Consider the following 72089-nt stretch of genomic DNA (forward strand, 5'->3'; position numbering starts at 1 on the left):
ATAATAAAGCATTTACTTTAAAGAACATTAAATTCAAAGAGGAATATCAACAACAATCTAAGAATGGCAAAGTCTTGAGGTGTGAAAGCATTGTTGTCTTCCCCAAGCAGTTGGTTGGTGATTTTACCTCCTCAGTAGTTCAACATTCATCCCCAGGATGGTTGATGGGTTGCTCCCTAAGAAATTTATCATTCCCAGTAGAGCTGATATGTTATTCTCCTTGCAATTCATCATTTATCCCTAGTTGAGGCTTTATGGTTTTCACTCTGAGTTTGCATATATGTTTGTGAATGAACCCTGGATCTTTGTGAAATGTTTCTGTGGTTTTCAAATCCCTAGCACCATTATTTGGTTGCTGCATAGCCGTGGCAGCTTCTCCTCTCCTAGAGTCTGTAGATCCAGTTGATATATTTTAGGCCTTGGATTTGGTTTATTTTGCAATCTCCAAGAAGAGTCTGATGACCGTAACATTCCTTTTGAGCAATTTGTTGCTGATGTGTATACTAGTGTGGCTTTTTGATTTGTTCGGGCAAATTGTTTATCCCTAGTAACGTCCTGCAAAGTCTATTTTTTTATGGAATCCCCAGCAGTTTGCCTGATTCCCCACTTGGAGTTTTGCCTCTTATTGTGACTTGGATCCCTGGTAGAGTTCCATCTTCTAATAGAAGTTCTCTTCATTCATACAGTATTTTGATTCTGAGCAGTATTGCAGTTGTCCCCTACAGGGTTGTCTCCCATTTGACATGGTGTTGACCCAAAATTCCCGACAGTGTTGACTTGTTACTGTGAAAGTATATATATATATATATATATATATATATATATATATATATATATATATATATATATATATATATATATATATATATTTCCCCAAGTAAATATGGTGTGTCTGTCCTCCTTCAATTGTAGAGCATCAACCCCTAAAGCAGAAAGAGTTCATCCCTTTTTCTTCCCCACTGAGTTATTTCCTTGTGGATGATTATTATTTTGTTTCCTCCCTAGTTCACTATCTGGATGAAACCACTCCTCTTGAGTTACGTCCCAAGAGTTTATTACCCAGTAACTGGTAATATCCTTCTCGATGGTTGAGTACTTTACCTATGATTTACCCAGTAACCTGTAAAAGGTAATTTACTTCTCTGATTTTCTCCAACGGATTCGTCTTTTCGTTTCCCCAACAAGTTTATCCTTGATATGTTCATCTTAACCAGTGACAAATATTCTTCCCGTTTGATTTTCTACTAAGTAAAAAAGTAGCTATAATTCCTTTTTTTCCGAGACAGTCTATCCTTGATATGTTCGCTTTAATCGGTGACGAATTTTCTCTTTTTTGCGGTATTCTTCCCGGTAAATGGTAGATGTAAATCCTATTCTTCCTTTGAGTTTATCCTTGATATGTTCACTTTAATCGGTGACGGATTTTCTCTTTTTTGTGGTATTCTTCCCAGTAAATGGTAGATATAAATCTTATTCTTTCTTTGAGTTTATCCTTGATATGTTCACTTTAACTAGTGACGAATACTCTCTCTTCGGTCTTCTACCCAGTAACTAGTACTTGTAATTCCTATTTTTCTCGGTAGTTTATCCTTGATATGTTTACCTTAACCGGTAACGGATCCTCTATCTTTGGTCTTCTTCCCAGTAAAAAGGTAGTTGTAATTCCTATTTGATTCCCTTCTCCTAGCAGATTATTCTTACCTAGTATCCGATAATGAATATTCCTCGTTTTCCTCAACGAGTCATCCTTGATATGTTTAGCTTAACCGGTAACAGAAGTCCATCTGTCCGAGTATATTATCTTCCTACCCAGTAACCGGCGGAAGATAATATATCTCTTTTACTCCTGTGTTGAAGTTTTTCTTCCCTAGTTGAGTTTGGATTCATATTTCTTTGTGAAACCGAATTTCCCTTTTGACTTGAGTATTTCAATTTCGTTCTGATATACTCTCGTCCCCTATAGATTCTTTTCCCAAGTTAGAGTCTTTCCATTGATTTATTTTCATGGAAATCTCCTCGTGTCTCTAGTAGTTTTAATTCGTAGCCTGGCCTACGCATAACTTTTTATTCCCAGAGTCTTTGTCCCCTCAGTGAGTTTTCCTTATAAAATGAATTATGCTCCTGTGGATTTTCAGTCTCTCCGGATTCTTTTCCGTTATGGCAATATATTCCCCTACAAAGATTATTTTTGCATTCATATCATATGCATCGTGAAGTCTCTTAGGGACCAAAATTTGCTTCTTGATGTTGTTATTTAAGTCCATTCTTACGAGTTGATACAAATATTTTAACCTTCACATCCTCGGATAGAATTTCCTTAAATAGGGGCAGCTATAAGACCCCAAATTTGACCCTAAGATCCCTCATAATATCTCATCATTTGCATTGGCTTTGGGATCACACCTTGGTATTCTCCTTACCCCCTCATTCATTGGGTTTGCATTGGGAGAGATCACCAAGCACATTTGATTGTATCATACTTTATTTTCCTTTGTTTACTAACCAAAATACCAAAAATATGTCTATGTGTAGCTTCATTTCTTTTGTAGGTGGTGTGTGAGTTCACTTGTGCCTCATCAAGATCACATCTAGGGTTTGAGACCCTCAATGCAAGAGGTAAATCAAGTAAAGGTTCATCATGGTTATAAGTATCATATATGGATCCCCATGTTCTTCATTTGTTATTTTGATCATGAATTCCTCAAGAGTTTGAAGCTTGTTTGTCAAGGAAGCCTTAATTCATTTGGGTATCTTGTGTGCCTTCTATAGCGGTGTATTCGTTACCATTCGAAATATTAACTAAATCCAAGGTAAATCATACAAAGTCGAGTCGCCACCGCACTTCTATTTATCCAAAGGAATGGTTAGAAAGCGAACAAAAACCTATAAAGTTTTACAAACAAAACTAGTAAAAGAAGGTCAGAGATCTGGGTAAGGGGGTTGGTTATGCAAAGGGAAGGTGTTAGGCACCCGATGCATCCTAGGTACTCCTAGGGAGCCCTTTTCACGCTTGTTGCAAAAGGTTATTGTTTATGAAATTGTTTTGTGCAAACATGATTGAAGGGATGAGAAAAGAATATACAAGTTTATTTACATTTTTGTGTTTGGATGGATAAACCCATTGCCTACGTACCTTCTCATGAAAGATAAGGATCAAAACCCCGTAGTTCGGGTAAAAAATTTCAAAACAGTGAGTGGATTGATTGGTCCAAAAGCCTTAAGGTCTTTTGTTATCCAAGGGAGAAAACTCGACCTGAAAAACCACAAGTCCACCATGTGAGGATAGCTTCGACATGCTAGTGAGGGATTATGCCCTATAATAAGCATGGAAGACTTATTGTCCAACCACTAAGGACATAGGTGAGTATTATATCTACCACAAAGATAACTCAAACCTAATAGCTAAAGGTTATGAAAAGTTTGATTAAGAAGTGGACATTTGAACCACAAAAGCAATTGGAAGTGAGTTGAATTTACCAATTAGAAGTATGTACAAAGATGGTCAAAGTTGACTTAAAGGTTCAATTCAAAATGAGTATTATGAAAAGAAAGTTTGAAAATCAGAGGCATAAGGCCTAGGTTTCTAATGTTGAAAACAAGTCAAATGTTTGCACAAAAGTTTTCGGTTTGGGTTAAGGATGAAAAAGGATCAAGGTTAAGCATGCAAGAGGTGGGGGATAAAGGAATGCAATCACAAGTAGGGTTGCTCTCTTGAGATCATATGGATGATCCAAGTAAGTCCCATCCTTTGGAATAAGGCAACACAAGGTATAAACAATAAGCAAGTCTCATAAGAGAACCACAGAAAGAGGAAACAGAATGCCAATCAATGGACTTACATCCAACTCCTAACAACAAAACTGGAAACAGAATGCCAATAGATGGACTTATATCTAGCTCCTAAAAAAAACAGGAAACAGAATGCCAATAGATGGACTTATATCTAACTCCTCAAAACAAATAGGAAACAGAATGCCAATAGATGGGCTTATATCTAACTCCTCAAAACAAACAAATGAGCAAAAGCAAACACATGCAAAGTAGTCAAGCAAACAATGCATCACACATTATATACAAACAAGAGGCTCAATCAAATAGGTGGGCTTTAGTCAAGAGGGGTCATATCAACCTCGACAAACAAGCCAAACTGTATCAGGTAATCTGTGAGCTCTTAACCACTAACATTGAGAGTTAGGGTGAAGCTGATCAAATGGAGAAATGAGGATGAGACCTCATGCTCTTAACCCTGGCCTGGGTGAGCTTATGTCAAAGAAAGTGTGGGGATCCAAAATGTGGGATCCTATTCCACTTGACAGACGCTATACAAAGATCTTGGGTGTTTGTTCAAGAGCATCAGCACGTAGCGCGAGCATGATGAAAGACTCACTGAATAACAGGGGATTGATTGCTAATCCCTTCTATCTGTCAATTGCCTTTTCACTTAGGAGGACTTATCAAGTAACATGCCTCATTTAGAGGTCTTTGGCACAAATGTAAACAATCACAAACGAAGCCTCATAAGGAGGACTTCAGCCAAAATGCCTGCCAAAAGGTGACAGGACTTCCAGACTACATGGAGTAGGAGAGTAGCTACCCAAGTGGTGTATCAACCACAATCCAAAGCTCAAGCAAGAGCTAAAAGAAAGCAACTAATGTACCTCTACAAAAGCTAAACAGTTAATATCTCAATTAGAAAACAAACAGACAAACAGTCCAACTGTTACACAATTCAATGAGCAATGGTCAAGCAATCAAATGAAGCAATGAGCTCAAGCCTATCACTTAGAATCCTACAAAACATCAATGTATTAGAATTCAAATCATTTGTATCTCACAAAGTGAGACCAAACCAATCATCAATGCTAAATGTCCAAACCTGAAACACAAAGCACAATTAGTTTATGTACAAAACACTAGTACAAAGACTAGGTTCAAAACCAAATAAAATGGTGAAAACAGAACTCAATCTTTTGCATAAAGCAAGTTCAAACATGTTATAAGATGTCCTTAAAAGGACCAGCATCAATTCACATGGCAAAGGCATCAAATGATCAATGTAAAGCAAAGGCAAGCAAATGTGCATAATATGGACATCCAAGTTAGAAAATCCAAATCAAAACAGAAAAGCAAGCAATGGCCTTGAGATTTTTTATGTGAACTCATCATGTTATGAATAAACAATATGCAAAAAATCAGATCCAGAAGAGTTCAAATGATAGGTAAACAAAAATGCACAAATTGAATACCAAAAATGTGACACAAATTGTCACAACATATCTTCATGTGTCCAAAACAGTGATAGCATATGATAAAAATACCAAACCAAAACTCAAAAATCATATCACATGTGAAGATCAAGCACACCAAATTTCAGATCAATTGAATTAAAGATGAGCATTTCATAAAGCAATGAATGTAACATATCAATTTGGCATATGGTTCAATCAAAAATCACACATTAATAAACCAACAACAAACAAATCATGAAATAAATGCTATAAAAAACTAGTGGTCAAAAGAAGAATGTGAAAAAAATTAGGATCAATTTGGATTATTCTACTATTTTTAATGATTTTTGAAAGATGAACAAAATAATGTGAAATAATATGAAAATAATGGAGGGAAAAATGAGAATTCAAAAAAACTCAGCCATATGCACCAGCAGGGATCGAACACACGCAAGGACAGGAGAAATCAAATGAAATTCAAAAATAACACAAGCCAGGAATCGAACACGCGCAAGCAAGGTTTAGAAGCAACATGAAACGCTGTGTCTCATTTATGGCGTGGCAATACACATCAGCATTCAAACAAAAATGTGGCACAGTCAAAGCAATATTTGCCAACGGTTCGGACACGCAGGAGCCACGTGAGCATACACGAGGCATAAACCCTAAGAAACGAACCAGACGCCGGAACAGTAGTTCCGGTCGTCTTCTCCTGCCGTCTCCGGCGGAGATTCAACAACAATTTTCAGAATTTCATGAAATTGGTACCGTTCGAAAGATCTTTCAACAAGGATCATGAATATCACCTTAAAACAACCTAAAACCTCATGGATTCTACGGATCGAGCAAAAACATGTTTGCAATCAAAACTTTAATTCAACATAGCATGTTCATATCTTATCCAAATTCGAATATAATCATATCAGCATGCTCAGGGGAACTAGATCTACACAATCATGGCAAGCAATTGGCAAAAGGAGATGGTCGAATTTTCACCTACTTGAGATGTCAGTGGATGAAATCGTGTGTTTAAGCCTCCAAACTCTCTAGATCTTCTCCTCTATACTTGTTTTGAAGCTTTGAACGAGAATCAACAATGGAAACAGCTTGAATCTAGCTCAAATTCAGAAATCCATAGCCATGAGTTTGCACTTGAACTACACGAATCTGGACTGAATTGATCAAAATAATGGTTGAGTCTTGATCAATGAAAGATGATGATCAAGATTATGCACTAAAATCTGGTGTTTGTATGAAGAATAGAAAGATTTGAAGAGAGAGAATTTTTGGAGGGAATGTGAATTTTCAGATCTCAAAATGCTTCTCCTTGAAAAACAGTTATGATTTAGTTTATATACCACCTGTTAATGACTTTGCTAATCACCATTTGTCTTGGCTAAACATGATTAAGGAGATGTGAGGTGTTTTGCAAAATTGCAAGTGTGAGGTAGCATGGCCATGTAGCACGTGAGCAGTACCATGCAAGCTGGAATTTCACTTAAAAACATCCAATAATCATCATGGAATTGGTATTTTGATTGTATGATCATCCAAATTTGAATTATCAATTTTCCCTCCAAAATGCACATGTGTGACCAAATGATCATGTGATCTTCTTTCATGCAAGGCAATGGTTGATTTGGAATCTCTTGGTCACAAGGAGAATTTTGCAAAAAGAGTAGACCAATTTGGAGTTTTGAATCAAAAGTTATGCCATGTTGAACTTCCATGCATACTTTGTGTTCATTTGGCCATAACTTCTCAACCATTTATCAGATGGATATGATATAGGACTTTTTGAAAAGAGGAGAGAAAGATCTTCAACTTTCATGTTCACCAAAAATCCATTTGAAGCTTATTTGATGTTGAAACGTTAAGTTGAATGTGGACCAAAAACTTGCCATTTTTGGAAATTTGAAATTACATGTCACTTTCCATTTTTGGAAACTCTTGCCATGACTTCAAGATCTTCAAGATAAGATGTTTGACATGATGAATAGGCCTTGTTTGAACATGATTGGGATGTCTCAAATCATTTCCCCCACCTCAAAGCCCTCAGTTGGCTGCATATTTGATCATTTGGTCCTCAGATGACCTTGACATGCTTGAATGAACTTGAGCCTTTACCACTTGGGGAATTTGCTTCAAAATGAAATCCTAGCTCATATAAGCTCCATAGAATAATCATGTCGTCCTCATCTCAAGAAAATACCATCATCTCTTGCCCAAATGAATTCCTTGAACACCTTGACCTGATGATTGCTTCAACTACAAAACAAATGTTAGTGACATATTTTTGTGCTTTTGGTTAGTGATTAAAACAAGAAAAGCAATGATATACAATGCAAACATGCTTGGCGATCTCAACCACTCACAAGAGATCCCAACCCAAAGGGAAAGGAGGCCAAGATGCTCAAAGATCCTTGAGGCTATGTAATGCAATGCTTATGATGCCATGAGGGATCTTAGGGACAAAATTGGGGTCTTACACCTTCCTCAACAACTTTATTCAAAAAATGGTCAAATATCTCTAGGCATACTTCATTATACATCAACTCCAGCATATATGATCCTCCATGAGCCACAAAGAGCAAGAGAACTTCAAGTTTGCAATTTGGTTCAAAGAGGTTGACCAGAGAAAATCAACTTGTCAAATCTAGGGTACCCTAGACCCTACAACCTAAACTTTTTGTCTTATGAAAATTATTTCAAGAAAAAAGTTACTCTTTATGACATTACAGACAACTTTCGTGTTGGCATAAAAATCTAGTTTTTCTTGAAAATTCATTTTTTATGGTAAAAGATTATGGGTCATTTTGATTGTGCCCTAGTTAGGAGATCAACTTCCAAGGACAATAACTTACTAATTTTTTGTGATATGAAGGCCATCCATGTTTAACGATCAAATCTAAGATGTCTTCTCCAACTTTTCTTCTTTGAGAAAAGTCAAATTCAACTTGCAAGGGCATGTACTAAGAGGGAACATTATAGGTCATTACCATTGAACAAGCAATTTTCCTTAACTTCTAAAATCCATAACTCCCTCATGAAAGATTCAAATGCGTAAAATTTATGAACAAATTGAAGAGGATTGAAAGAGATACAACTTTGATGAAGGAAAAATTTTCATTTGAAGCTCATAGCAAAAGTTATTCAAGGTGGAAAAAATGGTCATTTGACTTTTAACTTAGAAAATTTTCAACTATGTTTGATTTCTCTAACTTCCACCTCAAAATTCATCATTATCCAAGCTCCAAATGAAAACTTTTTCATTAACAAAGTTGTTCCCCTTCATGTTATCTTTCCAAAGAGTCCAAGATCGTGACATTTGTAGCATTTTTGAAGGACTTGTACATGGGTGTAATGCATGGCTCCATTTGGTAAGTTCCATGGTCAATTTCCATTTCACTAATGCATGACCTCATGCTATTGTTTCAGGTTGGTTTGCACATAAGTTTGGATCTTTTGGCGTCATTTGACGGGCCTATCACATGCCCATTCAAGCATGCACATTATGTTGCTATTTTTGAAATTTTATGGAAAGGTGTGGAAAGAAACTTGCAATGCTATAAATACATGTCGCTTGAGCTCATAAATGGACCATTCTTGCCCAAGCTTCGACCTACTTCTCCGCTAACCTCCATTAAAGGATAATCTTGAGGATTTATTCTTGAAATCGAGTTTCAATTCTCATTCTATTTTGGAATTGAAACTCCAAGAGTTTGAGCCTTTTAATCATCAATATCACTTCATACAAGTTGTTAGGAGCAAGCCCAAGCAAATTGAGATCAAGATCAAGCTCCCTCACTGCAAACAGAAGGTGAATTTTTTGGAACTTTTCTTCTTTGATTCTCCCTCAGTTCTTCATCATTTCATTTGATTTTTGGTTAGCTGAAGTCCTACCAGTGTAGGCAACAAGATTGAGTTGCTTTGAGGTCAAATTGAAGAAACTCAGTTCATAATCCTCAATTTTCAATTCCATATATCTTTCAATATACTTGGAATTGGAGAATTTTGAGGTCAGATTCAAATTCCTAGCAATTTTCCCTTCAAAATAGGGTACTCACTTTTCATTTTTATAGAAGTTGATGGTGGACCAGTCAGGTGAGGTCCACCAGAGAATACGTCCGGAACCCTAGTTCCGAGGGTGTGGTGGCAAGTGTAAGTTTAAGGAGTGCCTTAGAGGGGGGTGAATGAGGCACTTAGAGTATTTTTCCGGATTTTTGACGGTTTATGACTTTTACTTTCTGAAATGCTTAAGTGATGAAAAGCGGTAAAGTGCGGAAGGTAAAGGACACAGCGATGTATAGTGGTTCCCCTCACAGATCGAGAGTACTCCACTCCCCTTTCAACACGAAAGAGAATTTACTATCTGTTATGACTTGTACACAACAGACACAATCACCAAGAATAACCTCTTGTGATTCACCAAGTTGATATGAGAACAATCCTCTCAAACTCAACTCTCTTGCTTCCAACAATCCTGGACAGCAAGGTGTTTACAAAACACTCAATCTTATTTTTCAATAATTATAAAAATAAGATATGGATTACAACAATGGATTGAATGTAAAGTTTGTAGTAAAATGATCACACAAAGTGATATATCAATTTGCTTGATCTTCTCTTCCAATGAAAATAATTCACCACACAAAAATATTAGATTGCTCAAGAATTTTCTGTTTTGAATGATATGAAAATATGCAGAAAATATCTTGAATGAAGGTTTATAACAATAAGTGTGAATTCTGAAAATTAAAGAGATTGATTGGAAGAGGTGAAATTTAAATTTGAAAGATCATGTATTTATATGCACATAACACCTCAAATGAAACATGGTAATGTTCTGAAAGAATCATGAACAATTGTCAAAGATGAAATGAAAAGATTCCATGAAGTGGTGCATGAAGAGGTGTATGAACAGCCAGTGATTTTTTAGAAACGCACAGTGGTAAATCGATTTACATAATGGGTAAATCGATTACCCTGTTACAACGTTTAAATTTTTTCAAAAACTTTCTGTGGTAAATCGATTTCCCTAAGTGGTAAATCGATTTACCTAATTAAAAAACTTAAAATTTCGGTTCTGGAAAAGTAATGCTCCAGTGGTAAATCGATTTCCCTAAGTGGTAAATCGATTTACCTAAGTGAAAAATTTAATTTTTGCTTTTAAAAAAAATGTAAGCTTCAGTGGTAAATCGATTTCCCTTATAGGTAAATCGATTTACCCAGTTTGAAAATGAAAAAGATGATTCTAAGATATTTTCCATGCACTATGAAAAGTTATGCAATAGCCATATGAATACTTGAGCATCTAAGACTTTAGTGAAGGTAAATATTCTCATTATACCTTCTTGAAGTGAAAAGCTTAACTTCTTGAATCAAGATGCTTTATCAGAGAATAACATCTTTGCCTTCTTGTTGCTTGGAGTTTTGTCTTCATAAAAAACATTCATCATAGAGAAGCTTGACTTCACATTCTCCCCCTTTTTGATGATGACAAATAATCCTCTTTGATGCGTGCAATTTCCGAAAACAAAACTTTCTCCCCCTGAGATGTATAACTCCCCCTAAATTTGAGAAGCTTATGATCATGTTGACTTGAGCATCTTGAAGAAGATTTGTATCAATTGTACCTTAGGAAATTCACAAGCATACACGCATATACACCTTTCTCCCCCTTTGAAATTATCAAAAAGAAGGGAAATATGGGTGAAAGATAACCACATGACAAATATAAAATATTATATACAACATAACTAGTAAAAGAAAAACAACCTTATGCATTCCAAAAATTGAAATTATAAACAATGCAAACAAACAAAGTTGTGGAACCAAGTACCTTACACCAAAATAATTCAAACATTAGACATAATTAAAACATAATGAAACCAAATATCCAATTAGCAACCTATAACAAGAATAGTACAAATAAACAGAAAAAGACTAAGGTTGGTTCATGTTATTGTTGGTGTTGTTGTAGTTGTTCTCTTGGTAAGGAAATTGTTGTTGAATGGGCGTAAATATAGGAGCGGGAGCAGCCGGGTTATTTGGATCATATGGAGGGATATTGAGATGCGAGTAGAGATAAGAGAAATGTTGATTCATGTCGGTTTGAAGAAGGTTTATGCGGTTGGTGGTGGCTTCATGATTTAGCGCAATTTGATTATTTGCCGAATTCCATTGGTCATTGATGGAAGTGTTAAGGTTGGAAAATTGAGATGTCATGAAGTTAAAGAGGTCTTGGTTACTTAAACCACTTGGAGGAGGAACATTTGGAGGAGGTACATCTTCACCACCATTTCCTTCTTGAGGTATCACTTAAGTTTCTTCATTATTCCCACCAATAAACATAACCGACTTAGTTTCCGGATTATACCGATAGCCCATCCGCTTGTCCACATTCTTGATAGAGATTTTGTGACTTCTTGTATAAATAAGACAAAACTCAACATCACTAAAGTCAACATTAAAAAATTCCATAATACGAGTGATGAACCAAGCATAAGGAAGAGACTTAAACTTGTTGTTGTGAGTCATCAAATGGTGAAGAATGAGACGTGACCAATTAAGCGAAATGTCATTCTTAATGGCATACAATGCTTGCATCTCCATATCGGTAACAATACAATGATTTGAATTTCTAGGAAATATAACATAAGCCAAGAAATAATGAAGCAACCTATCATTGATGAAAAAATTTCCAGCACTCCAAAAATCTTTTGGTGGTTCTTCCCCACCATGAGATTCAACCCTTTTAACATGATATTCACCTTCCGATATCCTACTTGAGCCAAAATAAAATTCTCTTTTATTATAATCATTCCATACTTCATCCTCCGGATCATATAACATGTGACCACCCGAGGGGATGTCCAAAATTTGACCAAGTCTCTTAGGGGTCAAGGTAATCTTTTTCCCTCTAACATGTGAAACAAATTTCCCATTCTCAATGCACATGTTACAATAAAAAATTCTCACTAAATCTGGATAATAGGGTCTAGAAGAAGTTATGAGAGCCCCTAAACCTCTAGAGATTAATTTATCTTGAAAATTAAAGCATTCTATAGGAAAGGAAGAGAGATCACCGAATTTTGGAGTTTTAACAATCTTCTTTTGATAAAACTTTTGATACCTCTCCAATTCTTCCAGGGTGTGGTCTTTGAAGAAATTTTGAACATCCATGGATGATGACGAAGCCTTTTCTTTCCCTTTCCCAGCAGTTCCAGCTTTTCTCTTAAGTTTTGATGCCATGAGTAAAGGTTAGGAGATGATGGAGATAAGCTTTAATGAAGGTTTTGGGTGATTTGGAGAAGATGAATTTTTTAAGGTGAGAGCACCAAGAGGGTAGATTCTGGCTTCTAGGTTAAAGTGAGGTTTTGAGAGAAAGTTTTCTTTTTAAATGAAAGAGAGAAGGGATGTGATTGGACCAACCAAAGTAGATGAAAACACAAAAAAAAATCTGAACACGCAGGGGTAAATCGATTTACCCCATAGGTAAATCGATTACCATATGGCCAGAAAGCACAAAAAATGAAAGGTTTCAGGGGTAAATCGATTTACATCATGGGTAAATCGATTTACTCAGTGCCAAATATGCTAAATACAAAAACCAGTGCTACTATTTTATGTGTAAATCGATTTGTATAATGAGTAAATCGATTTACTCAGTGAAAAAGCTAAAAAAACACATATTTTTCACAAAGATTTATGCAAGAGACACCCAATAAATAATGTAAAAGAGAGCCATGGAATAATTTTCACAAGTAAATAGATAAGTTGGAAATGTATGTGCACCTTTGATGAATTATATGTCACACTCATCTAGAATCCCAAGTTCCCTTCGAATTTTGTAAAAAGGTTCTCGTGCCAAAGGTTTTGTGAAAATGTCGGCTAGTTGATTATGAGTATCCACAAATGTGACTTCGACATCTCCTTGAAGCACGTGGTCACGAAGAAAGTGATGTCGAATGTCAATATGTTTGGTTCTTGAGTGCATGACCGGATTCTTTGTAATGTTAATTTCACTTGTGTTGTCACAACGAAGAGGAATGCATCCAAGATCGAGTCCGTAGTCACGAAGTTGTTGCTTAAGCCAAAGTATTTGAGCGCAACAGCTACCTGCGGCTATGTATTATGCCTCGGCAGTGCTTAGAGCAACACATGCTTGTTTCTTGCAAGCCCACGAAACTAATGCATTTCCAAGGATGTGACATGTACCACTAGTACTTTTTCTATCTGTTTTACAACCTGCATAATCCACGTCAGAATAACCAATTAACTTACAAATGCTACATCTAGGATACCATAAGCCAACATTGGTTGTTCCTTTGAGATACTTCATGATTCTTTTGACCGCCGTGAGATGTGACTCCTTTGGATTTGCTTGGAAGCGAGCACATAAACACACGTTAAACATTATGTCAGGACGACTTGCCGTCAAATATAATAAAGAACCAATCATACCTCGGTACTTCCTGATATCAATTGACACACATGATTCGTCTTGATCAACATAAGTTCTAGAGCCCATTGGTGTTGACATTGCTTTACAACCATCCATTTCAAATCTCCTTAACATCTCTTTGCAATACTTTGATTGGTTGTAAAAAATTCTGTCTTTTAGTTGCTTGATTTGCAATCCAAGGAAGTAGTTCATCTTTCCCATCATAGACATTTCAAATTCATCTTGCATTATCAACGCAAATTCTTCACATAGTTCTTTGTTGGATGAACCGAAGATTATGTCGTCTACGTAGACTTGAACAAGTAAGGTATTCCCTTTTATCTTCTTGATAAATAAGGTCTTGTCTACTTTGCCTTTTTTAAAACCATTTTCACATAGAAAATTACTTAGACGATCATATCACGCCCTTGGTGCTTGTTTTAATCCATAGAGCGCTTTTTCTTCAATTTGTATACATGTGAAGGATGCTTGAAGTCTTCAAAGCTCGGGGGTTATTTGACATAGACTTCTTCGTTGATGTAGCCGTTTAAGAAGGTGCTTTTGACGTCCATTTGAAAAAGCTGAAAATTCATTGAACATGCGTAAGCAAGTAATAAATGAATAGCTTCTAACCTTGCAACTGGAGCGAAAGTTTCCTCAAAGTTGATTCCTTCTTCTTGATTGTACCCTTGAGCAACCAATCTTGCTTTGTTTCGAACAATTATCCCATTCTCATCAAGCTTGTTCTTAAACACCCGTCTCGTTCCAATGATGTGCTTACCACTTGGTCTAGGAACAACTTCCCAAACTTGATTTCTCTCTAATTGGTTTAATTCTTCTTGCATAACAACAATCCATTGATCATCTTCTAGAGCTTCATCAATTTTAGAAGGTTCTATTTGCGAAACGAACACCATGTTTAAGCATGCATCCTTGAGATTCAATCTTGTAGCAACACCTTGACTAATGTCACCAATTACTTTGTCAATGGGATGATCTCTATGAGTTCTCCATTCCTTAGGTAGATCATTTTCATTTGACTCTTGTTGAATCGGTGCTTCTTGATCCTTGTTTGAAGTATCTTCTTTAGGAATTTCTACAAAATCATCATCATCATCATCACAAACAACAATTTCCTCTTTCGAGGGGTTAGCTTCGTCAAACTTAACATGCATGGATTCTTCTATATTTAAAATTCTTTTATTATAAATTTTGTATGCCTTACTTGTAAGAGAATAACCAAGAAAATACCTTCATCCGATTTTTCGTCGAACTTACCAAGGTTGTCTTTGTCATTGTTTAGGACAAAGCACTTGCATCCAAAGATGTGAAAGAAAGAGATGTTGGGTTTCCTTCCTTTGAAGAGTTCATATGGAGTCTTCTTTAGGATAGGTCTTATGTTAACCCTATTGCTTACAAAACACGCCGTGCTAACCGCATCTGCCCAAAAATACTTAGGAAGATTTGAGTCGCAAAGCATAGTTCTTGCAAGTTCCACCAACGACCTATTCTTTCTTTCAACTACTCCATTTTGTTGTGGAGTCCTTGGAGCCGAGAAGTTGTGAAATATTCCTTGATCTTCGCAAAAATCTTCAAAGGAGGTATTCTGGAATTCTCCACCATGATCGCTTCTTATGGAGGCAATTGTTAATGATTTCTCATTTTGAATCTATTTTGCATACTTCTTGAATGCTTTGAATGCATCACTTTTCTGCACTAAAAAGAAAGTCCAAGTATATCTAGAATAATCATCAACAATAACTAAAGCATATAAGTTACCTCGAAGCTTCTTGTTCTTGATGGACCAAATAAGTCCATGTGTAACAGTTGTAGTGGCCTAGAAGTGGACACCACATTTTTGGATGTGAAGGATGACTTGGTTTGCTTCCCCTTTTGACATGCATCGCAAATCCTATCTTTGATGAACTTTATCTTTGGCAAACCAATGACAAGGTCATGTTTTACTAACTTATTCAAGTGCTCCATGTGAATATGAGCAAATCTCTTATGCCATAACCATGAGTCGTTGTTATTGTAGGAGAATTGCCATCCAAGACGCAGCGGAATTTAAAAATTTCTCCATTTAGTGATCCTTACGAATGGGCATGATCAGTGATAGAATCGTTACCTCTTGTGGCGATTCAAACCTTTGGTGCAGATCTCTGATAATGATCAAAACCTTTGATACAGATCCACGGGGCGATCACGAACGTTGAACGATGACAACGTCTCTACTCAGTCCACACGAACGGATTCCTTCAATCGCAGTGCTAGCTGTTATGAATGAAGGCTTTGAGTGAGAGAAAGAGGGAAACAAAATTCCAAGTCTCTACTTGAATTTCAGTCTGAGTGGAGTGGAGTGACAATGCTTCTACCCAAGGGGTTCTATTTATAGAACCACTTGTGTGGACTTCAAGATAAAAAGCCCACTTAAGTGTATTTTGGCCCATATCTTATAATATGCCCAAAATCACTTAAGTATTTGGTATCTTACCATATTTCGTCTCCCACTTAAGTGCACCATACCTTACGGTGTTCCTTAGTTACTCTATCTCTCATCAATCCGTCCTTTGTGTGTGACCCTATAGGTTTTCGCGGCGTTGACAATTATATTAAATCACGCATTTAACATAATAAACAGTGAGTGGTATCTAGCAACACATCACTGCTATCCAAGTCACGAAAATGTCATGTGATCTAACAAAACCTCCTGTGATAATAATTATGTGTATAATTACCCCTTTTCCCTTATGTCTATATTGAACACAAGGTATAGACCGTGTCACCCTTGTCCAGTTCAATATTGGGCTCATAGACATTTACCCTGTTACGTAGGATTGGCAAATTCCATCTAGGACACTCATGTCCCTCAGCATGCTTCGTGGAGTACCCATCAACTGTCTTTATGGTTATCCAATTACGGACAATGTTAGATGAGTAACAAAGCACTCGACTCTACATCTAGGATCCATAGTGGTTTCAGGTCGAAGAGTGGTATACACTATTATCACCATGAGAATAACTTATGACACTTTGCATAACTTTCTATATAGTATTCTCATAGCGGGTCAATCCGGTATAAATATTACTCCTAATATTCATACATATGTTTAAGACTTGATAACTCTTTATCCATGATCCATGAGATGTGATCATCAGTCTACAAACATAATAGTCTTAATGCTTTAATGTTATCCCACTTCACATTAAAGCTCGACTACGGATACTTTAAGAATAGTGTCCTTATGTTTAATGTGTTCTCATGATTAAGTCACACTTAATACATTAAACGGACTATCTATTCCAGGGATTTTATTAATCAACCATAATAAAGAAAATGCCTTTTATTATTAATAAATAATTCGATACAAGTACCAAAAGTATTGGCCTCTAGGGCTTACACCAACAGTTATTTGCCACAAGACACTTAACCTTCAAAGAAACATCGTCAAGAGAAATCATGAAAATATTATTAATTCGCTTACCCATAAGCGTTACCTCTTGTGTGATTTTATATTCAATTAAGCATTCATCTTTTGTGAACCTTATTTCGAATCCTTTGTCACAAAGTTGGCTTATGCTTAAGAGATTGTGCCTTAGTCCTTCGACATATAGCACATCTTCGATGGATATGAAATTTGGTGCACCTACTTTGCCTATGCCAAGAATTCTTCCTTTGTTGCTATCTCCATAAGTAACATAACCCTTGGCCTTAAGCTTTAGATCTGAAAATTTGTGCACATCACCGGTCATATGCTTGGAGCACCCACTATCCAAATACCAAAGATTTGTTGTGGCCTTCAAGCATACCTACAAAACAAAGTTAAGTTTTGTTAGGTACCCAAATTGCTTTGGGTTCTTTATAATTAGTACCTTTCTCAACCCAAACATAATGCCCTTTTGCTACACTAAAATTTCTAATGTAGCAAGCATTAGGTGTATGGCCAATAATACCACAATAAAAACAGGTTGGTTCAAACTTGCTTTTATATCTAGGAACGAAAGGCTTTTTCTTGATAAACTTTTTCTTTTTAGGATGTTGATGCACAACTTTTGGTGTGTTGACTCTTTCTTTTGGAGGTTGATCCTTAGGCCTTACAAAGATAGTTTTACTTGTACTTGGTTTAGAAAATTTGGAGTAACCAAGTCCACTTTTGTCATTTGAGTACCTTTGTTCGCTAAGAACCCCTTCCAAACCAATTTGTCCTTTTTCATATCTTTCAAGGACTCTTTTAAGTTGGACAATTTGGAACGAGAGAGACTCACACTCTAGACATACAAAATTCTTCTTTTCACTAATCATCTCTTGTTCCTTATTTTCAAAAACTTCAATCTTTTCTTCCAAGGAAGAAATTTGTTTCTTTTGAGATGATATAGTTTTATAAAGAATTTTGCACTCATTTAATAATTCATTAATTGTATCTTGTGCATCATCATCAAAAATAGAAAAATTATTACTAACCTCTTCTTCATCATCGAAATGATGCGAAGCCATTAGCGCCAAGTTTGCACATTCCTTGCTATCCGATCCGGATAAAGAACTAATTTCATTGTCCTCCCATGCAAGATATTCCTTTTTATTCTTGAAATCCTTCTTGCTCTTGAATCCTCCTTTCTTTGAAAGTTTAGGACATTCCGGCTTTGTGTGGCCTTGCTTTCCACATTCGTAGCATGTTACATCTTGCGTAGATGTGGTGGCCTCCTTTTTCATGAAATGTCTATTCTTTTTAGCGTTAAAGGATTTATCATTTTTGTTAAATAAATTACCGAGCCTTTTAACAAGGAGCATGAAATTCTCATCTTCTTCCAATGCGTCATCATCTTTATGTTCTTTTGAGTCTACCTTCAAGGCAATCCCTTTAGATTTCTTTTCTTGGCTTTCATGTTTCTCAAGCCTACCAAGTTCTAACTCATGTTCTTGAAGTTTGCTAAAGAGTGATGCAGACGTCATTGTTGAAAGACTTTTCTTTTTGGAGATAGCCGTCACCTTCGGTTGCCATTCTCGAGTCAATGATCTTAGTACTTTAAGATTGAGATTGTCATTTGTAAATGTTTTTCTGAGAGCAATCAAGTGGTTTGCCAAGTGAACAAATCTCTTTTGTAGCGCCACGATGGATTCTCCGGGCATCATTCTAAACATCTCATATTCTTGACTTAATGTATTCAACCTTGACCTCTTTACTTCGGCGGTGCCTTCATGTGTCTCCACTAAGGTGTCCCATATTTCTTTTGCCTACTTGCATTGAGATATGCGGAAAAACTCATCCATGCTTAAAGCACTTTGAAGAATGTTTATTGCTTTCTTTTCATTTAAGATTTTTTTCTTATCATCTTCATCGTATGAACTCTTTATCTTTGGAGTACCAACGCCATTGACCACACTCGTAGGATTATGTGGACCATTTTCAACGGCTTCCCATATGCCTTCTCCTTGGGCTTCTAGATGTGCCTTCATACGGATCTTCCAAAAATCAAAATATTCTCTAGAGAAAAGTGGGGGTTTATTACTATTTCCACCGTCTTTGAAAACCGGATTCGTGCTTGCCGAAGCCATGCGGATCTTTTAGGAATAGGTTACCTATAACCTGCTCTGATGTCAATTGTAAGTTTAAGGAGTGCCTTAGAGGGGGGTGAATGAGGCACTTAGAGTATTTTTCCGGATTTTTTACGGTTTATGACTTTTACTTTCTGAAATGCTTAAGTGATGAAAAGCGGTAAAGTGTGGAAGGTAAAGGACACAGCGATGTATAGTGGTTCCCCTCACAGATCGAGAGTGCTCCACTCTCCTTTCAACACGAAAGAGAATTTACTATCTGTTATGACTTGTACACGAAAGACACAATCACCAAGAACAACCTCTTGTGATTCACCAATTTGATATGAGAACAATCCTCTCAAACTCAACTCTCTTGCTTCCAACAATCCTGGACAGCAAGGTGTTTACAAAACACTCAACCTTATTTTTCAACAATTCTAAAAATAAGATATGGATTACAACAATGGATTGAATGTAAAGTTTGTAGTAAAATGATCACAAAAAGTGATATATCAATTTGCTTGATCTTCTCTTCCAATGAAAATAATTCACCACACAAAAATTTTACATTGCTCAAGAATTTTCTATTTTGAATGATATGAAAATATGCAGAAAATATCTTGAATGAAGGTTTATAACAATAAGTGTGAATTCTGAAAATTAAAGAGATTGATTGGAAGAGGTGAAATTTGAATTTGAAAGATCATGTATTTATATGCACATAACACCTCAAATGAAACATGGTAATGTTCTGAAAGAATCATGAACAATTGTCAAAGATGAAATGAAAAGATTCTATGAAGTGGTGCATGAAGAGGTGTATGAACAACCACTGATTTTTCAGAAACGCACAGTGGTAAATCGATTGACATAATGGGTAAATCGATTACCCTGTTGCAACGTTTAAAATTATTCAAAAACTTTCAGTGGTAAATCGATTTCCCTAAGAGGTAAATCGATTTACCTAGTTAAAAAACTTAAAATTTCGGTTCTGGAAAAGTAATGCTCCAGTGGTAAATCGATTTCCCTAAGTGGTAAATCGATTTCCCTAAGTGAAAATTTTAATTTTTGCTTTTAAAAAAAATGTAAGCTTCAGTGGTAAATCGATTTCCCTTATAGGTAAATCGATTTACCCAGTTTGAAAGTGAAAAAGATGATTCTAAGATATTTTCCATGCACTATGAAAAGTTATGCAATAGCCATATGAATACTTGAGCATCTAAGATTTTAGTGAAGGTAAATATTCTCATTATACCTTCTTGAAGTGAAAAGCTTAACTTCTTGAATCAAGATGCTTTATCAGAGAATAACATCTTTGCCTTCTTGTTGCTTGGAGTTTTGTCTTCATCAAAAACATTCATCATAGAGAAGCTTGACTTCACAGCAAGGTCTTATCCATCAGATCATCTCTCCACTTTTTAATCTCATATGTTGCTTCTGATTACCATCCCTACGTGTGCTTTAATTGAGGCGTTTGGTGGATAATGCATGTTGGCCATCAGTTTTGCCACCTAAATTAATGAGGGAGATCTAATGGGCCTTGTTTTTTCTTATTTTTATTTTTTTTATTTTATGATTTTATGTTTAATCCATTTATTTTGATTAATTTATATTAAATTCATTTTTAATCCAAAAAAATGGGACTTTCACAAAAAAATATTTAAATAATTTTCTATTCCATATTTTGAATTAAAATCATTTTTTGGATTAATTTTGATATTTTTGTGAATTATTTGATTTTGGACTTGTTTTTAAATATTTTAAAATACTTCTGACTTTCAGAAAATTTTAACTTCTTTTGTCTAAGGTCCTTTGACCTTGTTTGACCTAGGATAAATCCCTTCGCAATTTATTTGGTGATTTGAAGGGATTTGAGGTTTTGTCCATTTAAAAATACATTTTTATTCATTTTAAAATTGATTTTTATTTGTTTAATTGATTAAAAATATTGTTGAGCCATTTTATTGACTTTGTGATGTTTGACATTCTGTTTGGCCTTGGTCATGGTTGATTTGAACTTTTATTTGACCAATACTATTGGACTTCGGGGGTTGATGAAATTTATATTTCATCCCTCAAGATGAATGGATAGTATTGATCAGATGAATTTCCTCGTATGATCAATTTGGGTTTCTATTTCCCCTCCTCTCTTCATCTTCATCCTTACTCTTCCCCAATCCATCATTGACCAATGAATTATCTTCAAGTCAAATGCTAGTTGGTTCATCAATGACCTTGTGTCAGATGAATCAACATGAGGCTGACTGAGATAGGTCCTTCCCACTTTATATTTTGTGTGTGGTATGTTTTAGGAGCTTTGTTCTTTGTACCATGTCTCTAACATGCATTAACACCAATATATGTATTGCATGGCCTCAGATAGTTGTGACTTCTACTTAAGTCCAATTATGATTGCTTAACATAGAGCTAAATTTATTCCGCAAGGCATATCATTCTAGTAAGTGAGATTGTAAATCTCCCAATCTTCATGGTAGTGTGTGAAGACTTGACCTTTTTTCCATTCATGAGAGCTAGTGGCATACTTCTTGATTTATCCAATTTGGAGCCCTTCTCATGGATGATGTCTTGGTTCATTTCTTCATACTTGTAAATGGATGGTTGAATGTTCTCCAAAGAATGACTTAAACAAATGGAACTCTTCACTAAAATTTGACGAACATTTTATTAACATTTATATACTTTCAAGTCATTTACTTAATGCAATTTAAATTTAAGTACCTTTATCATTCATTGCCATTTACATTTCATGCAATATGTTTATGTTTTAATCATTTTCACTTTGCTCACTTGAGCCATACTTTGTGACTGAATATATTGTTTGCTTATGATTTTTGTTCTGTTTGGGGTCTGTTGGACTTGATCTGAACTCTTGGACTTAGAATTAGGCAACATTCCCTGTGCTTTAAGGACTTGGCCAATGCCACTATTTGAGACTGAGATATCCTTGACTATGCCTTTCATATGATGCAAACATTGAGGGCTCTTGGTTCATCTGTTACTTTGTCTCTGTGCTTGATTATTATACTGGTTATTATTATTTATGTATGATGATTGTGTCTGAGAGTTTGCCAAAGAATATTTCATCTGATACACTTCGGAGACACTAAAGAATGCTCTCTTTTGGAGTGCTTAATAGGATGATGACCATCTTTATTTGATGCCTCTAATATTCATATTGATTGCTTGGATAATGCTTATACTTATCGTCTGCTCAAAAGTCCAAAGGAAATGGGTTTCTATATGACATTCTTATCTTGTGGATTGCTTCCCATTGGTCAGATCTTTTTAACTCTTAACTTTTAATTTTTTGTATAGGACAGTCTCTTAATCTCCTCTCACTTCTTTAATTTTAAATATTTCCCTCTTTTCAAAACCTTCTTTGCTTGTGTTTTAAACTTAGACATGTTTTAATGATTTGAAACTTTGGCCTTATGCCAATGAATTTTCAAAGATTTTCTTAATCAAATACGTGAATGAACTTAACCATATTGACTTTAATTTCAAAAGACACAAAGAACTAACCACCTCATTGAAGTCTTTGGCCTTTTTGTGCGATTTTCTTTTAAACATTTTGTTTAAACCAATTTACCAACTTCTTTGAAATTTTTACCACGAACTAATGGGTTTTTATCCCTCATTTTTTGTTGGTACGTAGGCATAAGACCGAAGGTCTTGCCAAACACAAAAAAAAAATTAATGAATTCTTTTCTCACCACCTCATTCTATATTTTTTATCAAACATCGTTTTGACCAAAAGCACTTTCACACAAAAAAAGGCTCCCTAGAAGTACCTAGGACACTTTGGGTGCTAATACCTTCCCTTTGTGTAACCAACCCCCTTACTTGTAATCTCTAGAATTTTATTAGTTTTGATTTGATACATTGAGATTGCTTGCTGGGATACTATGGATATCTTTATTTGATGTGTTGGCCTTCATGATTAATTGCTTAGATATTGCTTATGCTTATTGTCTGCTCAAAAGTCCAAAGGAAATGTGTTGGTTCTAAGTGTTGGCAGCAATTTTGGGTAAAACAAGGAGTGTTCACAAGATGTTATGTCTGATGCCTTAACATAAGATATCTTGTGTACCTGCAGGAGTTCAAGAACATGATCATGCAGGATTGTTTCAGAATGTCATAATGACATGGCATCTGATGATGTGTACCTGCTGGAGCTTAAATGGAAAACATGATCATGCAGGATTGTTTCAGGATGTCATACACGATGTCATGATATCTGATGTTTTCTACCTGCTATAAATTATAAAAGGAATTATGGAATTATGCAGGATTGTTCCAGGATGTCAGACCTGATGTCACGACATCCTGTACATATAACATTCAGTGTGAATGTCTGGTGGTTTGTGATTGTGCAATTAATGGCAATCTTTGTATGATTGAAGATCTGATTTGCAGGCGCATTTAATCATTGATTACAACCTGATTTGCTTATTTTCCAAAGAGATCTAACCAGCTGTTATGAAAAGATTTAATTGGAAAATAGTTTTAGGGTTTTCAAGATGTCCAAGCCCAGTTGAAAGCTTCTATAAAAAGGGACTTGGAAAACACAACCAATACTGAGCGAAATATAGAGAGAGATATAGGGTTTGTGTCTTATTTAGTCGTGAGACTTGTAATCCATTCAAGTCATCTTTAGATGATTGAATTGGTCTGATTTGTGGTTGTAATTTGTCACTCTAAAGCTATTAAGCAAGAGTGTGTGTCTACTTGATCAAAGTTGTGAAGTAAGATCAAGTGTGTGTCTACTTGATCAAAGCTGTTAAGCAAGATCAAGTGTGTGTCTTCTTGATTGAAACTGTTAAGTAAAATCAAGAGTGTGTTATTGAAAAGTGTTTTCTTTTCTCAAGGGATTGTTGTTTAAAATCACTGGTGTGATTGTAAGGAAGTGAGTGGGTTCTCATATCTAAGAGTGCTTAGGTAGAAATTGCACGGGTAGAGATTAGGTGAGAAAGAATATAACTTGTTGAAGTGTACGGAGAGTCTTTGAACTGATTCTATTTAGTGAATTTCCTTCCTGGCTTGGTAGCCCCCAGACGCATGTGAGTTGCACCGAACTGGGTTGACAATTACTTGTGTCTTTTGCTTTACCATTCTATATCTTTATCCTGTTTGTGTTACTCAGATATTAGTGTCATGACATTACCTTCGACATCTTATATCTGATACCAGAATTTCGATTGGTATCAGAGCAGGCATCCTTCTCTGGTTCTGGGTGAGATCTAGGGACAATACTTTCTGGTACAATGGAGAGAGATAGAGGATCTGTTCACAGGCCACCAATTTTGGATGGTTCTAACTATGACTATTGGAAACCTCGAATGGTAGCCTTTCTAAAATCTCTTGATAACAAGGCTTGGAAGGTTGTGTTAACAAGCTGGGTACATCCTGTAATTACTAAAAAAGGAGAAGCCATAACTAATAAGAAACCTGAATAACAATGGTCTAAGGAGGAGGGTGATCTAGCCCTTGGAAATTCTAAAGCATTGAATGCAATATTCAATGGAGTAGACAAGAATATTTTCAGGTTGGTAAACAATTGTAAAGTGGCAAAAGATGCTTGGGACATTCTCAAGACCACTCATGAAGGCACCTCTAGAGTAAAGATGTCTAGACTACAGCTGCTCACCTCCAAGTTTGAAAATTTAAGGATGAAAGAAGATGAAAATATTCATGAATTTCATATGAGTATCCTTGAAATTGCAAATGCCTCAGGAGCCCTGGGAGAGAAGATGTCTGATGAAAAACTGGTAAGAAAAATAATCAGGTCACTCCCTAAGAGATTTTATATGAAGGTGACTGCCATAGAAGAGTCTCAAGACATATCCAACATGAGGGTTGATGAGATAATTGGTTCCCTCCAAACATTTGAGATGGGATTGAATGATGGTTCTGAAAAGAAAACCAAAAGCATGACCTTCATGTCAAACACAGAAGAGGAAAATTATCAGGATGGTGATGAAGATTTGGCCAATGAAGTGGCAATGCTGGGATGACAATTCAGCAGACTGTTGAAAAAGATGGATGTAAGATCCAAGGCTAATGTCAAGAACATCTCATTTGACATCAGAAAATCCAACAATGCTGGAAGAAGAGCAAGGTCAGATGATAAGCCCAAAGAAGGAAAAGAAGTACAGTGCTATGAATGTGATGGGTATGGACACATTAGAACTGAATGTGGAACCTACCTTAAGAAGCAGAAGATGAGTCTTGCTGCCACTTGGTCTGATGAAAGTGAAACAGAGGAAGCTGCAAATCTTGTGACTGCATTAACAGGAAGATGGGGTTATGATGAAGACTCAAGTCATGATGAAGTAACCTTTGAAGAGTTGGCCTCTACCAACAGAAAGTTGTGTCACAAAAGTGTAGAGTTGTGTAAACAGGTTGAAATCCAGAAGAAGGAGATAACTCAACTTGAGAATGAGAAGGTAGAACACTTGGAAACCATCTCCAAATTAAAAACAGAAGCAGTGGTTCTGAATGCCAAGCTAGATGAGAGTCAACAACTTGAAAGCCAGAAGATAGTACTGTCGCACCTCAAAAATGCGATCCCTCGCGATAGGACGCGGAAAAAATGTTGTTCGAAACAGAGTCGCCACCGAACTTTATTTATTCCAATGAAGGAATAGGAAAATATCGAGAAAACCTTTAGAAAATAGAATAATGGTCGTCGCAACCATATTCGGGTTCGGGAGTCGATTACGCAAGGGGAAGGTATTAGCACCCCTTACGTCCGTTGTACTCAACGGGAACCTCTTAGTCTGATTTTGCTATTTGACTGTTCATTGACTGTTATTCGCTTGCTTCGAGTGATTAGAATTGATGATAGATATGGATGAAGACCTCAGGAGGGGGAAATGAGAGGTTTTTTATTAGTGTGCTCACGAATATACAGCAATCTCCTGCCTATGTATCCTTATAGTGCAATAAGGAAATCAGAGCATTCGTAGTTCGGGCTACTACAAATATTTGTTGTGTTTTGTTTTGATGAACGACTGTGTAGGTCGGCGTTCTAACGGCTAAACGGTGGCGTTGTCTACTCTCGGTGGAGGCTCTAGCACTGGTTGGTTGTGCGCATCAGAAAGGATTGATAGTGTTCTTTTGAAAGGGTTTTGGTCACGCGGGGGTGACAAGTTGAATTGATGTGTTTGGGTGTTTTTGATTGGTTTGAGATGTTTTTGAAGAACGACGAAAGATTGAGCAATGTGGTGTACACCAATTGTCCAATTCTTTCGAGGAGTAATAAGGCGTCCGCCTTCTACTCCTTTTTCGTTCAAATTATTTTGAAATTTTGTTTGTGGATGTTGAATATGCACGGCAGTGAGGCGTGCGCCCCCTTTTTGCTTATTCAAAGAATAATGAGGCGTACGCCCCTTATCCCTTTATCCAAGTTTATTTAACGTGTTTTAGTCGGAAGTCGATAATTTGTGCAATATGGCGTACGCCAATTATTCAAATAATCGAGAGAGGGTGAGGCGTACGCCTCCCCTCTTTTATCATCCGAGGTTTAAATTGTAAAAGATATGTTCTTAGATGTCGTATTTGATTTGCGTAAATAGTTTGTATTTGAATTGGTAGGTTTGGATTTATTCGATTGTGGTTTTGATTTGATGACGAAGATTCGAGCAATATGGCGTACGCCAATTATTCGAATAATCGAGAGATAATGAAGCGGATGCTCACTATTCTCCTTTTCATTCAAAGATTAATAGAGCTTTTAGAATTTATAATTAATTGGGGGAGTGATTTTAATTTTATGGAGTTTTAGGGTTTTAAATGAATGACGAAAATCCGAGAAATATGGCGCACGCCAATTATTCGAATAATCGAGGGATAATGAAGCGGATGCTCACTATTCCCCTTTTCATCCAAAATATGGAATTAAAGGGATTTGGAATTTGTAGAAATGATTTGAAATATTATGATTTGAAGTGTTATGGTTTGAATAATTTGAATTTGGAAATTATATTTGATTTTGAAAAATGATTTGAAATTGTGTGATTTAAGATTTAATCGGGTGACAAGAACTCGTGCAATATAGCGTACGCCAATTATTCGAGTGCTTGAGAAATAGTGAAGCGTATGCTTCCTATCTCCTTTTCATCCCAAGTTTTATGTTTGAAAGAGAGAATCCTTTTGAAGTTGAATGGTTTGAAAAATGATTTGAAGTTGTGTTTATGAATGAAATGAATTTTATTTAGTGTATTATTTCATCTACTCGATTAATCAATAACCAAGTAGGTTTCATTGTAAGGAAGCCCAAGAGTAAGCTATGTGAGGTTGATGGCGATGCGAAGAGCAATCGACTTACAAGGGTGTTTTAAAAATGGGCTCGATGTTAAATCGAGAATTATATGATTTGTGCTTTTTGAAATTGGTTTGGAATCAAATGAACTTGGTTTGGAAATGAATTGAATTTGTTTGAAATGATCATGGATTGATTGACGAAATAAGTTGGCACATTTTCTTTTAACAAAATTAGTTCATCAAAAACCGATTAAATGGATTAATTAAAATTTATTTAACTAAACCAAATGATCAAATTGATTAACTTAATTGTCAAAATGTAATTACTTGATTAGTTTGATTTGAATGGGAATGGCACAAGTAACCATCTAAATTTATAATATATCACAAAAATTGGTCTCTTCGCAATGACAACATGATTTAATGTCATATCAAAATATTACGCGGCAAAAAATGTCATATTGATGTAACAATTTGATGGCGTAACGACATTGAATGGTCGGACCCAAGGATTCATTCTAATTCAAAATGTAATGAAATACAAAAGATAACACCCAACTTATTTACAACATTGCTAGCTGGGAAATTATAACAGATAAGCTTTCCTGTAGGTGTACTATGTTTCAATTTTTTTTACATGAAACACAATTAAAACAACTCTAAAAATTACCGCTAGGCTGATCTTTTAACATACACCACTAAAACAAACCTAAGCCTATTTACAGATGGAATGATTTTTCAGCAACAATCATTTGATCCAAAAACCATGAAGAAAACAAAGCTACCTAACATCATCGTGAAGAGCAGGAATTAATTTTCTTTCCATCACAACAATTCACTCTTCAGAGTTATGGCAAAAACGTAAAAAAACAAGGAGATAGTTGGATGAACAAAGCTACAAGCATCACACTATGCCAACAGGATTGAATGCCAAAACAGTAATGTAATTTTGAAAAAAATTAAGATCAAGACCAATACGCATTGAGACTGCGAATGGTACTCGACTTCAAACATCCAGCCTTAACCCCACTGTTACGTTTATTTCCTTATTACAACTTATTAAAAACAATCGAGACAAAATTTTTACCACCACAGATCAACAAGATGAGAAAAACGACAAACATCATAGCACGACTTAAGTGGTTACCGTAAGGTCACAATGTTTTGGCTGTTGGTAGCTGACGCAACTTCCTCCTTGGTAGGATAAGATGAGATCGAATATCCAGTGTTAAAAACCGCGAAGCTGGTATCAACGTCGCGTTGAATATCCACTAGGATAACGATTATTTCAATAGCTGCTTCGTAAAGATCCACCGCCGCTACAAACCGATCTACAAAATTGCAACATCCTTCTGCATCCCTTGATCGCTTCCTCTACTTTCTCAGCTCCTTCGAAGGAATCACCAACAACAAGAGGAAATTCAGGAACGGCCTCGATCCTGTGACCATGAGCGAGAACAAGTGGAGGGTGTTCGTGAGAGGTCGAAGGGGGTTTGTGCATGTGGTGAGTTTTGACGGTGGATTTGGGGTTTGATGGTGGAGATGGAGGGTTTATGTAAGGGTTGAAGATTCGAAGATGATTGTGACGGCGGCGGTAGAAATGTTAAGGAGGTTTGAAGCGTGAGGGTAGCGATGAAGACAAAAAGGGTTTCCGGTGGCGGATGTTGGTGGTAGACGGCGTGAAGGAGGTGAATCCGTGGCGGCGGTTGAAGGTGTGAGGTGGGTGAATGGTGGTTGACGGATCAGGTTGCGTTTGCGTGTGGGTTTTGAGGGTGGTAGTGTGAGTTTGAGCGGAGTTCGTGGGTTTGAAGGGTTTATGGCGGCGAGGTAGGTGGATAGAGTTGGAGATTTGGGGTTATCGTGAGTGAGTGGTGAGCGTGGGAGTTTGTGTGAGTGAATTTTTCCTTTTCTTTTCTCTTTTTTTGTCGTTTGCTGGTAAGAGAGAGTGGAGAGTCACGTGTATGACCGTTGGGAGAGGAAGCGAGGGAATTAGAATCCAATGTAAAAATATATATATATTTTTTACATTTATTATTTATTTAAGAAGAAAAAAAATCATAAAAAGAAAAATCTAATTAATATTAACTTTTAATTGTTTTAATTAAATAACTAAATCAAAGATTATTGACCAATTACAAATAGAAACCGAGTATAAATTTGTTCGGAAAATTAAACCGGTCACACTAAAATTGTCAGGACAAAACATACTTATTAAAAAAATACAGTCTTTCCTCAAATTCTGAAATAATTTTGCACCGATTAAAAGGCTCAGGCGGGTCGAGATATAACCGAAACAATCACTGCTGATTTTGCCTGTTCTTGAGAAATGATTCAACTGATTGGTCTGTATTTTCAATAAATTCATTCTGACTGACATTTTAGGTGTTATTCATGATGCAATGTATGTCATGTTATGCATATGATGCAAAAATAAAAAATGAAATCAATTCTATGAAAATTTAAATATGCCCGGACAAAATTGGGGTATGACAGCTGCCCCTATTTAATTAACTTGAACTAGAAGGTAAGAATGACAACAGTCTTCATACATTCGTGGTGGAAGGTAATTAAATACGAAAAGACCTGAATTTTGTCCTTTGAAATGCAATGGAGAAATGCAGAAAGAAAATGCTATGGATTCTAATAGCACCAAGGTAATAGTGGTAGAATGTCAAATCAATGTCAACCCTCGAGTCGACACTCAAATCTTGCACAGGTTGTTTCTGATGTGAAGACAAAAACTGAACATGTTTTCTGGCACCAAAAGGATGACAGTAGGACTTGCTATCACCAAAAGGATGATAGTAATTCACCATGTTTGTCAGGATTGTCATCACCAAAAGGGTGATGGATAAGCTGAGCTTCAAAGGTAGTCATCACCAAAAGGATGATGGTTATAGTGGATACAACAAAGATCGTCATCACCAAAAGGATGATGGTAGGATCAACAACAAATCTCGCTATCACCAAAAGGATGAGAGGTAGACATAATCCAAATATTTTCATCACCAAAAGGATGATGTCCGTCACCAAAAGGATGATGGTTATTCTGATAATGTTTCCCATTAACAGAGAGTATAATATCAAGGCTATCACCAAAAGGATGATAGTTGACTCATCAACTTCAGAGATCACCGTCACCAAAAGGATGAAGGTAAGATCCAACAACAAAACTTGTTATCACCAAAAGGATGATAATAAGTTAAATAACTTCAATGATCACCATCACCAAAAGGATGAAGGTATACTCACACAAAAAACTTGTTACCACCAAAAGGATGATAATAAGTTAACACAATCACCATCGCCAAAAGGATGAAAGTATAGCGAAACAAAACTTGTTACCACCAAAAGGATGATAATAAGCACACAACTCAATTGATCACCATCACCAAAAGGATGAAGGTAAGATCCAGACAAAAACTTGTTATCACCAAAAGGATGATAATAAGTCAACAATCACCATCACCAAAAAGGATGAAGGTATAATTAAAAGACAAAACTCGTTATCACCAAAAGGATGATAATAAGCACACAACGCAATTGATCACCATCACCAAAAGGATGAAGGTAAGATCAAGACAAACTTGTTATCACCAAAAGGATGATAATAAGTCAACAATTACCATCACCAAAAGGATGAAGGTATTGTCAAACGACAAAACTTGTTACCACCAAAAGGATGATAGTAAGCACACACGCAATTGATCACCATCACCAAAAGGATGAAGGTAAGATCAAGACAAAAACTTGTTATCACCAAAAGGATGATAATGAGTTGACAGTCACCATCACCAAAAGGATGAAGGTATAATTATAAGACAAAACTTGTTACCACCAAAAGGATGATAATAAGTCAAAACGCGATTGATCGCCATCACCAAAAGGATGAAGGTAAGATCGACAACATAACTTGTTACCACCAAAAGGATGATAATAAGGACAGAACTTCAAAACTTGTTATCACCAAAAGGATGATAATAAGCTGAAACAGACTCAATGATCGCCATCACCAAAATGATGAGGGTAAGATCAAAACAAAACTCGTTATCACCAAAAGGATGATAATGAGCCCATAACTCAAATGGTCACCGTCACCAAAAGGATGAAGGTAAGACAAATCAACAAAACTTGTAATCACCAAAAGGATGATAATAAGTCAATAGTCACCATCACCAAAAGGATGAAGGTACTGCAAACAACAAGACTCGCTATCACCAAAAGGATGATAATGAATCAACAATCACCATCACCAAAAGGATGAAGGTGAGATCATAACTTCGAAACTTGTTACCACCTAAAGGATGATAATAAGTTATAATAACTTCAAATATTGCTGATACCAAAAGCATAACAGTGGGATTGGACTTTCCAAATGTCACCATCACCAAAAGGATGATAGCTTAAACCAAACTCCATAGTCTCTATCACCAAAAGGATGATATTTTAGAGTGAACTGGGTGTCATCACCAAAAGGATGATGTTTAAACCAAAATGACAAGGATCCTTATCCCCATAAGGATCTCCGACACCAAAAGGATGACGGTAGGCTATAATTATTGCAGAGGTCACCATTCACCAAAAGGATGAAGGTTGGATCAACACTTCAAGGATCGCCGACACCAAAAGGATAACGGTAAGATCACAAATGTCAAGGATTTACCATTACCAAAAGGATAAGGTTATCATAAACAGGACGATGATCAATACTATTCCTCAATGGACTTTCACCAAAAGGATGATAGTGAGATAAATATTAGAAAAACAAGGCTATTGAAAAAGTTCAGTAAACCCGACTTGTAGCATTGGGACGTTGCTGGGTAAGACTACTTGGGGTATCCACAACAAAAGGTTGCAGAACAAATATTCTCTGAGGAGGTGTAGTTTCTATCAACAAAAGGTCGCAAGAAACGACTCATTGAGGGACGCTCAACGTGAAACAAGGTAAGTGTTTGGAGAAAAATTGTTTGACTTGGCTGAGGATAACATCTTATCAACAAAAGGTTGAAGGATGTAACTCAATGGGGAACGCCCGACGATAAGGTAGGAACTCACTCAGAGAAAGATAATGACTCAACTGAGGGTTGACCTGGATGCCTACGACTAAACCTTGGATCTTGATTCGTGTTATGTACATGAATGATATGTATGTATTATGTATGAGGTGATGCATGTGATGCATGTTTGAATGTAAAGGATGCTTGGTTTGTTTTGGGATTGGCCTCCCTTTCATAGGCGATGTGTTTTCTGGAAACCAATGTTGGTTGTATTTGTTTTTGTGTGGGTGCTAGCAAGGTGGGCTTTGGCTTTTCTGGTAATTGTCGATGTGGGTTGAGTTATTGATTGGTGAACGGATCTGACTTCCCGACACTCGGTAGTTGTTGATGTGATGAACACGCAATAGATGCGGATACTCTTGGTGCCCCAAGCTTGATTTCCTGCTGATATGTTGTGTATTTGTCTTTGAGAAGATCTCAATTTCTTCTGAAGTGTTTGGCCATCCTGTAACTGAGCATAGCGACGTGATCAACGCGTGACGATTGTGCTTTTGACGTTTTGGTTGTGAATTCAAGCAGTTACTAATGTCTTGACGCAATCTGCTTGATGGTCTTGAAGATATGAAGGGAACTTGCCCCTTGCAACTTGTCTTGCCCCAGTTTGTAGGGTGTTCAAAGGAATCCTCCTTGAAAGGGAACTTTAGGAGTGATTATCCCATGACATGGTCTGAGTTTGTTTTTCCCAGTTTCTATATCTTGCTATGATCTGCCCCTGATTAGCTTTTGAGGGACTTGCCCCAGACATACTGAGTACTGAAGTGTTTTTCCTCCCTGATCAACCGATGCTTGGAGATTTGTCTTATACTTACTACTTTTTATGTCAACATAATCAAAAGATGCTCTGCCCCTGATCCATGGGATTATGAGATGGTCTCGATTCGTGTCAGCACCAACGATCAAGTGCCTTTTGAATTGCCCCTTGTTGGAATTTTCTCGATGTCAAGTACTGACTAACAATTAAGGATTGTTATTCAGGAAATGGTGATTTTAATGCAACAGTTATGCAAGTTTTGAAAAACAATCATTCATTTGGAGTGTTGTGGTAGTGTGTGGCGAGTGGATCATGAGTCCAAACGCGGTGCTGATTCAGCTAGTGTGTGAATGATATAGTGAAAGGAGAATATTAGCAAATCTCTAGGAGTCAGTTTACTCAACCTTGCTATAGTATGCTTTCAGAATAAACCTCACTTCAATTAGGTCTTTTGAAGGTTGTAACGTGGCTTGGTTCATGGTTATTGAAACAAAAGGATATAAGGGTCAAAGTTTATTTTAACCCACCCCTTCTTCATGAGGATCTCCAATCCTACGTTCAGTTAATTCACACACATTCGTCTTTTGCCTGTGTAAGGATAAAGATGGTGATTCAAGGTTTCTTGGAATGGCAGCCACCTTATTTCGTTTTCTGGATGTCGGTGACCCTTTGATTTTGGTATGGTGGTCACTGAATCTTGTTTTGTTTTGTTGGAGATTTTCATTGTCTCTTTCGATTTTTGTTTTGATCCTTAACTTTTGCATGGACCGCTTTGTTTGAAGCTTTAATCCATCGGGATTGCCCCTGTTTTTGCCTAAGTCTCCTTTCAGGGTGTTGGACTTAGCGGGCTCTTTCTTGATTTTTTTTTATTGTGACTGCCAAGTCATTGGTCATTGAAGAACAACAGACCTAAAATTTGGATTTGTATGGTTTCTTTGACACTTCAAGATGTGTGCGAAGAATATCATGTGATTGACCCTTATATGGGATATTTCATCTTGTAATTCGAAAGTGTAGTTAAATCAACTGAACACTACCCTGCCCCAGGTTAAGCGTAAGGGTTTGTAGATCTAAAAGAAACTCCTACTTCTAGGCTCGAAGTGGTTGACTAGGGATTAACTCCTTATCTCTCCAGTGTTTGGGGATTTGAAACAATGCCTGTACATCATTAGCAGGGTTTTATCCAAAAGCATTCGATCAACAATTATGAGTATTTTGTTTTTGTCATCCTCCTTCCAACATTTACTAACAATAGTGTGATAAAGGAGGTGAAGTGTAAAAGTATATGTTTGTGCTCTTGCAAATGTGATAGATGAGTGAATATGAGAGATTGATTCAAAGCATGCATAATCATCCCATTAACAAAACCAGATACAAATAACAATGTTTAAAGCATACAGTACTTAGACAAACAAGATCAAATTACGAGAATGTGAAACCGTAAAAATGGCATAATGATCGCCTTCATTCAAATGAACAGGCCTTTATCTTTTAACTCTTCGTGAGGAATTGTTCTGCTTATTCAGGCTGGTGAGAGCTTTATCTTCGAGCTTCACTCGACTCTGCATGCGCTGGCATGGGATTTGTCGTGTCGTTTGGCCTCACTGGCGTGAATGTAAGTGCCTTACTATCAATCAGGTCCTGAACCTTATGCTTGAAAGCCTTACAGTTCTCTATTGTGTGCCCTGGAGCACCCATGTGATACTCGCAGTGAGCATTGGCGTCGTAGCCTGGAGGATATGGTGGAGTTACAGGTGTTATTTCCTTCAGAACAACCGATCCATCCTTTAGCAGGTAGGGGAGGATCTTGCTATATGATACTGGCAAAGGATCGAAATGTCTTTCTGGCCTCCTTGGCCTCTGCTGATTAAGTTGACGTGGTTATGGAGCACGTTGATGTTGATTCTGATGCGGCTGCTGGTAAGCCGGCTGTTGATATGGTTGTTGATATTGTTGCTGATGTGGTTGCTGATATGGTGGTTGATATGGTGTCGGGACGACAGCGGCAACCTGATCGTAAGGCATAGGAGCATACGGGCGTGTCCTATATCCTCCCCCTCCCATTATGGAATTGGCCTGCCCTTCTGGATTCTTTGGGAGATTAGGGTAAGGTTTCTTCATCCCACTTGAAGCATTAGCAGCACAAGGTAGTTTTCCTTTCTTGATCTGTCTCTCGATTCGTTCTCCCACGGAGACAACCTCAACAAAAGTTGGGAAACTGGAACCTACCATTTTCTCCATGTATTGGGTATGCAGAGTTCCCATAAACATGTCAATTAGCTCTTTGTCAAGGAGAGGAGGTTGGACACGAGTTGCAAGCTCCCTCCACCGCTGGGCGTATTCCTTGAATGACTCATTATTGCGTTGAGTCATGTCTTGCAGCTGTGTGCGATTGGGTGCTAGGTCAGTGTTGTACTGATAATGGCTTAGGAAGGCTTCAGCAAGGTCTCTCCATGATTGGACCTGACCTCTTTCTAGTTGCATGTACCACTCCAAGGATGCCCCACTGAGACTATCTTGGAAGTAATGAATCAGGAGTTGATCATTACTGATGTGGGCAGCCATTTTGCGGCAGTAGGCTCTGAGGTGAGTTCTCGGGCAACTGATCCCTTTGTATTTATCAAAGTCCGGGACGTTGAATTTTTGCGGAATCACAAGTCCTGGCACCAAGCACATATCGACGGCGTCCAAACCGGGAGTAGTGTGAACCTCCAAGGACTTAAACTTCTCTTCCAGAGCATGGAGTCTCTCATTAGCTGGGTCTGGGATACCTCCAACAACAGGTTTGACGGGTTGTGGCATGAAGAAGGCATCATACGGATCTTCATCACCCATCACGGATCCATGTCGAGCAGATGTAGCAGAATGCTCGTGAGGGTTTACATTGACCATCGGGATTGGAATAGGGATCGGTCCTTCTTTAGGCTGGGCGGGGTTACCATCAAGTTCAGTTACTTCAGGGATGCTAAGTGATGGCGATCCAAACTGGGCAGCAACTTTCCTGGCTTCAGCGTTGGTCTCAGCATCCTTCTCCTTCTGGGCCAGGAGCAACATGGTCTCAAGCAAGCGATCCATCTTTGTCTGCATGGAGTCAATGTCGGTTCTCATCGAAACCTGGTTTGCTTCAAGCTGTTCAAGTGTCATCTTGTAGTTGCGGCGCGTCTCGTACCGGTGTCGAGTAGTCAGCGTTTACTGGACAAAGGGTAGAATATGGTGTAAGTTTTTGTTTCTGGGAGATGATATGCAATGCATGTTTATGATATGCAAATGCATGAAATTTTGCCATGTTTTTCGTAGAGGAATACAGACTCAAGATTATTCAGACGTCAGGTACGTCATGATAAAAGGAAAAAGCAAAGGTTGATCTGATTACTAGAAATTCCCAAAGGTGGGTTCTAAAGTTATGTTTTCAAGGAAGGAACTTTGACTCACGGATCAAGTTCAAAACTTCCTCGCAATGGTGGGCTAGCCACATCGTGATGGGAGTTCTGAAATGATCTAATCTAAGTGGGATTCTCGTATTGTTCGAACAGGGTGTAGACCTTTCGGTTCAATACTACACAATCACCAATCATGAAAACAAAACTTGGGTTTAAGGCGAGGTTCCTAGAGTCACGGATCATATTTAGAACCTCCCCCACAATGATGGGCTAGCCATATTGTGATGGAAACTCCAAACAGATCTACTCTAGGTGGAGTCTTCGTATTATCCCAATGAGGTGTACACCCCTCGGTTCAATACTACACAACTCCAGGTTCTATGTTTTTTCTCGAAGCTCGGGTATGAAGCTTGTCTCACAACAGACATCAAGCCCCATATCAAAGTATCAAAATACATTACATACAACACAAGCAATCAGAAAAGAATACAGAGAAATAAGAATGGAAGAAAAGAACGTCTTCCAACAGTCATAGCAAAATCAGACTAAGTTAGGCTAGACTCTCTCTTGCTTGGAGTAGGGTCCCCAGCAGAGTCGCCAGTCTGTCGCACCTCAAAAATGCGATCCCTCGCGATAGGACACGGAAAAAATGTTGTTCGAAACAGAGTCGCCACCGAACTTTATTTATTCCAATGAAGGAATAGGAAAATATCGAGAAAACCTTTAGAAAATAGAATAATGGTCGTCGCAACCATATTCGGGTTCGGGAGTCGATTACGCAAGGGGAAGGTATTAGCACCCCTTACGTCCGTTGTACTCAACGGGAACCTCTTAGTCTGATTTTTCTATTTGACTGTTCATTGACTGTTATTCGCTTGCTTCGAGTGATTAGAATTGATGATAGATATGGATGAAGACCTCAGGAGGGGGAAATGAGAGGTTTTTTATTAGCGTGCTCGCGAAGATACAGCAATCTCCTGCCTACGTATCCTTATAGTGCAATAAGGAAATCAGAGCATTCGTAGTTCGGGCTACTACGAATATTTGTTGTGTTTTGTTTTGATGAACGACTCTGTAGGTCGGCGTTCTAACGGCTAAACGCTGGCGTTGTCTACTCTCGGTGGAGGCTCTAGCACTAATTGGTTGTGCGCATCAGAAAGGATTGGTAGTGTTCTTTTGAAAGGGTTTTGGTCACGCGGGGGTGACAAGTTGAATTGATGTGTTTGGGTGTTTTTGATTGGTTTGAGATGTTTTTGAAGAACGACGAAAGATTGAGCACTGTGGTGTACACCAATCGTCCAATTCTTTCGAGGAGTAATAAGGCGTCCGCCTTCTACTCCTTTTTCGTTCGAATTATTTTGAAATTTTGTTTGTGGATGTTGAATATGCACGGTAGTGAGGCGTCCGCCCCCTTTTTGCTTATTCAAAGAATAATGAGGCGTACGCCCCTTATCCCTTTATCCAAGTCTATTTAACGTGTTTTAGTCGGAAGTCGATAATTTGTGCACTATGGCGTACGCCAATTATTCAAATAATCGAGAGAGGGTGAGGCGTATGCCTCCACTCTTTTATCATCCGAGGTTTAAATTGTAAAAGATATGTTCTTAGATGTCGTATTTGATTTGCGTAAATAGTTTGTATTTGAATTGGTAGGTTTGGATTTATTCGATTGTGGTTTTGATTTGATGACGAAGATTCGAGCAATATGGTGTACGCCAATTATTCGAATAATCGAGAGATAATGAAGCGGATGCTCACTATTCTCCTTTTCATTCAAAGATTAATAGAGCTTTTAGAATTTATAATTAATTGGGGGAGTGATTTTAATTTTATGGAGTTTTCGGGTTTTAAATGAATGACGAAAATCCGAGCAATATGGCGCACGCCAATTATTCGAATAATCGAGGGATAATGAAGCGGATGCTCACTATTCCCCTTTTCATCCAAAATATGGAATTAAAGGGATTTGGAATTTGTAGAAATGATTTGAAATATTATGATTTGAAGTGTTATGGTTTGAATAATTTGAATTTGGAAATTATATTTGATTTTGAAAAATGATTTGAAATTGTGTGATTTAAGATTTAATCGGGTGACAAGAACTCGTGCAATATAGCGTACGCCAATTATTCAAGTGCTTGAGAAATAGTGAAGCGTACGCTTCCTATCTCCTTTTCATCCCAAGTTTTATGTTTGAAAGAGAGAATCCTTTTGAAGTTGAATGGTTTGAAAAATGATTTGAAGTTGTGTTTATGAATGAAATGAATTTTATTTAGTGTATTATTTCATCTACTCGATTAATCAATAACCAAGTAGGTTTCATTGTAAGGAAGCCCAAGAGTAAGCTATGTGAGGTTGATGGCGATGCGAAGAGCAATCGACTTACAAGGGTGTTTTAAAAATGGGCTCGATGTTAAATCGAGAATTGTATGATTTGTGCTTTTTGAAATTGGTTTGGAATCAAATGAACTTGGTTTGGAAATGAATTGAATTTGTTTGAAATGATCATGGATTGATTGACGAAATAAGTTGGCACATTTCCTTTTAACAAAATTAGTTCATCAAAAACCGATTAAATGGATTAATTAAAATTTATTTAACTAAATCAAATGATCAAATTGATTAACTTAATTGTCAAAATGTAATTACTTGATTAGTTTGATTTGAATGGGAATGGCACAAGTAACCATCTAAATTTATAATATATCACAAAAATTGGTCTCTTCGCAATGACAACATGATTTAATGTCATATCAAAATATTTCGCGGCAAAAAATGTCATATTGATGTAACAATTTGATGGCGTAACGACATTGAATGGTCGGACCCAAGGATTCATTCTAATTCAAAATGTAATGAAATACAAAAGATAACACCCAACTTATTTACAACATTGCTAGCTGGGAAATTATAACAGATAAGCTTTCCTGTAGGTGTACTATGTTTCAATTTTTTTTACATGAAACACAATTAAAACAACTCTAAAAATTACCGCTAGGCTGATCTTTTAACATACACCACTAAAACAAACCTAAGCCTATTTACAGATGGAATGATTTTTCAGCAACAATCATTTGATCCAAAAACCATGAAGAAAACAAAGCTACCTAACATCATCGTGAAGAGCAGGAATTAATTTTCTTTCCATCACAACAATTCACTCTTCAGAGTTATGGCAAAAACGTAAAAAAACAAGGAGATAGTTGGATGAACAAAGCTACAAGCATCACACTATGCCAACAGGATTGAATGCCAAAACAGTAATGTAATTTTGAAAAAAATTAAGGTCAAGACCAATACGCATTGAGACTGCGAATGGTACTCGACTTCAAACATCCAGCCTTAACCCCACTGTTACGTTTATTTCCTTATTACAACTTATTAAAAACAATCGAGACAAAATTTTTACCACCACAGATCAACAAGATGAGAAAAACGACAAACATCATAGCACGACTTAAGTGGTTACCGTAAGGTCACAATGTGTTGGCTGTTGGTAGCTGACGCAACTTCCTCCTTGGTAGGATAAGATGAGATCGAATATCCAGTGTTAAAAACCGCGAAGCTGGTATCAACGTCGCGTTGAATATCCACTAGGATAACGATTATTTCAATAGCTGCTTCGTAAAGATCCACCGCCGCTACAAACCGATCTACAAAATTGCAACATCCTTCTGCATCCCTTGATCGCTTCCTCTACTTTCTCAGCTCCTTCGAAGGAATCACCAACAACAAGAGGAAATTCAGGAACGGCCTCGATCCTGTGACCACGAGCGAGAACAAGTGGAGGGTATTCGTGAGAGGTCGAAGGGGGTTTGTGCGTGTGGTGAGTTTTGACGGTGGATTTGGGGTTTGATGGTGGAGATGGAGGGTTTATGTAAGGGTTGAAGGTTTGAAGATGATTGTGACGGCGGCGGTAGAAATGTTAAGGAGGTTTGAAGCGTGAGGGTAGCGATGAAGACAAAAAGGGTTTTCAGTGGCGGATGTTGGTGGTAGACGGCGTGAAGGAGGTGAATCTGTGGCGGCGGTTGAAGGTGTGAGGTGGGTGAATGGTGGTTGACGGATCAGGTTGCGTTTGCGTGTGGGTTTTGAGGGTCGTAGCGTGAGTTTGAGCGGAGGTCGTGGGTTTGAAGGGTTTATGGCGGCGAGGTAGGTGGATGGAGTTGGAGATTTGGGGTTATGGTGAGTGAGTGGTGAGCGTGAGAGTTTGTGTGAGTGAATTTTTCCTTTTCTTTTCTCTTTTTTTGTCGTTTGCTGGTAAGAGAGAGTGGAGAGTCACGTGTATGACCGTTGGGAGAGGAAGCGAGGGAATTAGAATCCAATGTAAAAATATATATATATTTTTTACATTTATTATTTATTTAAGAAGAAAAAAAATCATAAAAAGAAAAATCTAATTAATATTAACTTTTAATTGTTTTAATTAAATAACTAAATCAAAGATTATTGACCAATTACAAATAGAAACCGAGTATAAATTTGTTCGGAAAATTAAACCGGTCACACTAAAATAGTCAGGACAAAACATACTTATTAAAAAAATAAAGTCTTTCCTCAAATTCTGAAATAATTTTGCACCGATTAAAAGGCTCAGGCGGGTCGAGATATAACCGAAACAGTCACTGCTGATTTTGCCTGTTCTTGAGAAATGATTCAACTGATCGGTCTGTATTTTCAATAAATTCATTCTGACTGACATTTTAGGTGTTATTCATGATGCAATGTATGTCATGTTATGCATATGATGCAAAAATAAAAAAATGAAATCAATTCTATGAAAATTTAAATATGCCCGGACAAAATTGGGGTATGACAAGTACATCTGGAGAATGAGAAGGCAGACCATGTGGAAACCATCTCCAAGTGAAAAACTGAAGCTATGTTCTTAAATTCAAAACTAGAAGAGATGACCAAGTATGTAAGGATGTTAAACAATGGATCTGACTCCTTAGATAAGATTCTCCAAATTGGACTAATCACAGGAGACAAATCTGGCATTGGGTATAATAAATCTAAGCCTGAGAGCAGTTACACTGGTTGCAAATCTCAAGCCAAACCTAAGTGCAGCCATAGTAAAAGCAAACCTGTGATGTCACATCATATGTCACAACATCAGAGAAGAAGACAGCAAAAAGGGAAACACCTGTAAGACCCCAATTTTGTCCCTAAGATCCCTCATGGCATCATATCATATCATATCATTGCCTCAAGGATCATTGTGCACCTTGCTTCCCTCCTTGTGGGTGGGTCATCTTTATGAGAGTGATTCTTGATCACCAAGCATGTTTTGCATTTGTATATCATTGATTTTCATTTGTTTACTAACCAAAAGTACAAAAATATGTCATCTAACCCTTGTCTTGCAGATGAAGCAATCAACAGTCAAGACAGTCAAAGGCATTCATTGAGCAGGAGATAGTGGCCATTCTTGAGAATTTGGGCACCATAATCATTCATGAGAGTTCATATGAGATATGGTATCGTTTTGAATCAAAATATCAAGTGGTAGAAGCTTGAATTTCATCTGAGCATAGCCAGGTCAACTGAAACCCTAAAAAAGGTCAACACAAGTCAACTGTCAGTTCTATCATGGATTTGAAGGTGGGAGATGGTTAGAGAGACTTCATTCATGTTCAAACAAGTCTCATTTGACATTTCAAACATCAACATTGAAGAAAATAAAGTCAGGTCAAAACTTTCTAAAAATAGAAAGTGACCTATAATTCAAAATTGCCAAAAATGGAAAGGTTTTCATCCAACTTCAACTTCAAATTACATCATCAAGCAAGCTTCAAATGAAATTTTGTCCAACATGAAAGTTGAAGATCTTGCTCTCCCATTTCCAAAAAGTCCAAGATCATCAATTTCTCATGAGTGTTTAAGGAATTATGATCAAAACATGGCAAGGTGTACATGGAGATTCAAATGTGCATAACTTCTCAACCAAATGTCCAATTCAAGTGGTTCTTTTTGCTAAATTCTTCTCTTGACTTCTACTATCCAAATCATGCATTGCATTTCATGAAATATCATCATATGAACATGTGCAAATCCACTTGATTTTTGGAGGGAATTTTCAAAGTTTAAAATTGGCTAATTGTTGGAACTTTCTACCATTTCCAATAGCTCCAAAATGCATTTTTAAGTGAAATTGGATCAGCCACGTGCACTGTTCATCCATGATATTCATGCAAAGGGTGAATTGGCCATTTTGCATTTGTACCTTGTTTTCACTAATCCAATTGCCATGAGCTTAAACATGATTAGGGAAGTGATTAAGAGGGAGTATATAACATAAATCATAATAGAATTCTGCTAACAACAATTCATATTTTCAGATCTAGATCTAGAATCCAAAACTTTTCTCTCAAAATTTTCTTCCATTTTCTTCATTTCCAATCCAATTTCTTGCTTAATTCTTGTTGTTGAGTTGTTCTTGAGCAGGATCCTCTACAGAATCAGTGGAATTCGTGCAAGGTGGAAGCATTTGAAGCATGGAAGCAACAATGGCAAATCAAAATTTTTGTGGAATCGTGCATAACTGAGCTGCAATTCTTCTCCCATTCATCTTCACAAGTGTTCTAGAGGATAGTTTGAGCATTGCAAAGGCATAGATCCAGCTAAATCCAGCTTTGTTTCTACAAGAGGTTACAAATCAATTCTCATAATCTTGATTTTCATTGCCATGATGTTATAGATCTGATGATGCTGAGTAATTTAGGCTTTGAATCGTGCAATTTCATGTTGAATTGAGTGAGAACCGATTAAATGAAGTTTGATGCATGATTCATAATCTCTTCGATCCATGCTTGTTGTTATGATTTATGTTGAAATAATTGTGGATTTATGATCTATGTTGAATGTACTACACGATGATATGCTCATTTTGTGTTTCTGGACATTTTGATTTTTTCCGGAATTTGGATTGATGAAGATCTTCATGTGTTCTTCATGTTCTTCGTTTCCTGGGAATTTTCATGCAACCTTCATGTTTTCCTACGAATTTTCATGCAACCTTCATGTTTCCTGCGGATTTCCCAGCGCTTGCATGCATTAGTTTAGGGCTTGCTGATGATAGGTCCACGTAGTGCCATGCTTGCATCTGATTGGCCAAGGCAATGTTAAGTGAAATGGTGCGTTTAGCGTCGGGCGCCAATTTCAAATGGTGCTTCCATTCGATTCCTGCGTGCAGCATAAATTCAAATGCCATTCACATTATTTGGTTTTCCCTCCATTCATTCATATGCTTGTTTCATCATTTTTTTTTATTTTTTCTTTCACTTCATAAATTCATAACTAATTGATAAATGATTCAAAAAATATGGGAACTTTTGCATTATTTTCCTTATTGTGTCTAGTATTTTTTGGTTATTTTTTCACAAATTGTGCATGGCTGAAATTAAATTGGTGCTAGAGAATGTTAACATGTATCATATTTTGTACCTTGCTTGCCATATCTTTTGTGAAATGATGAGTTTTAATCCAATGCCTATGAAATTTGACATGTTGAAACTATACTCTTGGCTGGACATTTTGGTGTTGAGTTTGCATTTTTACCATTTGTGGTTTCTGTTTTATGATCATGTGAATGTCGATGTGACAATGTGTGTCACACCTTGGCTTGCTCAACTTGATTAATTGATTTTCCATGCCAAATGAATTCCAAATGCCTGGATCTTTTGTAGGTTGCTTCATATGGATGTAGTGAATGCTCATGATTTTTCATGGAATTTTTGGATTGATTTCTGATTTGATTGAGATTTTTCTTTCTGGATCACCATATGTGAGCTTTTGAATAGTCTTGGTTTTCATTTGATCATGAAATGTTTGTGGTTTATCTAATTGATGTGAAATTTTTCACACTCTTTCTAGACATGTTGAAGTTTGTTTTGGCTTTGGTTGAAGGTCTTTACCATGTTCCAATTCTGTTTTAGGCTTGTGCTAAGTTGATGTAGCATTTGGTGCCATATTTGAGCTTGTTTTGATTGCCTTGCCTTATACAATTTGATTACCATGCCTAATCTTGTCCAATTGCCCTAATGTTTGGTGTGATGATCATGTTGTGTGTTCTGTTTAACCATGAATTTTCTCAAGATTAATTGAATCATTTTTGAATTGATGTGCATTTGTTCATTCTGTTGCCTCAATGTGTTTTCAACTTGCATACCTTGCCATAATTGGTTTGTGAAATGAATTTGGTAAATGATATTGACATGAGACCTTTTGGATTATGTTCTTAATTGATTGAGGTTGATTCATGTTAATTTTCAGCTTCTGTTTCGGATTTTTTCCTTATATTTGACCCTAGGCTTTGACCTAGTGGTTTGCCTCTCATGTTTGAAGCTTTGTTTCAGGTTACACATTCAAGTTACACAGTTGATGATGCCTCATCTTGAGAGCATTTGATATTTGCTTTTGATCACTAATGTGTGTTTTGTAGGGTTGATGTTGACTCTTTTGAGTTTGACTTTGGGCTTACACATTGTGTATATTGGTTATCTGTTGCATTAACTGTTGGTTGTTTGTCTGAGTTGTATACTGATTTGTTTGATGTTTCCACAGGTACATTAGTTGCTTAAGTTCACTTTGAACTTGCTTTTGCTTGGTTGCTTAACCACTTAGGTATAACCTCTCTTCTTCATGTAGTCTGGAAGACCTGGCCTGTTATGTGGTCAGGCACCTGTCTGATGTCCTCCTTAAGAGGCAATGCTTGTGATTGTTTACTCTTTGTGCCAAGCAGGAAAAGTCCTCATATGAGGCAATTGGTAGATAAAAGAGATGTGTAGTCCATCTCCTACTATTCAGTGTGTCATCCCTTTGCTCCCATTACATGTTGATGCATTGTGGATATTAACCCAAGATCTATAGAGTCATTCACTTGTGAAGAGAGTTCCAACTTTCTGAACTCCCACACATTCTATTATTCAATGCTCTCCCTGACCAGGGATAAGAGCTATAAGGCACACCCCTCATCTCCATTTCATCTGCTTCACCTTAACTCTCAATGTTAAGGTTAAGAGAACAACATACCCCTTTCCAGTTGACTGTAAAGTCTAACCTTGCTTGAGCCTAATTGCTTGTATATAGTGTGTGCTAACTGACTTGATTGTTCTGCTTACTTGATTCATCTGTGCATAGTTGCTTGAGTGTGCCTTAGTGCATTTATCATCATCATTTGTATATCATTTCATAGCTTTGCTTTATAGCATTTTTGCTTTGTCCATGGAGGAGACAAGCATAAGTCCATTACCTGGCAGTTGTTCCAATGATATGGTATGAGACTAGTATAAGTCCATTGATTGGCATTTGGTATCATTGTTTTGTTTTAGGAGATTGGTGTAAATCCATTGATTGGTATCCGGTATCCATGTTTGTTTGTGAGATTGGTATAAGTCCATTGATTGGCATCCGGTATCATTGTTTTGTTTTAGGAGATTGGTGTAAATCCATTGATTGGTATCCGGTATCCAGTTTTGTTTTGTGAGATTGGTGTAAGTCCATTGATTGGCATCCGGTATCACCTTGCTTTGCATTTGCTTACTTGCATTGTTGCCTCATTCCAAAGGACACACTTGAATCATCTACATATGATCTCAAGAGGTGAACATCTAAGAAGTTTTACTTTCCTCACCCACCCACCTTTTATTCTTTAAACCTCCATCTTTGCATGTTAATCCAAAACTTTGACAAATATTGTGCAAACCTTCTCATCTCTTTTCAAATTAGAAACCTAGGCTTTAGGCCTTTGATTTTTCAAAACTCCATTTCATAATACTTCTTTGAATTGAATTTTAATCATACTTTGATCATCTTTTGTGAATAAATTCTAATTGGTTAATCCAACTCATTCAATTGTTTTGTGGCTTTGTCCATTCTTGTTAAGTTTTCATACATTAGCCATAGGTTTGATTTATCCTAGTTGGTTGATATTAATCTCACCTTCTTGTCCTTAGTGATTGAATTGTAAGACTTCCTTGCTTATTATAGGGTTAACCCCTCACTAGCGAGTTGAAGCTTTTCTCACATGGTGGACTTGTTGTTTGTATAAGGTTGAGTTTTCTCCCGTGGATAACGAAAGACCTTAGGGCTTTTGTTTTAAAATGAACCCACTCATATTTTGGAAATCTTTTAGCCGAACTACGGCGTTTTGATCCTTACCTTCCATGGAAAGGTACGTAGGCAACGGGTTCATCCGTTCAAACACGAAAATAATAAATTGTATATTCTTTTCTCATCTTCCCAATCATGTTTGCACAATATGTCATAAACAAATAAACTTTTTTATACAACAAGTGTGAAAAGGGCTCCCTAGGAGTACCTAGGACGTTTTGGGTGCCTAACACCTTCCCGTTGCGTAATTAACCCCTTACCCATATTCTCTGACCTTTTCATTAGTTTTCTATGTGTAAAACTTCTTAGGCTTTTGTTCGCTTTTTAGCCATTCCCTTGGATAAATAAAAGTGCGGTGGCGACTCAATTTCTTTGTATGCTTTGCTTTTGATTTAATCAATAAATCATAAAGTGACGAATACACCGCTACAGAAAAATGGCGACTCTGCTGGGGAAATATTAGACCTTCCTTGGTGGTTTTGCCTACTTTTCACCCTTGTTGTATGATATCTGTTTATGTGTTATATGACATATTTTTGTACAATTCGGGATAACTGTATTGATTGTAATGTTTGAATTGCTTGATATACAATTGCTGTTTGCTTTGGTGATCTCTGTGAGATGAGTTCTATACCCGAACTCGAGTGCACCTTAGGATAGGAGAATGGCGTAGTCTTGTCGACTTGTGTGGAGTATTCCTTAACAAGTTGACTTGCGAGTCCATTCACTTGGTGGAGGTCATGTTGGATTAATAATGTCACACAAGTTATTTGTGGTTAGGCATTATTCTTTCAATCATGTGCCTTAGAAGCCAAGGACCTTAGTTTACCAAGCCCATCTTGGCCTATTTTTAGGACGTAGTGCGGAGGTCGTTCAGATGTCAGTTCTGATGCGATTGTTACGCGATACTACACTCATAAGAGTCTCTCTTGAGAATATTTTTGGAATACGAGTATTCGTTCCTCCGATAATATTCGAAAGATGGGACGATGATTATGGGAACCTCTTGTAGAACATGTCTGGCAGGTTTAAACCCTAGTACACTCCTTTGGGTGGTTCTTAACCGAGACTCCATGCTCGTGACTCTAAGCAAACCCGTGATTCATGGTTGAGTCGTTCAGACATCCTTAATATCAATGGAACTTGGGTGTCGATAAGGTGTAAACCATAATTCGCCAAAATGGATGATTGATATTAAGGATGATTGAGTCGGTTCATGTACCATTAATATCAATGGAACTTGGGTGTTGATAAGGTGAAAACCATAATCCACCAAAATGGATGATTGATATTAGGGATATAATGATCTTTCCCATGACCTTTGTCTGGTGTGACTTGCTTGATCCTTGAGTGTGATTGTTGCATTCATGCATTCATCTGCGTTCTTGTCATCAGAAAAAGAAAATTTTCAAGGAACTTAAAGGGTTTATTTGCAAAATTTTCAGACATGGAAAGACCGAAAAGGCATACAAAGAAGTACACTTTAGACAACCTGATTTGAAAGAGTTAAGGAATTTGACATCCTATGTATTAGATCCCTTGGGTTTCAAAGCTCGTTATGGGAAGCTTCTGCCTCTGTTGACTACTCAGGTTGACGAAGGGTTGATGAGTACTTTGGCTCAGTTCTATGATCCTCTGTATCACTGCTTCTCATTTCCAGACTTCCAGTTGTTGCCTACGCTTGAGGAGTATGCTCATCTTATTGGGATCCCGATTCTGGATCAGGTGTCGTTCAGTGGCTTAGAGAGTATTCCGACCGCTCGAGAGATTGCTGACTTGTTGCACATAGATGAATCCCTTATTGAGGCGCATATGACCACCAAAGGTGGAATTCAGGGTCTTCCTTCCGAGTTCCTCATTGCTCAAGCTACCGTGTATGGGAAGGACAGGAGTGAGGATGCCTTTGAGGCTTTATTTGTGCTGCTCATCTATGGTTTGGTATTGTTCCCCAACATCGACAAATTTGTGGATGTGAACGCCATTAGGATCTTTTCAGTTCTTAATCCCATTCCGACTCTGTTGGGTGATGCCTATTTCTCTTTGCATTTGAGGAATGCAAAGGGTGGAGGAGTTATTGTGTGCTGTTTGCCTCTGTTGTATAAGTGGTTTATTTCTCACTTACCGCAGACGGTTGCTTTCAAGGAGAACAAGGGATGTCTACGGTGGTCTTAGAGACTCATGTCTCTCACTAATGATGATATCTCTTGGTATGATCACGTGTATGATACTACGCAGATTATCGATTATTGTGGTCAATTCCTTAATGTGCCTCTTCTCGGTACATGCGGTGGGATCAGCTACAATCCTATCTTAGCACGTCGTCAGCTTGGGTTCCCCCTAAAGGATAAACCTCATAACATTCTGTTAGAAGGTGTGTTCTTTCAGGAGGGTAAAGATCCCCAAGGCCTGAAAGCCAGATTTGTCCGCGCTTGGCACAAGATTCAGAAGAAGGGTAGGAATGAATTGGGTCCAAAGAACTGCATAGCTTTGGAACCATATACTTCTTGGGTCAAACAGAGAGCTTCTGAATATCTGATGCCGTATGATTATCCGAGACCTACACCATTGGATGTGGCTGGGCCTTCAACCCTCCCTAACCAAGATGTAGAGGAGTTGAGAGAAGAAGACCTTTCACGTGCTTGGATCCGTGAAAGAGAGGAGTTGCTCCACCAGCTTAAGGAGAAGGACGCTCTGATTGAGTTTCTCGAGCATCAGGTGATCGATGATCCGAATGATACTTGGACTTCTCTGCTTCCTCAGTCTTCCAAGTTCTGGAAGAGGAAGTATGATCGACTTGCAAAGGAGAAAGCGGATATGGAAGCAGCCTATGAGAGAGAGATCAAGAAGCTTTGTGCATCTCGTCTTCCAGCATCCCGAGCTTCTAGTGATCCATAGGATGTTATTTTCCTTTTCCCTTGTAATAATCAAAAATGTTGTACTTCTTTGATCAAATAAATATATTTGATGAGATATTTTCCATATGCTATTAAATGCTTAAAAATTCAAATTTGCAAATAAATGCCCTAAAAGGTTCCTTGAAAATAAAAACAAAGCATACGCACGAGCATCGCATGCATCATTTTGCATAAGCAGGTGTTGTTCTGGTCTTCTTGTCTGTGGCCTAACTCCCAGCGCTTGCATGCATTAGTTTAGGGCTTGCTGATGATAGGTCCACGTAGTGCCATGCTTGCATCTGATTGGCCAAGGCAATGTTAAGTGAAATGGTGCGTTTAGCGTCGGGCGCCAATTTCAAATGGTGCTTCCATTCGATTCCTGCGTGCAGCATAAATTCAAATGCCATTCACATTATTTGGTTTTCCCTCCATTCATTCATATGCTTGTTTCATCATTTTTTTTTTATTTTTTCTTTCACTTCATAAATTCATAACTAATTGATAAATGATTCAAAAAATATGGGAACTTTTGCATTATTTTCCTTATTGTGTCTAGTATTTTTTGGTTATTTTTTCACAAATTGTGCATGGCTGAAATTAAATTGGTGCTAGAGAATGTTAACATGTATCATATTTTGTACCTTGCTTGCCATATCTTTTGTGAAATGATGAGTTTTAATCCAATGCCTATGAAATTTGACATGTTGAAACTATACTCTTGGCTGGACATTTTGGTGTTGAGTTTGCATTTTTACCATTTGTGGTTTCTGTTTTATGATCATGTGAATGTCGATGTGACAATGTGTGTCACACCTTGGCTTGCTCAACTTGATTAATTGATTTGCCATGCCAAATGAATTCCAAATGCCTGGATCTTTTGTAGGTTGCTTCATATGGATGTAGTGAATGCTCATGATTTTTCCTGGAATTTTTGGATTGATTTCTGATTTGATTGAGATTTTTCTTTCTGGATCACCATATGTGAGCTTTTGAATAGTCTTGGTTTTCATTTGATCATGAAATGTTTGTGGTTTATCTAATTGATGTGAAATTTTTCACACTCTTTCTAGACATGTTGAAGTTTGTTTTGGCTTTGGTTGAAGTTCTTTACCATGTTCCAATTCTGTTTTAGGCTTGTGCTAAGTTGATGTAGCATTTGGTGCCATATTTGAGCTTGTTTTGATTGCCTTGCCTTATACAATTTGATTACCATGCCTAATCTTGTCCAATTGACCTAATGTTTGGTGTGATGATCATGTTGTGTGTTCTGTTTAACCATGAATTTTATCAAGATTAATTGAATCATTTTTGAATTGATGTGCATTTGTTCATTCTGTTGCCTCAATGTGTTTTCAACTTGCATACCTTGCCATAATTGGTTTGTGAAATGAATTTGGTAAATGATATTGACATGAGACCTTTTGGATTATGTTCTTAATTGATTGAGGTTGATTCATGTTAATTTTCAGCTTCTGTTTCGGATTTTTTCCTTATATTTGACCCTAGGCTTTGACCTAGTGGTTTGCCTCTCATGTTTGAAGCTTTGTTTCAGGTTACACATTCAAGTTACACAGTTGATGATGCCTCATCTTGAGAGCATTTGATATTTGCTTTTGATCACTAATGTGTGTTTTGTAGGGTTGATGTTGACTCTTTTGAGTTTGACTTTGGGCTTACACATTGTGTATATTGGTTATCTGTTGCATTAACTGTTGGTTGTTTGTCTGAGTTGTATACTGATTTGTTTGATGTTTCCACAGGTACATTAGTTGCTTAAGTTCACTTTGAACTTGCTTTTGCTTGGTTGCTTAACCACTTAGGTATAACCTCTCTTCTTCATGTAGTCTGGAAGACCTGGCCTGTTATGTGGTCAGGCACCTGTCTGATGTCCTCCTTAAGAGGCAATGCTTGTGATTGTTTACTCTTTGTGCCAAGCAGGAAAAGTCCTCATATGAGGCAATTGGTAGATAAAAGAGATGTGTAGTCCATCTCCTACTATTCAGTGTGTCATCCCTTTGCTCCCATTACATGTTGATGCATTGTGGATATTAACCCAAGATCTATAGAGTCATTCACTTGTGAAGAGAGTTCCAACTTTCTGAACTCCCACACATTCTATTATTCAATGCTCTCCCTGACCAGGGATAAGAGCTATAAGGCACACCCCTCATCTCCATTTCATCTGCTTCACCTTAACTCTCAATGTTAAGGTTAAGAGCACAACATACCCCTTTCCAGTTGACTGTAAAGTCTAACCTTGCTTGAGCCTAATTGCTTGTATATAGTGTGTGCTAACTGACTTGATTGTTCTGCTTACTTGATTCATCTGTGCATAGTTGCTTGAGTGTGCCTTAGTGCATTTATCATCATCATTTGTATATCATTTCATAGCTTTGCTTTATAGCATTTTTGCTTTGTCCATGGAGGAGACAAGCATAAGTCCATTACCTGGCAGTTGTTCCAATGATATGGTATGAGACTAGTATAAGTCCATTGATTGGCATTTGGTATCATTGTTTTGTTTTAGGAGATTGGTGTAAATCCATTGATTGGTATCCGGTATCCATGTTTGTTTGTGAGATTGGTATAAGTCCATTGATTGGCATCCGGTATCATTGTTTTGTTTTAGGAGATTGGTGTAAATCCATTGATTGGTATCCGGTATCCAGTTTTGTTTTGTGAGATTGGTGTAAGTCCATTGATTGGCATCCGGTATCACCTTGCTTTGCATTTGCTTACTTGCATTGTTGCCTCATTCCAAAGGACACACTTGAATCATCTACATATGATCTCAAGAGGTGAACATCTAAGAAGTTTTACTTTCCTCACCCACCCACCTTTTATTCTTTAAACCTCCATCTTTGCATGTTAATCCAAAACTTTGACAAATATTGTGCAAACCTTCTCATCTCTTTTCAAATTAGAAACCTAGGCTTTAGGCCTTTGATTTTTCAAAACTCCATTTCATAATACTTCTTTGAATTGAATTTTAATCATACTTTGATCATCTTTTGTGAATAAATTCTAATTGGTTAATCCAACTCATTCAATTGTTTTGTGGCTTTGTCCATTCTTGTTAAGTTTTCATACATTAGCCATAGGTTTGATTTATCCTAGTTGGTTGATATTAATCTCACCTTCTTGTCCTTAGTGATTGAATTGTAAGACTTCCTTGCTTATTATAGGGTTAACCCCTCACTAGCGAGTTGAAGCTTTTCTCACATGGTGGACTTGTTGTTTGTATAAGGTTGAGTTTTCTCCCGTGGATAACGAAAGACCTTAGGGCTTTTGTTTTAAAATGAACCCACTCATATTTTGGAAATCTTTTAGCCGAACTACGGCGTTTTGATCCTTACCTTCCATGGAAAGGTACGTAGGCAACGGGTTCATCCGTTCAAACACGAAAATAATAAATTGTATATTCTTTTCTCATCTTCCCAATCATGTTTGCACAATATGTCATAAACAAATAAACTTTTTTATACAACAAGTGTGAAAAGGGCTCCCTAGGAGTACCTAGGACGTTTTGGGTGCCTAACACCTTCCCGTTGCGTAATTAACCCCTTACCCATATTCTCTGACCTTTTCATTAGTTTTCTATGTGTAAAACTTCTTAGGCTTTTGTTCGCTTTTTAGCCATTCCCTTGGATAAATAAAAGTGCGGTGGCGACTCAATTTCTTTGTATGCTTTGCTTTTGATTTAATCAATAAATCATAAAGTGACGAATACACCGCTACAGAAAAATGGCGACTCTGCTGGGGAAATATTAGACCTTCCTTGGTGGTTTTGCCTACTTTTCACCCTTGTTGTATGATATCTGTTTATGTGTTATATGACATATTTTTGTACAATTCGGGATAACTGTATTGATTGTAATGTTTGAATTGCTTGATATACAATTGCTGTTTGCTTTGGTGATCTCTGTGAGATGAGTTCTATACCCGAACTCGAGTGCACCTTAGGATAGGAGAATGGCGTAGTCTTGTCGACTTGTGTGGAGTATTCCTTAACAAGTTGACTTGCGAGTCCATTCACTTGGTGGAGGTCATGTTGGATTAATAATGTCACACAAGTTATTTGTGGTTAGGCATTATTCTTTCAATCATGTGCCTTAGAAGCCAAGGACCTTAGTTTACCAAGCCCATCTTGGCCTATTTTTAGGACGTAGTGCGGAGGTCGTTCAGATGTCAGTTCTGATGCGATTGTTACGCGATACTACACTCATAAGAGTCTCTCTTGAGAATATTTTTGGAATACGAGTATTCGTTCCTCCGATAATATTCGAAAGATGGGACGATGATTATGGGAACCTCTTGTAGAACATGTCTGGCAGGTTTAAACCCTAGTACACTCCTTTGGGTGGTTCTTAACCGAGACTCCATGCTCGTGACTCTAAGCAAACCCGTGATTCATGGTTGAGTCGTTCAGACATCCTTAATATCAATGGAACTTGGGTGTCGATAAGGTGTAAACCATAATTCGCCAAAATGGATGATTGATATTAAGGATGATTGAGTCGGTTCATGTACCATTAATATCAATGGAACTTGGGTGTTGATAAGGTGAAAACCATAATCCACCAAAATGGATGATTGATATTAGGGATATAATGATCTTTCCCATGACCTTTGTCTGGTGTGACTTGCTTGATCCTTGAGTGTGATTGTTGCATTCATGCATTCATCTGCGTTCTTGTCATCAGAAAAAGAAAATTTTCAAGGAACTTAAAGGGTTTATTTGCAAAATTTTCAGACATGGAAAGACCGAAAAGGCATACAAAGAAGTACACTTTAGACAACCTGATTTGAAAGAGTTAAGGAATTTGACATCCTATGTATTAGATCCCTTGGGTTTCAAAGCTCGTTATGGGAAGCTTCTGCCTCTGTTGACTACTCAGGTTGACGAAGGGTTGATGAGTACTTTGGCTCAGTTCTATGATCCTCTGTATCACTGCTTCTCATTTCCAGACTTCCAGTTGTTGCCTACGCTTGAGGAGTATGCTCATCTTATTGGGATCCCGATTCTGGATCAGGTGTCGTTCAGTGGCTTAGAGAGTATTCCGACCGCTCGAGAGATTGCTGACTTGTTGCACATAGATGAATCCCTTATTGAGGCGCATATGACCACCAAAGGTGGAATTCAGGGTCTTCCTTCCGAGTTCCTCATTGCTCAAGCTACCGTGTATGGGAAGGACAGGAGTGAGGATGCCTTTGAGGCTTTATTTGTGCTGCTCATCTATGGTTTGGTATTGTTCCCCAACATCGACAAATTTGTGGATGTGAACGCCATTAGGATCTTTTCAGTTCTTAATCCCATTCCGACTCTGTTGGGTGATGCCTATTTCTCTTTGCATTTGAGGAATGCAAAGGGTGGAGGAGTTATTGTGTGCTGTTTGCCTCTGTTGTATAAGTGGTTTATTTCTCACTTACCGCAGACGGTTGCTTTCAAGGAGAACAAGGGATGTCTACGGTGGTCTTAGAGACTCATGTCTCTCACTAATGATGATATCTCTTGGTATGATCACGTGTATGATACTACGCAGATTATCGATTATTGTGGTCAATTCCTTAATGTGCCTCTTCTCGGTACATGCGGTGGGATCAGCTACAATCCTATCTTAGCACGTCGTCAGCTTGGGTTCCCCCTAAAGGATAAACCTCATAACATTCTGTTAGAAGGTGTGTTCTTTCAGGAGGGTAAAGATCCCCAAGGCCTGAAAGCCAGATTTGTCCGCGCTTGGCACAAGATTCAGAAGAAGGGTAGGAATGAATTGGGTCCAAAGAACTGCATAGCTTTGGAACCATATACTTCTTGGGTCAAACAGAGAGCTTCTGAATATCTGATGCCGTATGATTATCCGAGACCTACACCATTGGATGTGGCTGGGCCTTCAACCCTCCCTAACCAAGATGTAGAGGAGTTGAGAGAAGAAGACCTTTCACGTGCTTGGATCCGTGAAAGAGAGGAGTTGCTCCACCAGCTTAAGGAGAAGGACGCTCTGATTGAGTTTCTCGAGCATCAGGTGATCGATGATCCGAATGATACTTGGACTTCTCTGCTTCCTCAGTCTTCCAAGTTCTGGAAGAGGAAGTATGATCGACTTGCAAAGGAGAAAGCGGATATGGAAGCAGCCTATGAGAGAGAGATCAAGAAGCTTTGTGCATCTCGTCTTCCAGCATCCCGAGCTTCTAGTGATCCATAGGATGTTATTTTCCTTTTCCCTTGTAATAATCAAAAATGTTGTACTTCTTTGATCAAATAAATATATTTGATGAGATATTTTCCATATGCTATTAAATGCTTAAAAATTCAAATTTGCAAATAAATGCCCTAAAAGGTTCCTTGAAAATAAAAACAAAGCATACGCACGAGCATCGCATGCATCATTTTGCATAAGCAGGTGTTGTTCTGGTCTTCTTGTCTGTGGCCTAACTCTGTGCTCTTCATTTATTTTGAAGACAAGCTGACTCACCGGTACTATACCAGAGCCAATTCTGCAAAAGTGATGGATCAGTTGGAACAAGAGAACAGAGAGCTGAAGGAAGAAGTCGCTCGTCTGAGTGCTCTGATGGAGCAGTTTCTGTCTGCTCAGAATCAACCTTCTCCACCTCGTGCAACTCCTCCCCAGAGGACGGTTATATCTGAAGTAGTTGCTCCGACTGTGCCAGCTGCCAGTGCTCATTTCATGCCGCATGCCATGCCAGCCGGGTTTTTGTGGGGTATGCCTCCGGGTTTCATGCCAGATATTCCAGCACCAACTTTTGCTTCCATGTCGGCATCTAGCCCGGTCCTTGCTGCTGCTCCTCCTGTCGTGCATACCACTCCCAGGGTAGACGACACCATCTATCATTCTGAGCCGTCTGAGGGCCCAGATGTCAATGAAAAGATGGATGCGATGAATGACCAATTCCTCGAGCTGCGTAAGGAATTGAAGACCCTCCGAGGGAAAGATCTGTTTGGCAAGTCTGCTGTTGAACTTTGCCTTGTTCCCAGTGTAAAGATTTCGGTCAAGTTCAAAGTGCCTGACTTTGAAAAATATAAGGGGAACACCTGCCCGCTCGCTCACCTGGTTATGTATGCCAGGAAAATGTCTACGCAAATAGATAATGATCAGCTGCTGATCCATTATTTCCAGGATAGTTTGTCCGGTGCGGCTCTTTGTTGGTATATGAGCCTTGATAGTGCAAACATCCGATCCTTCAACGATCTTGGCGAGGCATTTGTCAAGCAGTACAAGTACAATGTCGATATGGCTCCTGACCGTGATCAACTCAGGGCCATGTCTCAGAAGGATAAAGAGACATTTAAGGAGTACGCCCAGAGGTGGCGAGAGTTAGCAGCTCAGATTACTCCTCCGCTGGAAGAGAAGGAAATGACTAAGATCTTTTTGAAGACTCTTAGCTCATTCTATTAATAGCGGATGGTTGCGAGTGCTCCCTCTGATTTCACCGAGATGGTGAACATGGGGATGCGTCTGGAGGAAGGAGTCCGTGAAGGACGTCTGTCGAAAGATGAGAGCTCTTCTAAACGGTATGGGGCGTTTAAGAAGAAGGATGGGGAGGCACATGCTATGCAATTCCATGCTAAACCAAGAAGACCCTCTGTCAAGAGGAAGCCGGCGCGTCATCAGCACCAGGTGGCTCATATAGCACCTGTCTTCCGAGATAATGCTCAGTATCATCAGTCTAATCAGCATTAGCAACAACCTCAGTATCAGCAGCACCGTCCACAGCAACAGGCTTACCAGCCTCGTGGCAGTACTAGTAACCAAGCCAATTTGAATTATGATAGGAAGAAGATCAGCTTCGATCCCATTCCTATGTCATTTGCTGAATTATATCCTTCCTTGTTGGAAAGGAAACTGGTTACTCCGAGGGATCCTCCAACTGTGCCTGCGAACCCGTAGTGATGGTACAAGCCAGATCAACACTGTGTTTATCATTCCGGTGCTCCGGGACATAATATTGAGAATTGCTTTCCTTTGAAGACTAAGGTTCAAGACCTTATGCGATGCGGCATTCTGAGCTTTGAGGACTCAGGCCCCAATGTTACAAAGAACCCATTGCCCGAGCATGGGAAATCAGTGAACATGGTCCAGGGGTGCCCTGGGAAGTATAAAGTCAAATATGTAAGCCATATTCGACAGTCATTGGTCGAGTTGCATCGTTTGATGTGTCAATACAGTCATATGGAGCATGACCATGACAGATGTCGCATTTGCTCCGTCAATAGACTGGGTTGTCGCCAAGTGCGAAGAGAGCTTCAAGAGCTGTTGGATGAAGGTACTATAGAGATTCTTCAGAATCGTAATGTTGATGAAGATGAACCAGAAGTGAATGTTATTTCTCCTATGTTCAAGTTGCCTGAGCCTGTTGTCATCCGTTATGATGGTAGCAAGCCGAAGGTCTCTCCTTCTCTGATAATCAAGCCTGCAGGCCCTGTGCCTTATTCTTCGGATAAAGCGATTCCCTTCCGGTATAATCCCGTTGCTGTGGAAGATGGAAAAGAGGTGCCATTACCGTCAACCTCTGTGGTTAATATTGTTGATGTAAGCGGGTTGACTCGTAGTGGTCGTGTGTTTTCTGCACCCCCAAAACATCACATTGTTTCTCATTCCGTTGAGCGTCCAGTTGGGACTGCTGTGAATGTTCAGAACCCGACACTTGTTGTTGCCAAATCCTCCTCTGTACAAAAGACTCACGCTTCTTCTTTTGGCCCGAGTGGCGCTGTGAATGAAGAATGTGATGAGATGCTGAGGCTCATCAAGAAGAGTGAGTACAATGTTGTAGACCAGCTTCTACAAACGTCATCCAAAATCTCCGTGCTATCTTTGCTTCTGAATTCAGAACCCCATAGGGAGGCTCTGCAGAAAGTTTTGGATCTGGCTTATGTCGATCACGACGTCACCATTGAACAGTTTGACAGTATAGTTGCAAACATCACTGCTTGCAACACTTTGAGTTTCTGTGACGCTGATCTCCCTGAGGAGGGAAGAGACCACAACATGGCTTTACATATTTCCATGAACTGCAAGACTGATGCCATGTCCAACGTGCTGGTGGACACTGGGTCATCCCTTAATGTATTGCCAAAGACTACTCTTGCTAGATTGTCATATCAGGGGCCTCCTATGAGGCAGAGTGGTGTTGTTGTGAAGGCTTTTGATGGGTCGCGTAAGACTGTGATTGGGGAAGTTGATCTCCCAATCAAGATTGGACCAAGTGATTTCCAAGTTACCTTCCAGGTTATGGATATCCACCCATCTTATAGCTGTCTCCTTGGTAGACCATGGATTCACGAGGCTGGCGCCGTGACATCCACCCTACACCAGAAGCTGAAATTCGTCAAGAATAAGAAACTGGTTGTGGTAGGGGGAGAAAAGGCTCTCCTGGTTAGCCACTTGTCTTCTTTCTCCTATATTGATGCTGAGGGTGAAGTTGGAACTCCCTTCCAAGCTTTATCTATCGCTGAGCCGATTGAGAAGAAGTCTCCTTCATTTGCTTCCTACCGTGATGCGAAACTGGCCATTGAATGTGGTGCAGTTGCTGGTTTAGGGAAGATGATTGAGCTTGAAGACAACAGAGCCCGGGCTGGCATTGGCTATTCCTCTGGGGCATTCAACGAGAAAGGGCTGTTCAAAAGTGGAGGTTTCATCCATGCTAATCAAGCTGAAGAAGCTGCTGCAAGCTTGGAAGAGGATGTAGAGGATTTGAGCAACTTCATCATACCTGGTGGTGTCTGCCATAATTGGGTCGTTGTGGATGTTCCTACAGTCATTCATAGATCAGAGTAATGGTTCACTTTGTTCAAAACCCTTCTCCCATGCCAAAAGGAGAAGTGATGACATTGTTGGCAGCATATATACAATGATATTTCATTCAATTAATGCATTGTTAAACATTTGTTTTTCCTTTTGTTTTCACTTTTTGCTTTTGCATGAAATCAGTGATCACAAAAAACCCATAAAAACAAGAATAAAAGCAATCTTTTCATCTGCATAATGATTTGCTTGTTTAAATTCTAAAGTTTTTCATTATCCAAAATCATTATGCAGGTTGATTCTAAAACCCATTGAACATAATGATCCAACGCCATCTCCCAATTTTGAATTCCCTGTATTCGAGGCAGAGGAAGATGATGTTGAAGGGATTCCTGAGGAGATTACCCGTCTCCTTGAGCACGAGAAGAAGATCATTCAGCCCCATCTCGAAGATCTGGAAACAGTCAACTTAGGGTCTGAGGATTGTGTTCGCATGGTGAAGATTGGGGCACTCCTTGAAGAGACTGTCAAGAAGAGGTTAATCAGTTTGCTACGAGAATATTCCGATATCTTTGCTTGGTCATATGAAGACATGCCGGGTCTAGATACAGATATTATGCAACATTTCCTGCCTTTGAAGCCTGAGTGCGTGCCTGTGAAGCAGAAGCTCAGAAGAACTCATCCAGATATGGCAGTGAAGATCAAAGAAGAAGTTCAGAAGAAAATTGATGCGGGGTTTCTGGTGACTTCTACATATCCTCAATGGGTGGCCAATATTGTGCCTGGGCCTAAGAAGGACGGAAAAGTCCGTATGTGTGTTGATTACAGAGATTTGAATAAAGCTAGTCCAAAAGATGATTTTCCTCTACCACACATTGATATGTTGGTAGACAATACAGCTAAATTCAAAGTCTTTTCGTTTATGGACGGATTTTCCGGATATAATCAAATCAAGATGGCACCCGAGGATATGGAGAAGACAACATTCATCACACCTTGGGGAACATTCTGTTATCGAGTGATGCCCTTCGGTTTGAAGAACGCCGGAGCCACGTATCAACGAGCTATGACTACCTTGTTTCATGATATGATGCACAAGGAGATAGAGGTCTATGTTGATGATATGATCGCTAAGTCCCGAACGGAAGTTGAACATGTTGAACATTTGTTAAAGCTTTTTCAGCGTCTGAGGAAGTTTAGACTTCGTCTGAATCCGAACAAATGTACATTTGGAGTCCGTTCCGGCAAGTTGTTGGGTTTTGTTGTCAGCGAGAGAGGTATTGAAGTTGATCCTGCCAAGGTCAAAGCAATACAAGAGATGCCAGCACCCAAAACTGAGAAGCAAGTCCGAGGTTTTCTTGGCCGCTTGAACTATATTTCCATATTTATATCCCACATGACTGCCACATGTGCGCCGATATTCAAGCTCCTTCGGAAAGATCAGTCTCATGATTGGACCGAGGATTGCCAGAAAGCTTTCGACAGTATTAAAGAGTATCTGTCTGAACCTCCGATCTTGTCTCCGCCTGTAGAAGGAAGACCTTTGATTATGTATTTGACTGTTCTTGAAGACTCGATGGGTTGTGTACTCGGTCAACAAGATGAATCAGGGAAGAAAGAATCTGCCTCTACTACCTCAGTAAGAAGTTTACTGATTGTGAGTCTCGATACTCTATGCTTGAGAAGACGTGTTGTGCTTTGGCTTGGGTTGCTAAGCGTTTACGCCAGTACATGATAAATCATACAACTTGGTTGATATCCAGAATGGATCCAATCAAGTATATTTTCGAGAAGCCTACTTTAACTGGGAGGATTGCCCGTTGGCAAATGTTGTTGTCTGAGTATGATATCGAGTATCGAGCTCAGAAAGCTATCAAAGGTAGTATCTTGGCTGACCATTTGGCACATCAGCCGATTGAAGATCATCAGTCAGTTCAGTATGACTTCCCAGATGAGGAGATTCTGTATTTGAAAATGAAAGATTGTGATGAGCCTACACTTGATGAAGGTCCGGAACCTGGTTCCAGATGGACGATGGTGTTTGATGGCGCTGTGAATCAGTACGAAAATGGTATTGGGGCAGTAGTTATTACTCCTTATGGCACGCATATTCCGTTTACAGCAAGGCTAACTTTCAAATGCACGAATAACATGGCTGAGTATGAGGCATGTATTATGGGACTGGAAGAATGTATTGATTTGAGAATCAAGCATCTTGATGTATATGGTGATTCGGCCCTAGTTGTTAGTCAGATCAAGGGTGAGTGGGAGACGAATCAGCCAGGACTCATTCCGTACAGAGATTATGCGAGGAGGATTTCAACTTCCTTCACAGAAGTTGACTTTCATCATATTCCTCTAGAGGATAATCGGATGGCAGACGCTCTTGCTACGCTTGCTTCAATGATTATGGTCAAGTATTGGAATGAAGTTCCCAACATTGCCGTGATGCGCTTGGATAGACCAGCTCACGTGTTTGCAGTTGAAGAAGTCAATGATGACAAGCCTTGGTATTTTGATATCAAGAATTTCCTCCAGAACCAGGTCTACCCGCCTGGGGCATCTGTGAAAGATAGGAAAACTTTAAGAAGGTTATCAGGCAGTTTCTACCTCAGTGGTGAAGTGTTGTATAAGAGAAATTTTGACATGGTTTTGCTCAGATGTGTGGATAGACACGAAGCAAACCTGTTGATGACTGAGGTCCATGAGGGTTCATTTGGTACTCATTCTAATGGACATGCCATGGCAAGAAAGATGTTGAGAGCAGGCTACTATTGGCTGACAATGGAGTTTGACTGCTGCAAATATGTGAAGAAATGCCACAAGTGTCAGATTTATGCGGATAAGATTCATATTCCTCCGACACTTCTGAATGTGATTTCATCACCATGGCCTTTCTCTATGTGGGGAATCAACATGATTGGCATGATTGAACCGAAAGCGTCCAACGGACACAGGTTTATTCTCATAGCAATTGATTACTTCACCAAATGGGTTGAAGTCGCTTCGTATGCGAATGTGACCAGGCAGGTGGTTGTGAAGTTTATCAAGAACCAACTGATTTGCCGGTATGGTGTGCCAGATAAGATCATTACTGATAATGGATATAATCTGAATAATAAGATGATGGATGAGTTATGCGCTGAGTTCAAGATTGCACACCATAATTCCTCTCCTTACAGACCTAGGATGAATGGGGCTGTTGAAGCTGCTAATAAGAATATCAAGAAGATTATCCAGAAGATGACAGTTACGTACAAAGATTGGCATGAGATGCTGCCATTTGCTTTGCATGGTTATCGTACGTCTGTCCGCACTTCAACAGGGGCAACCCCTTTTTCTCTTGTTTATGGCATGGAGGTTGTTCTCCTAGTAGAGGTGGAGATCCCATCAATGAGAGTCTTGATGGAAGCCAAGTTGACTGATGCTGAATGGATTCAGAGTCGTTACGACCAGTTGAATTTGATTGAAGAGAAGAGATTGACTGCCATGTGCCATGGTCAGTTATATCAGCAGAGAATGAAGAAAGCATTCGATAAGAAGGTCAAGCCTCGTGTGTTTCGAGAAGGTGACCTCGTGCTCAAGAAAGTCTTATCTTTCGCGCCCGATTCCAGGGGCAAGTGGACTCCAAACTATGAAGGTCCATATGTTGTTAAGAGAGCCTTTCCAGGCGGAGCTTTGATGCTTACAACAATGGATGGGGAGGATTTCACTCGTCCTGTGAATTCAGATGCAGTCAAGAAATACTTTGCCTAAAAATAAATATAAAAAAAAGCATGCAAATGAAAAACAGAATAGCTCGCTAAGTTGAAAACCCGAAAGGGCGGCTTAGGCAAAAATGAGCGTCTCGGTGGAGAACCCGAAAGGGTGATCCAGGCAAAAATTAGAGACTTGAAAAGAATATTTGCATCCCGCTAGATTGAGTACCTAACCCTGGGGCAATCTAGGTAAAATTAGGGATTTTGGCAAGTAACTGCATCCTGATAAGACTTTCTGCTCCACAGCCGTCTTTTCGTCAGACTCTCGATTCGTCGTTGACTGAAGCTTCGAATACATCGAGATTCAAATTGGTAGAGAAAGGATCATTATGTTCAATGTAGCCCTCTTCCAAAATATATCACTGATTTCGAATTTGTACAGATCTATGGAGTCTTGCCATTCGCAGGCTACCATTCCATCAAATCAATTTGAGCTTTTTATCCAATTATTTGCACTCTTATTTGTTTCAATTCAACAAATGTTTTGCATGTTTTAATTGATAAAATGTCATTGTTCAACAAATGAAATTTTTCAAAGTGTTGTTTTAAACAAAGTGAACATTCACAATGATGAAAGGATACTCAAGAATTTCTCAGTGCTCTCCCAAGGGTGGCATGATTTCCAACAGGTAAGACATTTGTTCATATTCCTGACATGGTTGTATCCTCTTTATCCTGCTTTGTTGTTGGGGTTGTTCCCCAAGCAGAGTTGTTGTTATGGGTTGTTCCCCAAGCAGAGTGTTTGTTGAAGATTTCGTTTTCTTCTCCAGCAGTATTCTCTCCCAGCATGGGTGTTTTCCTTTTGGAAGATTCGGTAGTTGGTGGTTTGAAACCCCGGTACCCCGTCACTCTCTCCAGTGCAGTCGCCAGCGGAGTTGTTGTTTCTCTCCTCAGCATGGTTGCTTTCTTTTTGAAGATTCAGTGGTTGGTGGATTGATATCCCGGTACTTTACCACTCTCCCCAGTGCAGTCGCCAGCGGAGTTGTTGCTTCTTTCCCCAGCACTGTCGCCAGGGTTGTTGATATGATATTTTGCATTTTTATGCTATATCTCTCCATCAGAGCGTTTAGCCCTTCAGCAGAGCAGTGATTATTTTCCTCCTCGGCAGTTGTGGCTTTATTCTTGGAAGGTTCAGCATTTGGTGGTTGATCCCCAGCTCTCCTCCTCATCCCCAGTGGATTCTTCCGTGGATTCCCCAGTGGATCTGCCAGTAGATTTGTGGTATGGTAGATTATATCTGTGTGATTTCCCCAAAATCCCAAAAGAGTTGGTATCCCCAACAGAGTCAGGATTGCATCTGTGATAATCCCCTTAGAGTCTCCGCCAGAGCTGGGATCCTCGACAGAGTTGCTTTTGTGGCAGTTTCTGCCTATTAAATCTTTGTTTCCCCAGTAGGGTCAGTTGGTGGTCTAGCATCCAGAGATTGGGTTGATTTCCTGATTGCTTTTGATCCTCAGTAGAGTGGCTTGTTGCAGAATCTACTTGTGTAATCTGTTTTTCCTTCAGTGGGTGTATTCCCGATGGAGTGGCTACTTGTGTTCTCCCCAGGTAGAGTTGCTTGTGCAGTAGATTCTACATGGATGACCTGTTCTCCCTTTGTGGGTTGTTCCCCAGCGGAGTTTTGTGGAGTTGCTTTCGTAGCAGTTCTCGCTTGTGCAATGAACTCTTGTTTCTCAATTGATAATGAGGATCTCCTTGCAGATATCTCGGGATTTCTCATTTCCCCAACAGATTTGTCTTTGTGGCTGTTTATGCCTGTTGTGACTTTCTGTACACCAGTGGGGTTGATTGTCGATCCATCACTCAGAGATTTGGTGATATCTCTGATTTTTTGCCTCCCCGCAGATCTTTGCTTTTCAGCATGTAGATCTTCAACAGATTGGCTTTCCAATTGGTTTTTCCCCTGGAAGTTTAGTATCGGGCGTTGGATTCCTGGACCTTGTTTGTGTTAGATATGTCTGTTTTGTCAACATTCATCAAACATAAACTACGCATATTCATGCATAATCATAAAACATTCAGATATTCATGTTGCATTTTTCACCATATATCTCTTGTTTGTTGTCTCCTGCTATGGGTGATATAGATCTCCAATAGATCTCCCCAAGCAGATGTCGGGTGTTTAAATCTCTCCATATAGAGTCAGCCCCATAAGCAGAAAGCGTTTGTCTTTCCTTCTGCAGTTCCCCACTGAGATATATCCTCGTGGATGACGGTTTCTTCCGTTTCCTCCCAACACATATATTGGGATGGATTTTCCTATTGAGTTATATCCTCATTAGGACGAGTCTTGATTCAGTCTGTCTGTTCGGTTTGATTCCGAATTGACTATTTGTCAACTATTTCTTGTGCTTCCCTGTGGAGTAAATGAAGGAATTGCCCAGTAACCGGCAATAATTCTTTTATCCCCAGCGGAGTTTGGGCCTCTACCCTTATACCAGTAGTTGTAAGTCCTATGTTCCCTCTTCTTGGCGGAATTTGTGGTTATATACCTTTTATTCCTCGGCAAGAGTCGATTTGGTTTTCTACCCAGTAGTCGGTAGTCGTAAATCCTATTTTCCTGCTCTTCAGCAGTTGGTGGTTTGTTATAAACCCTATTTTATTTCCCGTGCGGAATTGTGATTCTTTCATTCTCACGCGGAGTTTTGGTCTTCTACCCAGTATTCGGTAGTTGTAAATCCTATGTTGTTGTGGTTTTATTCCCCGATGGAGTCTGTGCTTTCTTGTGGATAATTTCCGGATGCTAGCAATTTTATCCCCAACCAGAGTTTGGTATTCTACCCCGTATTCGGTAGTTGTAAATCCTAATTTCTCCCCTTTGCAGAGTTAACCTTGTTGTTCATCCTAACCGATGATGGTTACTCTTTGTGGTTATCTTCATTCAATATTCAATGTTGATATGCCTCCCTTGCTTCTGGATAATTGCCTTTTGCTAGCAATTATATCCCCAGCAGTCTTCTGGATCATTGTCGTATGCTTGCAATGTTATGTCCTTTGAAGTCGCCAGCAAGTCCTTGCGGATAATTGTTGTTTATGCAATTCATCCCCAGCGGGTCTTCTTTCATTTACCCTTTTGCTTGGTAATGATTGTTTCTCCCTTTGATTGGTCATCATTATATACCTAGTTTTGGTATCCCGATGCCTTTCTTTTCGGTCGATTTATCCTTCATTAACCCAGTAACCGGTTGTGGATAATCTTCCATGCGAGTATGTTATCCATGTTCTGACGGTATTGGATAATATATCTCATGCACTCTTGAGTCGAAGCCTGTTGTGTTTCCCCAGTCGAGTAAGATTCGTTATTCCTTTTTGCGGAATCGAATATTTGTTTCTTGGATGATTGTCGGATGCTTGCAATTTATCCCCTATAAGTTGTCTTTCGTTTACCCTGTTATTGTGGTATCGATTGTCTCTCTTTTCGGTAGGTCACCTATTATATACCCAGTAACCGGTATCTCTGGTGTTTCTTCCTTTTCGAGTATATTATTCATGTTCTGACGGTAATGAATAATATATCTCTTTCACTCTTTGGTTGGAATCCTTTGTTGATCTTCCCCAGCGGAGTAAGATTGGTATTCTTTATAGAATCGAATATCCATCCTTTAACAAGTTTGTGTTCAGGATGATGAGTGTTTTGGCATATATACCAATTCACGCTTTGGTTGGTCACCTATTATATACCCAGTAACCGGTATCCCTGGTGTTTCCTTCCATGTGAGTATATTGTCTACGTTCTGACGGTAATAGATAATATATCTCATGCGAGTATTCTATCCACGTTCTGACGGTAATGGATATTATATCTCATGCGCTCTTTGGGTTGGTGTCCCCAATTGAGTAAGATTCGTTTTCCTGTTGTGGATTCGAATGTCCATCCTGTAAGTCGATTTGCTTTTTCAAGCCCTCCTTTCGGATGATGAGTGTTTTGGCATATATACCAATTCACGCTTTGGTTGGTCACCTATTATATACCCAGTAACCGGTATCCCTGGTGTTCCTTCCTTTCTGCTCCCTATTATGACCTTGGTCCCCTGTGGAGTCAGATTTTCCTGAGTTGATGTACCTTTTTCAGGTCTTTCTCAGATGTTGGTTGATTGATATCTCTCACCCTTATACCGGTCTTAGATATTCATTCTTCCTGAGTTTGTTACCCTTATACCGGTAACACCTCATTGTTTGTTGCTTCCCCAGGAGAATCTCTTTGTTAGACACTTCTCCAGTGTGATTTTCTATGGTGATTTTTACCCTTTTGCTATATTGGCGTTTTCCCCAATATATGCAATTTTTCCCGGCAAGGAGGTTCTTTGTGAATTGTTCCTTGGTCCGAGTCCGGATTTTTATCCGAAGTATCCTTTGTGGATAGTTTGAGTTAGCTTGAGTCTTTCCAATGGATGTGTCTTCCTTTGGAATTCTTCTTTTCCCAGTGTGAGTCCTTCACTTCCCAGTGAGGTCTCTAGTCCAGTTGTGTCCTGCTCACGCTGTGTCTAATTCTTGTTTCCCTAATTCAGAGTCGTGTCCTGCTCACGCTTTCTTTTTCCTTTTTCTTATCCCCGTGAGAGTCCTGTTAGAGTCTCTGTTCCTGGTGAGTATATTACTCCGACGGATCGTCTTTTCTTCTTTGTGGACCCATATTCCCCACAGAGTTTATTTCTTTTGCATGCATACATCTGCATCATGAGGTCTCTTAGGGACCAAAATTCGTCTCATTACTGTTATTTAAGCCCATTCTACCGCGTCGAGATGAAGATTTCTAAACTTCACTTCTCCGGATAGAATGACCTCAAATAGGGGCATCTGTAAGACCCCAATTTTGTCCCTAAGATCCCTCATGGCATCATATCATATCATATCATTGCCTCAAGGATCATTGTGCACCTTGCTTCCCTCCTTGTGGGTGGGTCATCTTTTTGAGAGTGATTCTTGATCACCAAGCATGTTTTGCATTTGTATATCATTGATTTTCATTTGTTTACTAACCAAAAGTACAAAAATATGTCATCTAACCCTTGTCTTGCAGATGAAGCAATCAACAGTCAAGACAGTCAAAGGCATTCATTGAGCAGGAGATGGTGGCCATTCTTGAGAATTCGGGCACCATAATCATTCATGAGAGTTCATATGAGCTATGGTATCATTTTGAATCAAAATCTCAAGTGGTAGAAGCTTGAATTTCATCTGAGCATAGCCAGGTCAACTGAAACCCTAAAAAAGGTCAACACAAGTCAACTGTCAGTTCTATCATGGATTTGAAGGTGGGAGATGGTTAGAGAGACTTCATTCATGTTCAAACAAGTCTCATTTGACATTTCAAACATCAACATTGAAGAAAATAAAGTCAGGTCAAAACTTTCCAAAAATAGAAAGTGACCTATAATTCAAAATTGCCAAAAATGGAAAGGTTTTCATCCAACTTCAACTTCAAATTACATCATCAAGAAAGCTTCAAATGAAATTTTGTCCAACATGAAAGTTGAATATCTTGCTCTCCCATTTCCAAAAAGTCCAAGATCATCAATTTCTCATGAATGGTTAAGGAATTATGATCAAAACATGGCAAGGTGTACATGGAGATTCAAATGTGCATAACTTCTCAACCAAATGTCCAATTCAAGTGGTTCTTTTTGCTAAATTATTCTCTTGACTTCTACTATCCAAATCATGCATTGCATTTCATGAAATATCATCATATGAACATGTGCCAATCCACTTGATTTTTGGAGGGAATTTTCAAAGTTTAAAATTGGCTAATTGTTGGAACTTTCTACCATTGCCAATAGCTCCAAAATGCATTTTTAAGTGAAATTGGATCAGCCACGTGCACTGTTCATCCATGATATTCATGCAAAGGGTGAATTGGCCATTTTGCATTTGCACCTTGTTTTCACTAATCCAATTGCCATGAGCTTAAACATGATTAGGGAAGTGATTAAGAGGGAGTATATAACATAAATCATAACAGAATTCTGCTAACAACAATTCATATTTTCAAATCTAGATCTAGAATCCAAAACTTTTCTCTCAAAATTTTCTTCCATTTTCTTCATTTCCAATCCAATTTCTTGCTTAATTCTTGTTGTTGAGTTGTTCTTGAGCAGGATCCTCTACATAATCAATGGAATTCGTGCAAGGTGGAAGCATTTGAAGCATGGAAGCAACAATGGCAAATCTAAAATTCTGCGGAATCGTGCATAACTGAGCTGCAATTCTCCTTCCATTCATCTTCACAAGTGTTCTAGAGGAGAGTTTGAGCATTGCAAAGGCATAGATCCAGCTAAATCCAGCTTTGTTTCTACAAGAGGTTACAAATCAATTCTCATAATCTTGATTTTCATTGCCATGATGTTATAGATCTGATGATGCTGAGTAATTTAGGCTTTGAATCGTGCAATTTCATGTTGAATTGAGTGAGAACCGATTAAATGAAGTTTGACGCATGATTCATAATCTCTTCGATCCATGCTTGTTGTTATGATTTATGTTGAAATAATTGTGGATTTATGATCTATGTTGAATGTACTACACGATGATATGCTCATTTTGTGTTTCTAGACATTTTGATTTTTTCTGGAATTTGGATTGATGAAGATCTTCATGTGTTCTTTATGTTCTTCGTTTCCTGCGAATTTTCATGCAACCTTCATGTTTTCCTGCGAATTTTCATGCAACCTTCATGTTTCCTGCGGATTTCCCAGCGCTTGCATGCATTTGTTTAGGGCTTGCTGATGATCGGTCCACGTAGTGCCATGCTTGCATCTGATTGGCCAAGGCAATGTTAAGTGAAACGGTGCGTTTAGCACCGGGCGCCAATTTCAAATGGTGCTTCCATTCGATTCCTGCGTGCAACATAAATTCAAATGCCATTCACATTATTTGGTTTTCCCTCCATTCATTCATATGCTTGTTTCATCATTTTTTTTTTCTTTCACTTCATAAATTCATAACTAATTGATAAATGATTAAAAAAATATGGGGATTTTTGCATTATTTTCCTTATTGTGTCTAGTATTTTTTGGTTCTTTTTTCACAAATTGTGCATGGCTGAAATTAAATTGGTGATAGAGAATGTTAACATGTATCATATTTTGTACCTTGCTTGCCATATCTTTTGTGAAATGATGAGTTTTAATCCAATGCCTATGAAATTTGACATGTTGAAACTAGACTCTTGGTTGGACATTTTGGTGTTGAGTTTGCATTTTTACCATTTGTGGTTTCTGTTTTATGATCATGTGAATGTCGGTGTGACAATGTGTGTCACACCCTGGCTTGCTCAACTTGATTAATTGATTTGCCATGCCAAATGGATTCCAAATGCCTTGATCTTTTGTATGTTGCTTCATATGGATGTTGTGAATGCTCATGATTTTTCCTGGAATTTTTGGATTGATTTCTGATTTGATTGAGATTTTTCTTTCTGGATCACCATATGTGAGCTTTTGAATAGTCTTGGTTTTCATTTGATCATGAAATGTTTGTGGTTTATCTAATGGATGTGAAATTTTGCACACTCTTTATAGACATGTTGAAGTTTGTTTTGGCTTTGGTTGAAGGTCTTTACCATGTTCCAATTCTGTTTTAGGCTTGTGCTAAGTTGATGTAGCATTTGGTGCCATATTTGAGCTTGTTTTGATTGCCTTGCCTTATACAATTTGATTACCATGCCTAATCTTGTCCAATTGCCCTAATGTTTGGTGTGATGATCATGTTGTGTGTTCTGTTTAACCATGAATTTTCTCAAGATTAATTGAATCATTTTTGAATTGATGTGCATTTGTTCATTCTGTTGCCTCAATGTGCTTTCAACTTGCATACCTTGCCATAATTGGTTTGTGAAATGAATTTGGTAAATGATATTGACATGAGACCTTTTGGATTATGTTCTTAATTGATTGAGGTTGATTCATGTTAATTTTCAGCTTCTGTTTTGGATTTTTTCCTTATATTTGACCCTAGGCTTTGACCTAGTGGTTTGCCTCTCATGTTTGAAGCTTTGTTTCAGGTTACACATTCAAGTTACACAATTGATGATGCCTCATCTTGACAGCATTTGATATTTGCTTTTGATCACTAATGTGTGTTTTGTAGGGTTAATGTTGACTCTTTTGAGTTTGACTTTGGGCTTACACATTGTGTATATTGGTTATCTGTTGCATTAACTGTTGGTTGTTTGTCTGAGTTGTATACTGATTTGTTTGATGTTTCCACAGGTACATTAGTTGCTTAAGTTCACTTTGAACTTGCTTTTTCTTGGTTGCTTAACCACTTAGGTATAACCTCTCTTCTTCATGTAGTCTGGAAGACCTGGCCTGTTATGTGGTCAGGCACCTGTCTGAAGTCCTCCTTAAGAGGCAATGCTTGTGATTGTTTACTCTTTGTGCCAAGCAGGAAAAGTCCTCATATGAGGCAATTGGTAGATAAAAGAGATGTGTAGTCCATATCCTACTATTCAGTATGTCATCCCTTTGCTCACATTACATGTTGATGCATTGTGGATATTAACCCAAGATCTATAGAGTCATTCACTTGTGGAGAGTATTCCAACTTTCTGAACTCCCACACATTCTATTATTCGATGCTCTCCCTGACCAGGGATAAGAGCTATGAGGCACACCCCTCATCTCCATTTCATCTGCTTCACCTTAACTCTCAATGTTAAGGTTAAGAGCACAACATACCCCTTTCCAGTTGACTGTAAAATCTAACCTTGCTTGAGCCTAATTGCTTGTATATAGTGTGTGCTAACTGAATTGATTGTTCTGCTTACTTGATTCAGCTGTGCATAGTTGCTTGAGTGTGCCTTAGTGCATTTATCATCATCATTTGTATATCATTTCATAGCTTTGCTTTATAGCATTTTTGCTTTGTCCATGGAGGAGACAAGC

This window comes from Lathyrus oleraceus, chromosome 4 (genome assembly GCF_024323335.1).
Source record: "Lathyrus oleraceus cultivar Zhongwan6 chromosome 4, CAAS_Psat_ZW6_1.0, whole genome shotgun sequence".
Lineage (NCBI taxonomy): Eukaryota > Viridiplantae > Streptophyta > Magnoliopsida > Fabales > Fabaceae > Lathyrus > Lathyrus oleraceus.